Source organism: Nicotiana tabacum, chromosome 17, assembly GCF_000715075.1.
Source record: "Nicotiana tabacum cultivar K326 chromosome 17, ASM71507v2, whole genome shotgun sequence".
NCBI lineage: Eukaryota > Viridiplantae > Streptophyta > Magnoliopsida > Solanales > Solanaceae > Nicotiana > Nicotiana tabacum.
The window spans coordinates 56,932,070-57,004,158 of record NC_134096.1 but is presented as its reverse complement, the minus strand read 5'-3'; the positions used below and the strand labels follow the sequence as shown (position 1 = coordinate 57,004,158).

Genomic DNA, 72,089 nt, shown 5'->3' with positions numbered 1-72,089 from the left:
CCAAATGGCATCCGCGAGAATGCGAAAGTACCATAGGGACATGTGAAAGTAGTCTTCTCTTGGTCCTTCGGAGCAATAAGAATTTGATTGTAGCCGGAATATCCATCAAGGAAATAATAGAAAGCACGACCGGCCAACCTATCAAGCATTTGATCAAGGAAGGGAAGTGGGAAATGATCTTTCCTTGTGACTTTGTTGAGCTTGCGATATTCCATACACACTCTCCACCCGGTCACCGTTCTTGTAGGAATCAACTCATTTTTGTCATTGGTGACCACAGTCATACCCCCTTTCTTTGGGAAACATTGCACTGGAGAGGTCCACGAGCTATCAAAAATGGGGTAAACAACCCCGGCATCTAACCACTTTACGATTTCCTTCTTCACCACCTCTTGAATTGCTTCATTTAGTTTTCTTTGATGTTCAACGGAGGGTTTGGCATCCTCCTCCAAAATAATCTTGTGCATGCAAAAGGCGGGGCTTATACCCCGAATATCCGCCAATGTCCATCTGATAGCTTTCTTCCTCTTTTGTAGCACCGCCAAAGTAGAGTCTACATGCACGTTAGTCAAACAAGAGGAAAGAATAAACGGTAAAGTAGAACACGGGAAAAGAAATTCATACTTGAGATGTGGAGGCAATGGCTTTAACTTCAAAGTGGTAGTCTCCTCGATTGAGGGCTTTGTTGGAAGAGTCTTCCGATTTTCAAGATCTAAGGACAGTTTGCGGGGTTCATAAGTGTACGACCCCATTCCTTGCAATGCATTCATAAATTCCACATAGACATCCTTCTTATCATCATCATGATTAAGCAATACGGACTCCAAAGTATCATCAACATTCACCATGGCACTAGCATCATCAACAATCACCTCGGTCACTAAGTCCACAAACGAACAAACTTCATTGCTATTCGGTTGCCTCATAAATTTGCACACATGAAAAATCACCTTTTAATCACCCACCTGGAAGTGAGCTCGCCGGCTTCCACATCAACAAGTGCCTTCTCTGTAGCAAGAAAAGGTCTACCCAAAATAATAGGCACCTCACAGTCTACTTCACAATCAAGAATCACAAAGTCCGTCGGGAGGATGAACTTATCAACTCGAACCAACACATCATCAATAATACCCAATGGTCTCTTCATAGTATGATCAGCTATTTGTAACCTCATAGATGTGGGTCTTGGTTGCTCAATTCCCAAAGTTTTGAAAATCGAGTCGGGTATCAACTTGATACTTGCCCCAAGATCACAAAGAGTTTTTGCAAAGTCGGCGCTTCCAATAGTACAAGGAATTGTGAAAGCGTCGGGATCTTCTAATTTAGGAGCCATTGAGTGCACAATTGCACTCACTTGATGTGTCATCTTTATAGTCTCACAATTCATCGACCTCTTCTTTTTCACCAAATCCTTCATGAACTTTGCATAACCAGACATTTTCTCTAAAGCAACCAATGCCACATTAATAGATAGGCTTTTCATCATTTCAATAAACTTTTTGAATTGGTTCTCGCCATTTTGCTTGGCAAGCGTTTGAGGGTATGGAGGAGGAGGCATTGGCATTGGTGACTTAGCCTTTGGCATTACCGGTTCCGGTATGTCTACAATGTGCTCCCTAGATGGGTTAACTTCCTCTTTAGCCTCCTCCACTTTGTCATCAATATCAATTCTGACTTCATCATTAGTTTGCACCAAATTGTTTGGAATCTCGTCTTCTTGAATCACTAGTTCATCATCCACAATTTTTCTCTGACTTGAGGTGGTTGCATCCCCACCTTTTCCACTCCTTGTAGTCACATCCATGGCATATCCTGTGTTGTTCCCACCCTTTGTATTTACCACCGTGTCACTTGGTAGTTCCCCCTTAAGACGAGTGTTCAAAGCTTGAGAGATTTACCCCAATTGGACTTCTAAATTGCGAATTGAAGTGTTGTGAGAGGCTAGTTGAGCATCGGAGTCGGCATTCTTCTCCATCATTTGTTTAAAAATGTTCTCAATTTGCCCCATCTCATTGTTGGAAGATCTAGGACCATGGGAAGGATAAGGAGGGGGGTTGTTTGGTTGTTGAAACATCGGGGGCCTTTAAAAGCCCGACCCCCGATTCCCTAGATTATTGTTCCATCCCCTTGGTTGTTGCCTCTCCAATATCCTTGACTATTTCCACCCCAATTGCTTTGGTTGTTTTGACCATTCCAATTTTCTTGATTGTTTTGATTGTTCCAATTACCTTGGTTGTTTCGATTGCTCTGATTCCCTTGATTACCTTGAGATCACCATTGTTGTTGATTCGTACCTTGAGAGTTGTTTCTTTTCCCTTGGAAGTTATTCACATATTGCACTTCTTCCTTTTGTTCATTGTAAGATTCATCTTGGTCAAATCCACTATGTTCTTGCACATATTATATCGCACGGTTTTGTACTTGTTGGCCCTTTTGCATTCTCGTGTTTACCATCATATTGACACCCTCTATTGCACTTACTTGCTTAGGACCTTGAACTTGTTGAAGTTGAGCTTTTGCCAATTGATTCATTGTAGTGGTCAACTCGGCAATTGCTTGCCCATGATCATGCAATTCTTTATGAAAGTGAATAACATTTGGATCACCTTGAAGAACATTTGCTCTACTTTGCCATACCGATGAAGTATCTGCCCTTTCATCTAAGATTTCACAAGCTTCGGCATATGGTGTTCTCATGAAATTTCCACTAGCAAGTTGGTTGACCACGCATTGATTGGTAATATAGACCCCCCCATAAAATGTTTGTTGAATCACAGTCTCCGTCATGTCATTGTTTGGGCACTCTTTCACCATAGTTTGGTACCTCTCCCATATCTCATGCAAAGGCTCATTGGGTTCTTGTTTGAATGCAAGAATCTCGTCTCTAAGAGTAGCCATATGCCTGGGAGAAAATAACTTGGCAATGAATTTCTTCGCAAATTCATCCCATGTATGGATAGAATGGTTTGGCAATATTTCTAACCAATCCAAGGCTATCCCCTTAGTGAGAAAGGAAACAGCCTCAACCTTAAAGTATCCTCGGAGACATTTGTCTATTTACTCCCCCAGCAAGTGTCCACAAATCCTTTCAAGTGTTTGTACGCATTTTGATTTGGAACCCCGTAGAAGAATCCTCGTTGCTCTAGCAATGTGAGCATAACATTTGTGATTTGAAACTTGCCCGCCCTAATGCGGGGTGGGACTATGGAACTTGCATACCCTTCATTCGGCAACACCCGGTATGGAGCCGCTCTTGGTGGATTTGGGGGTGGAACGGGAACGTTGTCCTAAGGCGGTCGGCCTCATCAATTTGCTTGAGGTTCAAGATGAACCTCTTCAACTTGGTCATCTTCCACGTCCACATCCCCTAAAGGCAAGTGTCACGCCCCAAAACCGTGGAGCGCGACCGGCGCTCAACCGAGTGAACCCGACTGAGCAAGCCTGTTAGATTTCTTCTACCCCAAACTCATTCACGAATAAAGAGAGTATATGTTTTCCTTAATTAAACAATAAAGTGGTCGTGTCTGCAATTACCAATTTCTTACCTTAAGTTTCGCCATTTTTAAAGTCTCAAATGGACAAGTAATACAATCACAACATAGCATAGTTTGTCTTTACTAGTACCAATACACAACCCACACTATGTCTACGGAGCCTCTATAGATAAACAAGAGTACAAAGATAATGTCGGCAATAAGGCCCCGGCTATACCTCAACCATAATACATAAAGAACAAAAGATACATGACCCCGGGATGAAGTGGGGCTCACCAAGTCAGCTGGGAAGAAGGTATACTGCTATCTATAATCAATGTCTCCTGCTGTAGAACCACCTGCATCTATTTAAAGATGCAGCGCCCCGGCAGAAGGGACGTTAGTACCGTCGAATAGTACAAGTATGAAAACTAAACACCAATTTAAGAATTTAGAAATACAAGATAATTATGATGAACCAATGCGACAATAGAATAATATAGATAACTGTCTCAACCACATCAAGCTTATTATAAGCTATCAATAATATTTATAGGATTTAAGATGAGATCCTATATAACCATCTTCACACAAAGCGACCCCGTCGCCTCACCCGATGTATGCAGGTAGAGGTGTACGTACAATACCACAACTCTAATCAAGTAGCCCTGACGCCTCACCCCAATGTATGCGGGTGGAAATGCATCAACAATAACAATACCAACACAAAGCTGCTATGCCGCCTCACCCCAATGTATGCGGGTGGTAGTGCCACAACAATACCAAAACCATACACAAAGCGGTCGTACCGCCTCACCCCAATGTAAGCGGGTGGAGATGCAGTCCCATAATATCATAATCCCTACACAAAGCGGCCATGCCGCCTCACCCCAATGTATGCGGGTGGAGGTGTATCACAATTACAATCTCTACACAACTTGGCATAATACCTTTCACATAAATCACGACTAGAAATTATAACATGTGGATACGTAATCCATAGTTTAGGACACATCCTCAATTTATAATGCAATATGATAAAAGCATTTGAAACACGGATTGAACATATATCTTCAGCACAAAACATCGGAATACTCGATTTATAATCAACATGTCGGAACTTACAAGGATAATGAGAATTCCAACTCTTAAAGAAGAGTTTAGCCAACATACCTCAATTGAACTTCCTTAAACTCTAAAACATTCCGGAATTCTTAGCAACTTCGATCTATTTTAGAAATATAATAAATTGAACCACAATTAGGAAGGTGATTATGGTTCTAGCTCATTTGAGCATTTTATCAAACACTAGGTGTGCATTAAGGTTTCAAGGCCCTTTTTTATGGAGGATTCCATCATCCCACAACCCAATCTTTACCATTTTTAGCTCAACAATATTCCTACATCCTTTGATAACACATGCATAACCAATCCTCTTGCCCAGAAATTATCTTGCTTATTATGCATTTCTACACAAAATTTGAAATTGAGGGTTAGGGTGTAAAATCTTACCTCTAGGATGAAAACCTAGTGAGTTTCCCTTCTTAATCTTTCAAAACTTGGGCAAGAATTGAAGAACAAATATTGGAGAACACCTTCTCACTCTAGGTCACCCTCTCTCACTCTAAAATGTCAGATAATATCTAAAAAATAACCCAAAGAGTGTATTTAACGAAATAGGGTCGGGACCCAAAAATTGAGCTCCGGAACAAGGTATGCGATCGCATAACCGATATGCGAACCGCATATCGGTCGCATAGCTGGTTACAAAATAGACAAAAGAACTGTCTGTGTATGCGATCACTATGTGGTCCGCATAACTGTTATGCAGTCACATAATGAACCGCATAGCAGTTATGCGGTCGCATAATCGACCGCATAGTTGCTTCCAACTGACCCAATTAACTGCCTCACTCTGCGGCCATTATGCGGTCCGCAGAGTGGTTCTACGATCGCATAATGGACCGCAGAAATAAAATTTTCCGCCAAAAAGTTTTTCTTTTCATTCCCGTGCATTGTTCAACCTAAAAAGTCTGAGTCTCAAACACGTAAGCCTAGTCCGGCACCATGAAACATTATTTTCTTTGCAAATTTTACCAGGCCTTACTCTTAAGTACTTTGAAATTGTCTGGGGTGTTACATTCTCCCCCGCTTAGGATCATTCGTCCTCAAATGAGGGTCAAATTTTGTTATTAGCATCTTATGTAACTCAGTCTTTGATACCATACACCAGCAATCCCAAATTTGACTAACTCCCTAAATTTCCAAAATTTTTGCCAGAGTTTCCTTTGTAATTATGCCTATCCACCTGTCAGAGTACCCCAGAAATACATCCTAACAGCATATACATAATCCAACACTGTAACATAATACAAAACAATACCAACTGTGGCCTCAGAAGAAATTATATTATCAGAACGAAACACCCTTAACACCAAATGTACAAGTCATACATATTTCATAGGAATATCCCTTAGCATTTTCACAAGGCACAACTCATAATTACATGGATATTCAAATAAATAAGGATACTTTTTCTTCATTTCTTCTTCGGCCTCCCAAGTAGCTTTTTCAACCTGTTAGTTTCGCCATAGCACTTTCACATATGCAATTTCTTTGTCTCTCAAATTTCGGACTTGCCGATCAATAATAGAAACTGGAATCTCTTCATAAGTCAATTATTCATTTACCTCAATAGTCTCAACCGGAACAATGACTGTCTGGTCTCCAACTAATTTCTTTAACATAGACACATGAAACATCAGGTGTACTAATGACATCTTAGGTGGTAGCTCAAGCTTGTATGCTACCTCACCGATCCTCTGAATGATTTTGTACGGTCCGACATACCTCGGACTCAATTTACCTTTCTTACCAAATCGCATTACACCCTTCATGGGGAAAACTCTCAAAAATACCCAATCATCTTCTTTGAATTCCAAATCTCTACGACGAACATCCAAATAGGATTTTTGACGACTCTGAGCAGTCTTCAACCACTCCTTAATGATTTTAACTTTTTCCATAGCCTGATGCACGAGGTTTGGCCATATCAACTCTACTTCCCCAATTTCAAACCACCCAATGGGAGATCTACATCTCCTACCATATAAAGCCTTGAACGGTGCCATTTGGATGCTAGCATGATAACTATTGTTATATGCAAATTCTATGAGTGGTAAATGATCATCCCAGCTAACTTTGAAGTCTATAACACAAGCGCGCAACATATCCTCAAGCGTCTGAATAGTCTGCTCTGCCTTCCCGTCAGTCTGCGGGTGAAAGGTTGTACTAAGATTTACTTGAGTACCCAAACCTTGCTGAAATTTCTTCCAAAACTTAGCAGTGAATAGTGCCCCCCAGTCATAAATGATGGAAATTGGGGTGCCATGCAAACTGACTATTTCTTTGATATACAACTGAGCATACTGCTCCACTGTGTCGGTAGACTTAACCGGCAAAAAGTGTGTTGATTACGTGAGTCGATCCACAATCACCCAAATTTAGTCAAACTTGCGCGGAGTGCGCGGTAATCCTACCACAAAGTCCATATTAATCATTTCTCATTTCCACATTGGAATTTCTATGTTCTATGCCCTCCCACTGGGCCTTTGGTGTTCGGCCTTCACTTGCTGACAGTTCGGACATCTTGCTACAAAGTCTGCCACATTCCTCTTCATATCATTCCACCAATAGATTTCCTTAAGACCATGATACATTTTTGTAGAACCTGGGTGCACAGAATACCTAGAAAAGTGAGCTTTATTCAAAATTCTTTCACGGAGACTATCCACATTTGGAACACATAGTCGCCCTTGGTACCTTAGTGTACCATCATCTATGCTAAGAGAAAATGCCATGGTCTTATGTTTATGAATCCCCTCTTTCAATTGTACCAACAATGGGTCGTTGTATTATTTTTCTTTGACTTCCACTACATGTGATGATTCAGCCCTATTTTGCACAATTACCCCTCCTTCACTAGAGTCCGCAAGACGAACTCCCAAACTAGCCAATCGGTGAACTTCTTTGGCCAATGGCCTTTGATATTCCTCCAAGTGTGCTAATCTACCCATAGATTTTCGGCTGAGAGCATCTGCCACAACATTAGCCTTCCCTAAATGGTATAAAATATCAATGTCATAATCCTTGAGTAATTCAAGCCATTTTCTCTGCCTCAGATTCAATTCCTTCTGTTTGAAAATATATTGAAGGCTCTTATGGTCCGTGAATATATCCACATGGACCCCATATAAAGAATGACGCCAAATTTTCAATGCAAATACCACCGCCGCAAGTTCTAAATCATGTGTTGGATAGTTTTTTTCATGATTCTTTAGTTGCCTAGAAACATAAGCTATCACCTTTCCATGTTGCATTAATACACACCCAAGCCCGATTCTTGAAGCATCACAATATACCACAAATCCATCTATACTCTCTAGTAGAGTCAACACCGGTGTCGTAGTCAATCTTGCTTTCAATTCTTGGAAACTCTTTTCACAAGCATCTGACCATTGGAACTTAATTGTCTTCTGCGTAAATTTAGTCAATGGAGAGGCAAGAGTAGAAAACCTTTACAAACTTTCTGTAATACCCAGTTAAGGCTAAGAAACTGCGAATCTCTGTTGGAGTTGTAGGCCTCGGCCAATTTTTCACAGCTGAAATTTTCTGAGGATCAACCTTAATTCCCTCACTAGAGACTACATGACCCAAGAATATGACCGATTCAAGCCAAACTTCACACTTTCAAAACTTTGCATATAACTGGTGTTGCTGCAGGGTTTGCAGAACTACCCTGAGATGATCGGCATGGTCTTCTCGACTTTGTGAATATACAAGAATATCGTCAATAAACACTATCACAAAAGAGTCTAGGAATGGCTTAAAACTCGATTCATAAGATCCATGAAGGCTGCTGGGGCATTTGTTAGCCCAAAAGACATCACCAGAAATTCAAAATGCCCATACCGATCCTAAAAGCTATTTTCGGAATATCCCGCTCCATGATCTTCAATTGGTGATACCCGGATCGTAAATCAATTTTGGAGAAGTACCTAGCACCTTGCAATTGGTCAAACAAGTCATATATCCTTGGTAGTGGGTACTTATTTTTGATTGTTACCTTATTAAGCTGCCGATAGTCAATACACATACATAGTGACCCATCTTTCTTTCTTACAAAGAGAACAGGTGCACCCCAAGGCGACACACTAGGTCGGATGAAACCCTTTTCTAACAAATCTTTCAATTGTTCCTTTAGCTCCTTCAATTCTACCGGTGCCATTCTGTAGGGTGGAATAGATATAGGATGTGTGTCTGGCATCACATCAATCCCAAAATCAATCTCTCTATCTGGTGGGATCCCAGAGAGTTCATCCGGAAAGACTCCCAGAAATTCATTCACAACAGGCACAGACTTAAGTATAGGTGCCTTGGCATCGGTGTTCGTAACCCGGACCAAATGGTAAACACATCCCTTATTGATCATCTTTATGGCCTTAAGGTAAGAAATAAACCTACCCTTCGGCACTACATCATCACCCTTCCACTCAATAACTGGCTGATTTGGAAATTCGAACCTAACAGTTCTGGTTCGGCAATCAAGCTTGGAAAAACATGAATAAAGCCAATCTATCCCCAATATCACATCAAAATCGACCATTCTCAATTCAATAAGATCGGCCACGGTGTCCCGACCACGCAATGTGACAACACAATCCCTATAAACCTGCGCGGCCAAAATAGACTCACCAACCGGAGTAGATACAGAGAACGGCTCATAAAGCTGTTCTGGTTCTATCCCAAATTCCATAGCAACATAAGGTGTGACATATGACAAAGTGGAACCGGGATCAATAAGAGCATATACATCATGAGATTGGACAAACAATATACGTGTAACAACATCTGGAGAAGCCTCTGAATTCTGGCGACCCCTCATAGCATAGAAACGGTTGGATCCTCCCGAATTCTGTGCTCTACCCCTAGTTGTACCACGCCCTGCGGGTGCTGGGGTGCCTCGAGCTGGAGGTGCTGTGGATGTAGTAGCTGCAGAATTAGCTGGCTGTGCCGCGCCTCTGCCCATATTTCGGCGAGACGAGCGGCAATCTCTCTAAATGTGACCCCGCAAACCACACCCATAGCATACTAGTAGGTCTATGAAACAGGACCCAAAGTGCATCCTCCCACACTTAGGGTATGGAAGCCTCCACTGCTGAAACCTTCTGTCGGGCCGACCCTGCTGGTGGGGTCCCCTGTTGCCCTGACTGGGTCCAGATGACTGTGCACTCATCGAAGACTGGGCGAATGATTGGGATGGTCTTGATGACGCTCCCCCAAATGCTGACCTACCACCACCACCACCGGAAGAACCACCAAAGTTGCCCGCGGACTGGGCCTTGCTGCTACTCTAACGCTCCATTCTATTCTTCAATTTGCGGATATCTGTGGCTTGAGAAAATTCCACCATCTTACCATAGTTCATGTCGGAATTTAAGGCAGCTGTAGAGGCCTCATTGATAACCAAGGGGATAAGGCCCTGTACAAACCGGCATACTCTAGCCTCCATAGTGGGAAACATGTGAATAGCATACTTGGACAGGAGCGCAAACTCCATATGGTACTCCCACACATTTATAATACCCTGCTTCAGGCTTTCAAACTCAGTGGCACGAGCTACCTTAGTTTCGGCAGGCAAGAAATGATCCATAAAGGCATCTGTGAACTCACCCCACCTTGCCGGAGGGCTTCTCTCCTCACAGGATTTCTCCCACAACTCAAACCAAGAATAGGTCACCCCTTTCAGGCGGTAAGAGGCCAACTCTACTCCCTCCATCTCTGTAGCATGCATAACCCGGAGAGTTTTGTGCATCTCATCAATGAAGTCCTGGGGGTCCTCTTCGGGATCAGTACCCATAAACACTGGAGGATTTAATTGAAGAAACTTGTTCACCCTGAAACTAGCAGATTCCCCTGGATGACCGGAAGAAGTAGGCCCAACACTCGATCTCTGGGCCTGAGAAGCCACTAACTGTGTCAACATTTGTATGGCTCCCCTAATATCAATATCAGACATACCAGAATCGGAAGCTGGAGCTGGAGGTGGAACTAGAATATCAGTTGGAGGAACTGTTGCACCTTCTGTAGGTGTAGGGACAGGTGCGGTTTGATCAGTTGTAGTAGAGTCAGGCAGTGTAGTAGCTGGAGGAATATTCTCACTCCTCGGGTGCTCACCCGCGTCATCAATTATAGGGTGAATTGTCACTCCTGGGGTGACATTATCTCTTTGGCCAGTTCTTTCCTTCTTCTTAGGTGCTACGTACTGAAAATTAGAGCAACGCAGGAGTTAAAGGAGGAACAATCTTACAACCAACTTTATCGCACGATCAAGAACATGAAAGAGGGGTATTATTCCTAAATTCCCAAGTAGCATCCTAATTATAGATGTGGTCCGACAACACACCGATAATAAGGACTCTACTAGACACGGCTCCGAGACATCCTAGGACACTTTAAAACCTTAAGCTCTGATACCAAGTGTGTCACGCCCCAAAACCGTGGAGCGCGACCGGCGCTCAACCAAGTGAACTCGACCAAGCAAGCCTGTTAGATTTCTTCTACCCCAAACTCATTCATGAATAAAGAGAGTATATGTTTTCCTTAATTAAAGAATAAAGTGGTCGTGTTTGCAATTACCAATTTCTTACCTTAAGTTTCGCCATTTTTAAAGTCTCAAATGGACAAGTAATACAATCACAACATAGCATAGTTTGTCTTTCCCAGTACCAATACACAACCCACACTATGTCTACGGAGCCTCTATAGATAAATAAGAGTACAAAGATAATGCCGGCAACAAGGGCCCAGCTATACCTCAACCATAATACATAAAGAACAAAAGATACATGACCCCGAGACGAAGTGGGGCTCACCAAGTCAGTTGGGAAGAAGGTGTATTGTTATCACTGATCAATGTCTCCTACTGTGGAACCACCTACATCCATTTAAAGACGCAGTGGCCCCGGCAAAAGGGACGTTAGTACCGTCGAATAGTACTAGTATGAAAACTAAACACCAATTTAAGAATTTAGAAATACAAGATAATTATGATAAACCAGTGCGGCAATAGAATAATATAGATAACCGTCTCAACCATAGAAAGCTTATTAAAATCTATCAACAACATTTATAGGATTTAAGATGAGATCCTATATAACCATCTTCACACAAAGCGACTCCGCCGCCTCACCCGATGTATGCAGGTGGAGGTGTACGTACAATACCACAACTCTAATCAAGCGGCCCTGCCGCCTCACCCCAATGTATGCGGGTGGAAATGCATCAACGATACCAATACCAACACAAAGAGGCTATGCCGCCTCACCCCAATGTATGCGGGTGGTAGTGCCACAACAATACCAAAACCATACACAAAGCAGTCATACCGCCTCACCCCAATGTATGCGGGTGGAGGTGCAGTCCCACAATACCATAATCCCTACACAAAGCGGTCATTCCGCCTCACCCCAATGTATGCGGGTGGAGGTGTATCACAATCACAATCTCTACACAACTTGGCATAATACCTTTCACATAAATAACGACTAGAAATTATAACATGTGGATACGTAATCCATAGTTTAGGACACATCCTCAATTTATAATGCAATATGATAAGAGCATTTGAAACATAGATTGAACATATATATTCAGTACAAAACTTATCGGAATACTCGATTTATAATTAACATGTCGGAACTTACAAGGATAATGAGAATTTCAACTCTTAAAGAAGAGTTTAGCGGTGGCTTGATACGCGTGGCTAGTAAGGGAACTACTAGAAGTCATGCGGTGTGATAAGGGTGGCTAAAATGCGGGATGCTATTTCGGGAAAAATATTTTTCTTTAAAATTAAATGTGAAGGCTCCCGCGGTGATATAAGAAAATGAGATATTGTGAATTTATTTATGATTTGGGACTACAAGGCGGTACCTAGAGAGTGCCCTTGTTGATATTGATTCATGGATGCAGTTTCCTTTGATTATTGTTGTGATTTTCTTAAAGTTGAAAATGATTCTGTTTTGTTTCCACGAGTTATTATTTGTCATTATTTTGCGTAGTTAATTGGTGACATACTACTTACTTGATTCATTTCCATTGTCATTTTATTTTTATTATATTATTAAACATTTCACCTTATCTTTTATTATTCCAGTAGGGCCTGACCTGACCTCGTCACTACTCTACCGAGGTTAGGCTTGTCACTTACTGGGTACCATTGTGATTTTTCATTAATAGCCCATTATGTTGCTCTGCTATAAGAAGATGTGAGATAAGTTCAGAATACTTTTTAAATCCCATCTCTCGATATTGCTGCTGCAGGAGCATATTCGAGGCATGAAAAGTGGTGAAAGTTTTCTCCAACATATCATGATCAGTAATATTATCACCACATAATTTTAATTGGGAAATAATTCTGAACATAGCAGAATTATACTCACTGATAGATTTAAAATCTTGTAGCCTTAGATGAGTCCAATCATAACGTGCATGTGGAAGAACGACCATCTTCAGGTGGTCATATCTATCTTTCAAATTATTCCACAGTATGACTGGATCTTTAATAGTGAGATATTCTATTTTCAAGCCTTCATCAAGGTGATGGCGTAGGAATATCATTGTTTTGGCACGGTCTTGGTTGGATGCTTGATTTTTGTCCTTGATGGTGCCTGCCAAACCCATCGCATCAAGATGAATTTCAGCATCAAGCACACATCTAGCTTTTGCCCGATATATCCAGGGCTACAAATTCAAGTTTAGAAAGATTTGACATTATTTAGAAAAAGAAAGTTTGTACCTCTGATACTTTCAAAGTATTTGCTTGAGATGGCAGAGTCTCGTGTTAATAACGTGTTATAAAATAAATATTGTTAAATTAAGACAAGGATAGAGAGAAACTAATATATTATTCAAATTTCAAACTTATATTTATAATGAACTGAAATCTCCTCTATTTATAGAAGAAAGAAAGTTGTTGTGTAAGCTACTTCTGCAAGCTGTTGTGTAAGCTACTACTGTACCAGATATAGATAATCTTCTACCGGGGGTAATGTTATCCGTAACGGAGTACCGACAGGATAAGCCCATTGTACCAGATATAGATAATGTTCTACCGGGAGTGATATTGATCCACAACGGGGTATCGAAAGATAAGCTCATTGTACCAAATATAGATAATCTTCTACCATGTGTGATGTTTATTCATAACGGGGTACCGAAAGGATAAGCTCATTATACCAGATATAGATAATATTCTATCGGGAGTGATATTTATCCATAACGGGGTAGTGAAAGGATAAACTCATTATACCAGATATGGATAATCTTCTACCGGGGGTGATGTTTATCCATAACGGAGTACTGAAAGGATAAACTCATTGTACCAGATATGGATAATCTTCTACCGGGTGTGATGCTTATCCATAACGGGGTACTGAAATGATAAGCTCATTGTACCATATATGAATAATCTTCTACCGGGATGTGATGCTTATCCATAACGGGGTACCGAAAGGATAAGCTTTTTCAGGAGATTTATTTTCAATAGAGTACTAAATAGATAAATATATTTACTGCGGAGTCTCATATAGATAAGCTTCTTCAGGAAGGTTATTAACAACGAAATACTAAATGCACATCCATAATATAATATATTTATAACACTAAATTCAAAATTACATCTCCCCTCCCCATTTTCTTCTTCTTTCTTCTTCTTCCTCCAAATCCCAAACCCATGCCCGTTCCCTTGCTTCTTTCCCCTCCCTCCTCCATCCGTATTTCTTCCTCATCCCAACATCTCTCTCTTCTATTGTAATCTTAATTTTCTATTTAAAAAAAAGTTTTTTGAAATTAGCTATGGGTTTTCGAATTCTCTATCTTGGTTGTAAAACAAAACTAATTGGATAGAGTGAGATATTTTTTTTGGGAAGCTAAGAGAGAATGAGAATAGAAGTGGGTTATATTAAGGGGAAATAAAGCAATTACAAGAAAAAGAATGGTGTATTTAGTGTTGTTCTTTTTGGAGTGGTAGCATGAGGGTGGTGATGAGGTTGTTGCTTAGTGGCTATGGTGGCAGAAGGATGGCGGTGGCTATGATTTGATTGGTGAGGAAGAAAGTGGGGTCCACATGAAAAAAATAAAACAAAAGTATAATTTTAAGGGCAGCCAATGTTGTGTGAAAATGATCAAATAATTAGTCATGTTAGACACAGTTGAAGCTAATTTAAGTGCCTGTTTATTTATTTTGCTTTGTTTTTAGTATATTGAACAAGGAAAGAACAAAGAAAACACACAAAGATCATTTGGATTACGTACAAAATTATGCAGATGACTAGTACAAAATATACTTGTTTTTTATTTTATACAGCACCACGCAACAATGTCTCCTTGAGAAATGTTAAAAGCACGAAAACGTAATTCAACTGAGCATACACAGATCCTAAAATCTAAACAGTATCACTGGAAATATCATGAGAAATATGCCGAAGCAGCACAGGAACAGTGATTTCTGGTGCACTCAACTGTGGAAGATGACCTTCAGTTGATATGACTTCCACAATTGACTTTCCGCCCAAATTTTGGTGAATATATTCTGAGACAGCCTCGGGCACGGCCAAATCCTTTGAGCTCTGAATTATGTGACAAGGCACTGTGACACGAGATAGAAAATGCCTTAAATCAAATGTGAAAATTGTACGAAAGACAGACAGTGCTATGTCTGGTCTCATGTTGAATAAGGTTCTGCTAAATTCTTGTATTGCCACTGAGTCCATGTCACCGCCTATTACTAGCGGCGCAAAACCGTCGATCCATGACTTGTAGTTTGACTCCATTGCTTGGCTTAGTTGGTCAATATCTTCCTTTTCAAATCCTCCGTAGTAATCATCTGCATTTATGAACCTAATAAAGGAAATAACATCGTAGTAATTAGTTGCCGAGTTAGTTTCTTAACTGATGCTGCGCGCTCCAAATTACCTTTACGAACGATATTTAATAATTCTAATTATAAGAATATTTGTCTAGAGTTTTATTTATCTGTCTTAATTACCAACTTAGCACTTCTTAATCGATGCTAGCTAGGATCCATATATATTACTACGGAGTAGCTTTTAAGAGACATTTTACTAATTGTAGTAGTAAGAGTGAATTTGAAAAGGAATAAAGTAACAAATACCTATTGTTCTTGATTCTCAAAAAAAACCTATTGTTCTTTGTCAAATGTCAAAAACGTTTTGGAAATTTAGCGTAGCAAAATAACAAATAATATGGATCAAGATAAGATAAGTTTATCAGTTGAGATTAAAGATAATGAACTAGCAGTGCACTAATTCTTTGTACCAGCGTACAGGTTAAATTAATATGTAACAATAAGCAACTCTTTGTTAATAAGGCACGATAGGACAACCTAAACATAAGATGATAATCTATTATAATTAATTAAATTATACTAACAGTATGAAAGTCTTTACACAAATATTGATAGGTAAATGTGGGAAGATATATATATGCCATGATCTGACCTTGGAGAAGCAGAAAGCAAGATGAGTTTGGAGAAGAGATCAGGACGAAATATGGAAGCAATAACACCAGTCATAGACGATAAGGAATGGCCTAAATAAATGCAAGAATTGATCTGAAGCTCCTCCAAAATGGCAAGTAAATCATAGGCATAACCTTCAAGAGAAGCATATCGTTCAAAATCGAAGTAATCAGGATTTGTCGGTCCAGCACCCATGTTGTCATATACAACAACTCTATAGTCATCAACTAGGTAAGGTATAAGGTGTTTCCATACAGATTGATCAGTGCCAAAGCCATGGCCTAGTACCACCGTCTTCTCCCCTGAGCCAACCACTTTAACGTTGTGAGCTTCTTCAACTACTCCCATCTTCTTCTTCTTTAATTTCTTTGCTTCACTATTACTTTGTGCTTGCTTTTTAGGTTTAGTTGTGTGGTGGAAACTAGAACCTCCAACTATGCATATGTAATAAATTCGTTTCAGATTCACAAGTCGCCCCTTGACTGGAGGCGAAATTATTAGCAGTGCATTATTAAGTTTATAGTAGACTAGTTCGATGCACTAAGCTCACGCTATACGCGGGGTACGAAAAGGACCGGATCACAAGGGTCTAGTATATATTAAATTATACAAAATCAACACATGGTCAATAAAGTGGACATGAGAGGAGCTACCATATTATATATGGATTAAGACGAACACTACTAGAAATTCGAAAAAAACCGACCAAAGTAGGTCGGTAATGGCCACTAATCATCCAAAATGTGACCATTAACGTGTGGTCGGTATTTTGAAGGTCGGAAGGGTATACCGACCAACTTTGGTCGGTCAATTAAATTCAAAAAACAAATTGCCGAAAAACCGACCAAAGTTGGTCGGTTTTTTCCGACCAAAGTCGGTCGGTATTTTAATTATGTAATTAAATAATGCACCATCTGGGAATCGAACTGGGGTTGTACTGTGGAAGGATACTAGAAATTCTATCACTAGACCATTGATGTATTTTGTTTTAAAACTGTCTTTTATTTCATTTATACTCTTTAATTGTATTTTCGCACGAAAATAACCGACCAATGTCGGTCGTTTTTATTAAAAAATAAAATTACCGACCGAATTCGGTCGGTTTTTTAAAATGGCCGGCCGAATTAACCGGCCGATTTCGATCGGTTTTTTTAATATTAATTTTAATTTATTTTAAATGACAAACCGATCAAAGTTGGTTGGTTTCTTGAAAAATAAATATCGCGGTACTTAAAAATAGTTTTCCGCATTTTTGCGCCAAAGAAAACTGACCAAAGTTGGTCGATTTCGTAAAATAAAATATTTTAAAAAACCGACCGACTTTAATCGGTTTTTTGACCGATCAATTTTTTGCCGAATTTCTAGTAATGGAAAACAGTAACGTTTGATTAGAATTTTGTATTTGCATTAAGCAATATATAAATATATTTAAATATTTAATTATAAATCAATAACTAAGATAAGCCATGAATACTAATATTGGTGGTTAAAAACCCATATAAACTTGGCTCCGCCGTGGATCAGGATTTGTTTTTTTTTTTTTTGAGGATATCATTATTGTATATCGGTTGGAGTGTAGCACATAATAAGAGTGGACCCTCGTGCATAGATATGGTTGATATTTATATATTATTTGGTTGGTTGAAGGGGTTTGCTTTATTTACGTAATGAAGAAGGTGTCGTCGTGTTGCGCTGTCAAGCTAGTATTGTCGATTCGGTTAAAGGCACACGTGAAATTGCCATGACACACAACAACATTCCTGGCTTGTGCTTAGCAACGTAAATATAATTTGAACATCTTTTTTAGTGACTATCGTGTTGTTTAGTCTCTCTATTAATTAATGTGTAAATTTTATGCCCTAATTAAGCATTGATCTCTGTTCGAGTTGAAACTTTCGTCTCCTGTAAATGTAATTCTTTCTTGGGGATGACGCCAGTAATAAAAATATGTATAATTTATTATCTTTAGTTTTAGTTTTCAAATTCCAATTTCTTACCTAGTTTCCAATAAACAACTATCTCAATTAGGAATTTTATCACATAAATGACATTTTAATGCGGCTGGCGGCTACTACTCTCTCTAGAATAATCTGTCTGTTAATATAGTGGCAGATTCAAAAAGTGGAGAGAACACGTTTTAGAATATACTAGTCTTAGAGTACGCATTTTGCGCGTGTATATTTTTTAAAATGATGAATATCAATCTCATTTGGCAAACTTAATGAAAGAAATCTTGCTCCATCAAAAATTTTAGATGTTTTATTCTGATTTTAAAATTTTTGGCATTTCTATTGCCTAATACTGAAATAAATAAATCAGAAAATACTTTTATGGTTCTTCAAAAATTTGTCAAGTAAAATAAATTGAAAAGTTGAATAATTGAATCTTTTGGTATCTTAGAGATTTGAGAATTAAAAGATTGGCCCTATAGCTCACAAACAAATTGATAAATGATGATGCAAAGTCTAACAATAATTGTTGAGTTAATATCTTTTCAAAAATAACTTAATTTAAAAAAATATATAAGGAGCTATCATTTGCTGAAATGAATGTGAAAAGAAACAAAAAGATAATTATAAAAATTAACTCACATTTAAAATAAATTTTATCTACTAATATTTCATCCTTATTGCTTTATGTTTGTATTTTTATCAATTTAACTTGTAATACTATTACTAACTTTGCTCTATTTTCTGATATCTCACTACCAATGCCTTTTTTTATATAGAAATAAATTTATGTAGTCTAAGAGTTTTGTCAACTTAAAAAATAATTTTTACTTAAATAAATTTGAAAAAAAGAACTGAATTGCATACTTTTAATTATTAATTAGTTAATTAATTTAAGAACTAACCATTGGTTCTCAACCTTAAAGCAAAAATTTATTTCTCTGTTTATTCAAATCCATATTAACTCAAACTATAAATATTTAAATATAACTATAATTTCGTCCAAGCATTTAAAACGTGGAAATCTCCTTCCCACCCTTTCAAATCTTAATTAATATTAGTTTATCTAAATTTATATTTAATTAGATATTTTTGCAATATACTCTAAGTACCTAGATATTGGAGTTCGTACATTGTTCTAATAAGAAAAGATTTAATTCAAATAGTAGATAATCATGTCTACTATTTTATTCTTATTAATTTTAGTTTGTGTTTTAATCAATTTTACTCTTAATTCTATATTATAATTGATATTCGTCCTTTACTATTTTTTTTCACCGTCAATTTGCTTGATCTTGTGGAAACAAATTTGTATATCAAAGATTTTTGTCAACTAAAAAATTAATTCTAGTCAGATGATGCATTTGAAAAATAGTTGGAATATATGTTTTTGCTAATAATTAATTCAAAGACTTAATTATTTAATTTTATTGTGATAGTAACTCATTAGATTTTTGTTCATGCCAAATTTTAAATATTGAATTATAACATGAAAAAAAATGACAATTATGTCACGTTACTAAAATAAAGAATAATTCATATAAGGTAATTTAAATTAGTATTAGTTTTAAAGTAAAAAAAAAACAATTAGCCCAAATGGTTTCCATGATGTTCCCCTATATTTTCTTACCACCATGGAACGTGCATGTGTTGGGTGAGTTTATTAAAGCGTTTAACTAATAGAATTTTAGTTGATGTTTAAATCCTACATATTAAGAACTTAATATGGAATGATTACAGTTATATAAATAATTTAAATAAGAAAATAATTTAAATAAGGTAAAATCTTAATTGATTTGAATTCCTAAATATTAGGACTTGATACATAATTTAATTAAGGAACTAAGTCCTAAATATTAGGAAATAATTTGAATTACTATTTTGTCCTATGTGAAATTTATTTTAAAAGGGTAAAAAAGGCGAACGGCATTTCGCTAAGGACCTTTGTGCTTTTAATATAGTACTAGTTTTTATGTACGTGCGTTGCACGTATATTTTTAGTCAATTATTTATATGAAAGTAGTATACTTTAAATATTTTGATAAATTATATATTAATAATCAACATCTTATTTAGTTGATCGACATATTTATTTCTTCAAGTTAAGATAATCTTTTCTTATTCATATATTTTGCACATCTTGTATTTTAATTTAATAAGAAATATATCTCTTATTAAGCAATGTTCAGTACTACTATTACAATTGCGATTTAAACTCAATTAGATTGGAGAATGACCAAGTCATGCTAATTGTATACTTATCTTCACTTGAAACAAGGTGAAACTCACTAGATGTTGAATGTTTTCTTCTTCGCATATTTTTTTTATTAGCCTTTCATTTTATATATTATATGTATGAATTGTTGAGGTTTTGTTTTTAAGATGAAATATTCTTAAAATGAGGGTGAATGGGAAATGGAGGGAAAATGAAATTTTGAGTAAAATTTTAAATTTCCCCCTCTTGACAACGAGACATTATCCCATATTGGAAGAGGAAGACATTTTTGGTGGGTATATATATAATTGTTCTTCTTGTAGCTCTTAAAGAGTTAAGAATAAAGCAAGCCTCGCGCCGTCGTCGTCGCTCGCTCGGCTTCGGCTTCGGCGGCCAAATTTATTTGTTAATAGTAAATATTAACATAAGATTATCCGCATTTGTAACGGATATTTTCCAATCCGTGTATTGACCATTTGGCAGCCGCCTAATGCTCTTCCCACCATGAAGTGCTTGCTCCACAAACATGTAATGCTTGCTCCACCATGGAGGGTGGACGTTTGGTCTTCTTCAACATTTTGCTGCTATATATATGTGCAGCAGATGTTGAAGAAAGACACTCAACACACAACATACAATTCGCTCAACAAATTGGCTATACAGTGCACTCCTTCCTCTCAACATTTCCATACGATTTTCTGAGTTTCTACTCCTTCGTTCTGCATTGTTTTTAACTTCAAACAAAGCAACTGTAAGTGTGATTTGCTACCGAACTTTGTGTTCGCTGAAACACTGGGGTTTGAAGTACCGCTACACCAGTGTGTTATTCGTTCTATCCTGGGAGGAAATAATCCATTACCTTGGGTACTAGGAGGGGATTAAATTCCTTAAGGAAACACTGTGAATTCAGTGGGCTCGAATTAATTATTGTTTCATTACGCTAACTTATATTTTGCAGAATTATTATTTACAAATACAGCAATATTGGCGGGAATAACAATCTTAAGGAATTTAATATTAATTTCTGTCTTTGTGTTATTCTTATTATTCTGCAAACTAAAACCTTTGTGGTTTGTGTACTCCCGTTTTGGAGAGTTAAGCCTTCGTGGTATTTTGTTGGATATTAAAATCTACGTGATTTTTACTCCAGTTTGAAAACGTGTATTAAACGTTTGTTTGTGTCATTCTTTTACAGAAAAAATGATGACTGAAAGCGAAAACCAAGATGTTCCGATGGTAACTGCCAACGCATCGACAAGCCGAACACCGGCGTTGGCACCGGCAGAAAAACCCAAAAAAATTTCCAGGATTGATTTCAAGCGCTGGCAGCAGAAGATGTTCTTCTACTTAACTACGTTATGTCTACAGAAGTTCATCAAGGAAGATGTTCCTGATCTGCCAGATAAAACTCCAGATAATGAACGCTTTCTCGTGATTGAAGCGTGGAAGCATTCTGATTTTTTATGCAAGAATTATATTCTTAGAGGGCTGGATGATAATCTGTATAATGTATACAGTAGCATGGAGACCTCAAAAGAATTGTGGAATGCGCTTGAAAAGAAATATAAAACTGAAGATGCCGGGATGAAGAAATTCGTTGCCGCAAAATTTTTGGACTACAAAATGGTAGATAGCAAATCTATTATTACCCAAGTCCAGGAATTGCAAGTGATTATTCATGATCTACTTGCTGAAGGTCTTGTCATCAACGAAGCATTCCAAGTAGCAGCAATGATTGAGAAGTTGCCTCCATTGTGGAAGGACTTCAAAAATTATTTGAAACACAAACAAAATGAAATGTCCCTTGAAGATCTCATTGTTCGGTTGAGAATCGAAGAGGACAATAAAGCTGCTAAAAGGAGAGGCCGTGGAAATTCAACAATAATGGGAGCAAATATTGTTGAAGCTAACAAAAAGAGGAAGAAGGCTTCTGGTCCGAAATACAACCCAAGCAAGAAGCGGTTCAGTGGAAACTGCTACAACTGTAGAAAAACTGGACACAAGTCTACGGAGTGTCGTGCTCCGAAGAAAGACAAGAAAAGAGGTCAAGCAAATATGGTAGTAAACCATGATGATGCTGATAACTTGTGTGCCATGCTTTCTGAATGTAACTTGGTGGGAAATCCTAAACTGTGGTGGTTTGATTCAGGAGCCACTCGCCATGTTTGTGCAGTTAGAGAGGCTTTTGCTACCTATGCTCTTGCTGAACCCGGAGAGACAGTTTATATGGGAAATGCTTCAATAGCAAAAGTTGAAGGATATGGAAAGATATTTCTGAAAATGACTTCTGGCAAGGTCATGACTTTGAACAATGTCCTTCATGTTCCCGAAATGAGAAAGAATTTAGTCTCTACTGTACTTCTTGTTAAGCACGGTTTTAAGTGCATTTTTGTGTCAAACAAGGTTGTAATTAGTAAGAATGAAATATTTGTAGGAAAAGGTTACCTCACCGAGGGCCTTTTCAACCTAAATGTAATGGTTGTGGAAAATAATAATAATATTTCAGCTTCTTCTTACTTACTTGAGTCAAATGATTTATGGCATGTACGTTTGGGTCATGTCAATTATAAAATCTTGCGGAAAATGATTAATTTGGAAGTACTGCCCAAGTTTGAATGCGAAAAATCAAAATGTCAAACATGTGTGGAATTTAAGTATGTTAAACATCCTTATAAGTCAGTTGAAAGGAATTCAAATCCTTTAGACTTAATTCACACAGATCTTTGTGACATGAAGTCAATACCATCTCGCGATGGAAAGAAGTATTTCATAACTTTTATTGACGATGGTACTCGATATTGCTATGTTTACTTACTGAATAGTAAAGATGAAGCAATAGACGCATTCAGGCAATACAAAAATGAAGTTGAAACGCAACTTAACAAGAAAGTAAAAATGATAAGAAGTGATAGGGGTGGTGAATATGAATCTCCTTTTGAAGAAATATGTTTAGAATATGGAATTATTCATCAAACAACAGCCCTTACACGCCCCAATCTAATGGGATTGCGGAAAGAAAGAATCGCACATTAAAGGAGATGATGAATGCGTTGTTGATAAGTTCTGGTTTGCCACAAAACTTGTGGGGGGAAGCCATTCTTAAGGCTAATCGAATATTAAATCGAGTGCCCCATAGCAAAACACAATCCATTCCATATGAAAAATGGAAAGGAAGGAAGCCCAACTTGAATTACTTTAAAGTGTGGGGGTGTTTGGCAAAAGTGCAAGTTCCTAAACCCAAAAGGGTAAAGATAGGACCGAAAACCGTTGATTGTGTTTTCATAGGATATGCGACAAATAGTAAAGCATATCGATTTCTGGTTCATAAATCAGAAAATCCCGACATTCATAATAATACGGTTATAGAATCAGATAATGCTGAGTTCTTTGAAAATATATATCCGTATAAAAAGGAATGTGAGTCGTTTCATGAAGGATCTAAACGACCTCGGGAAGAAACAAAAGAAAGTACATGTAATTAGGAGAATCCAAGACGTAGTAAACGTCAAAGAATGTCTACTTCATTTGGACCAGATTTTGTGACTTTCTTATTGGAGAATGAGCCTCAAACATTTAAAGAAGCTATGACTTCTTCGGAATCATTGTTTTGGAAAGAGGCAGTCAATAGTGAAATAGAATCCATATTGAACAACCATACATGGGAATTGGTTGATCTTCCTCCTGAAAATAAACCTTTGGGTTCTAAATGGATTTTTAAGAGAAAAATCAAAGATGATGGCACTATTGATAAATTCAAGGCAAGGCTCGTAGTCAAAGGGTATAGACAACGAGAAGGTCTAGACTACTTTGATACATACTCTCCAGTTACAAGAATTACGTCCATACGAATGTTGGTAGCATTAGCTGCAGTGTATGGTCTTGAAATTCATCAAATGAATGTTAAGACTGCCTTCTTGAATGGAGAGTTGGAGGAAGAAATTTACATGGAACAACCTGAAGGGTTTGTGGTTCCAGATAAAGAAAAGAAGGTATGTAAACTTGTTAAGTCTCTTTACGGACTAAAACAAGCACCCAAACAATGGCATGCGAAATTTGACCAAACAATGTTGTCAAATGGTTTTAAGATAAATGAATGTGATAAATTTGTGTACATTAAAAATGTTCCAAATTACATAGTCATTGTTTGCCTATATGTGAATGATATGCTGATAATGAGTAATGACATTGCCAACATAAATGCTACTAAGCGTATGCTCAATAGCAAGTTTGATATGAAAGACTTGGGAGTTGCTGATTTAATTCTTGGAATTAAGATCCATAAGACTCCTCAAGGTCTGGCATTGTCACAATCTCATTATATTAAGACAGTACTTGAAATATTCAAGCACTTAGGCTTTAAAGTTGCAAAGACTCCAATTGACGTGAATCTTGCATTAGCAAAGAACAAAGGCCAAAGCATATCACAATTGGATTATGCTCGTGTGTTGGGATGCTTAATGTATATCATGAATTGTACATGACCAGATATATCTTGTGCTATAAGTAAACTGAGTCGATATACGAGCAATCCAGGCCAATCTCATTGGATGGCAATGAAACGAGTTTTGGGATATTTAGAACATACCCAGAACTTTGAATTGCAATACAGTAATTTCCCTGCGGTGATTGAGGGATACTGTGATACAAATTGGATCACCGGGTCAACTGATTCTAAGTCCATGAGTGGATATGTATTCACTATTGGTGGAGGAGCGGTATCTTGGATGTCGTCCAAACAAACATGTATTGCCCGCTCTACAATGGAGGCTGAATTCATAGCCTTAGATAAAGCCGGTGAAGAAGCTGAATGGCTTCGGAATTTCTTGGAAGACATTCCATTTTGGCCCAAACCGTTGGCACCAATATGCATACATTGTGATAGTCAAGCGGCAATTGGAAGGGCTGGGAGCGTTATGTATAACGGTAAATCTCGTCATATACGACGAAGACATAAAACCGTTAGGCAATTACTCTCTAGAGGAATTATCACGATTGACTATGTAAAGTCAAGTGATAATGTGTCGGATCTACTTACAAAAGGCCTAACTAGAGAGGTAGTTGAGAAATCATCAAGGGGAATGGGGCTATGGCCGAGAACAAGTCATTGTGGCGGTAACTCTACCTAGAAGACTGGAGATCCCAAGATCTAGGTTCAAGGAGATCAAACAAAGTCATTAATGACGGTTCAACATTGTCAAATAAAATTTTAGTCCGTTCTCGTGATGAGATAATGTTCAGTACCAAGGATAAAGCATTAAGGCTTTTTAATGATTTCTAAATTTGATACGGGGTATATCAAATAGTGTATCTACAGGATGACACGTTTAGGAATCACCTATGTAAGTGTGAAGTGTTAGCCGCTTCAAAGAGAACTTTGTAAGGCCAGTTCTCTACGCACTTATGAAACCAGGCGGTGTTCATGGCTGAAACGAACACAACAATGAGAACCAAAGACGGTTAAGGGTTGATTGTGTGACTTATGGTTGTCTAGGTATACACCAAATATCGACGGTTCAAAGATATCAAATCTACCGATTGACCGAGTATATCCGACATAAGTTTACTACGGAAAGTTCAAAGGGAAACCTACTTATCCAGATGCGATTAATCCTTACTTGTAAATCACACAGTTTTTCTATGCATACTTCCGTGATATAGCCATTCCCCATTCATGTGGGGGATTGTTGAGGTTTTGTTTTTAAGATGAAATATTCTTAAAATGAGGGTGAATGGGAAATGGAGGGAAAATGAAATTTTGAGTAAAATTTTAAGTTTTCCCCTCTTGACAATGAGACATTGTCCCATATTGGAAGAGGAAGACATTTTTGGTGGGTATATATATAATTGCTCTTCTTGTAGCTCTTAAAGAGTTAAGAAGAAAGCAAGCCTCGCGCCGTCGTCGTCGTCGTCGTCGCTCGCTCGGCTCGGCTTCGGCTACGGCTTTGGATTTGGATTTGGATTTGGATTTGGATTTGGATTTGGATTTGGCTTTGGATTTGGTCAAATGATCGATTGATTGATTAATTTTTTGGACCAAATTTATTTGTTAATAGTAAATATTAACGTAAGATTATCCGCATTTGTAACGGATATTTTCCAATCCGTGTATTGACCATTTGGCAGCCGCCTAATGCTCTTCCCACCATGAAGTGCTTGCTCCACAAACATGAAGTGCTTGCTCCACAAACATGTAATGCTTGCTCCACCATGGAGGGTGGACGTTTGGTCTTCTTCAACATTTTGCTGCTATATATATGTGCAGCAGATGTTGAAGAAAGACACTCAACACACAACATACAATTCGCTCAACAAATTGGCTATACATTGCACTCCTTCCTCTCAGCATTTCCATACAATTTTCTGAGTATATACTCCTTCGTTCTGCATTGTTTTTAACTTCAAACAAAGCAACTGTAAGTGTGATTTGCTACCGAACTTTGTGTTCGCTGAAACACTGGGATTTGAAGTACCGCTACACCAGTGTGTTATTCGTTCTATCCTGGGAGGAAAATAATCCATTACCTTGGGTACTAGGAGGGGATTAAATTCCTTAAGGAAACAGTGTGAATTCAGTGTGCTCGAATTAATTATTGTTTCATTACGCTAACTTATATTTTGCAGAATTATTATTTACAAATACAGCAATATTGGCGGGAATAACATGAATATACCAAGCTAACATTGATTGTTTATATTCTCATCGATTTTAGAATTATAGGTAGTACTTGACGGAGATTATCTTCACAAATCACGTTTCTTGGTCAAATAGTTTATTGACATCCATTAGATCTCTAAAACTCATGACAATTGTTTCAATTGTCAGACGCTCCACTATAGGTGATTCATCCCAGATTATCAATTGTACTTTTCTTGTCGATTCAGTATCATTACTTTGATTTCACTTATTTATGATGATTGTCTCATTTATTTAAAGAGGAATGTCAAATTTTGAGCGAGTCATGCGACCCTAGATTAAATCATATTGCTACACCACTTATTTATATTGCTAAGGCTATCATACCTCATAATTTTGCTAGTAAATCACGATATAGGAATATTTTTCAGTTCCTTTAAGTCCATTCACAAAAAATAATTTTACTTTGTTAGAATCATCTTTTTGCAATATAGTCTTAAAAACTTGCCCCTGATCAAGGTTTAGCTTTGATTGTGCATTGAATTTTTTCATATGTACTTTTATGAATTTTTCTCAATTATTTCTCTGTTAATCATCTAGCCCCTAATCAAGTTTTGGTATGTCATATTTTCTACACTATTGCTCGTACTCTCTAATAAATAACTAATAATTTTTAATGCACACAAATGTTGATTATTAGATGAATTTTCATGTATCCTTCTAAAGTCATCTAACATTTCTTCATAATATGTTCCTACAACCTTCTAACATCGGTTGGATTACAATACACTAATATAGTTGTTAATAAATTTCGGATAGCTTATAGTATTTAGAAGATCGAGGATTTCCTCACCAAAATATTCTGAAATGCTGTTATCTAAGTTTACTAATATTTATTTCGCAACTTCTTTGAATGTTTTGAATCCTTCTTCTATTAATAATAAGTCTCTAATGAAGAGGGGCCTTATGGTTCATCACTAATAGGCTAAATTAAAAAAACAAATAATTTTGTTGGAGTATAAATATTTACTATGCCTTATCGTCGGTAGTTCAACCAAATAGAGATATTTTTTCTGTTTTATTCATGTCTTCAGCTCGGAGCATATTTAATAAACTAATTGAGCATGATTTGGTTTATATTGTCTGATGTCACAATAGTTTGTTAATCTTTCCTTTTCCAGTAGTATCGTAAGTACAAATATTACGTCAAAATTATATATTTTTTATTTAATAAACAATATAATAAAGTTAATTGTTGAATTTAAATGCTTTACCTGATTGTTGATTCAATTCAAAATTTTAAGGTTTTATGACTACATTAAAATAATCTTTCAAGATTTTATAACGAAAAACTAATATTGGATATTTCAATCTTTCTGAACGGTCTTGATTAATCTAAGAAATGGATTTATCATTTTGTAATTTCAATCTTTTCCTTTTCTTTCTTTAAAATCAATTAAACTTTTGGTGGTTTTAAACAACTAAGGAAAGTTCTAAGTAGTTGGGACATGTCTTTTATTCGTTTATTTTTTTCTCTTTTTTCTCTGTAACACTACTAGAAATCGGGTGATTTCCGTCCAAGGCTTTCCGACCGAAATCGGTCGGAAAAAAACCCGACCGAAATCGGTCGGAAATAAGAGTATTTGGTCGCAAAAGTCAACGAAAATTTTCTGACAACAAAAAAATAAAAATTCCGACCGATTTCGGTCGGAAATTGGTCAAATATTTAGTCATATTTGTATATACTGTACACAAATAATTATTTATTAAAACTTTTCCAAATTTCCAACCGAAATCGGTCGGAAATTGGTCAAATATTTGGTCATACTTGTATATAATGTACAAAAATAATTATATATTAAAATATTTCAGAATTTTTTACCAATTTCGGTCGAAAAGTTTGAACTTTTTGTTTCCCGCCCAAGACAAAAATTATATATATTTAATTAACCAACCGAAATAATTATAATTCAATATTTCCGACCGAATTCGATCGAAAAAATGCTTTTATATAAATTAAAATATAAATTTAATAATATTTGTGTGTAAATAATAAAGAGCTTTTAAATAAATAATATTTAATACTTATTTGATATATATATATATATATACATCTTAATATAGTATTATATTCGATATAATATAGCTTATATATATAAGCTATATTCGATATATATATATATCTATATTAAGATATATATATATATATATATATATATATAGAGAGAGAGAGAGAGAGAGAGAGAGAGAGAGATCCTCTGCTAATGTTATATCGAATATAACTTATATACTATACACTTAGTATATATATTATACTATACTATATATACAACAACAACAACAACAACAACCCAGTGAAATCCCACTAGTGAGGTCTGGGAGGGTAGTGTGTACGCAGACTTTTCCCTACCCCGAAGAGGTAAAGAGGCTGTTTCCGAAAGACCCTCGGCTCAAGAGAACAAAAAGACAAAATAAGACAATATCAATATCACCACATAAATCATAAGAAAAATAGGAACAACATGAAATCTAGAAGAAAGATGCAAAGCAAAAACGAAAAAAGCAAAAACAAAAACGATAGCTAGTAAATAGGTCTGACACTGAAACGCAGAATAGTAAGACACGACATTGCCTCGAGCTAGCTTAGACAAAAACCCTACCAGACTAGTCTCACAACGGTACGAAATAAGACAAGACTCAACTACTTCCTAAACTACAACTCTAATACTATACTATATATACATCTTATACTATACTATATATATATAGAGAGAGAGAGACATCTTAATATAGCTAATATTTTATCATATATATATATATATATATATATACATCTTAATATAGCTAATGTTATATCGAATATAGCTTATATACTATACACATCTTAATATAGCTAATGTTATATCGAATATAACTTATATACTATACACTTAGTATATATATTATACTATACTATATATTTGTGTGTGTAAATAATAAAGAGCTTATATATATACACATCTTAATATAGCTAATGTTATATCGAATATAGCTTATATACTATACACATCTTAATATAGCTAATGTTATATCGAATATAGCTTATATACTATACACTTAGTATATATATTATACTATACTATATATTTGTGTGTGTAAATAATAAAGAGCTTATATATATATATATATATATATATATATATATATATATATATATATATATATATACACACACTATACACATCTTAATATAGCTAATGTTATATCGAATATAACTTATATACTATACACATCTTAATATAGCTAATGTTATATCGAATATAGCTTATATACTATACACTTAGTATATATATTATACTATACTATATATTTGTGTGTGTAAATAATATTGAGCTTTTATATATATATATATATATATATATATATATATATATATATACTACATTATACTATATATATATATATATATATATATATACACACATCTTAATATAGCTAATGTTATATCGAATATAGCTTATATACTATACACTTAGTATATATATTATACTATACTATATATTTGTGTGTGTAAATAATAAAGAGCTTTTATATATATATATACTACATTATACTATATATATATACACATCTTAATATAGCTAATGTTATATCGAATATAACTTATATACTATACACATCTTAATATAGCTAATGTTATATCGAATATAGTTTATATACTATACACTTAGTATATATATATATATATTATACTATACTATATATTTGTGTGTGTAAATAATATTGAGCTTTTAAATAAACAATATTATATATATACTTATAATAAATAATAAGTAGTTAACTAATTATTAAATATTAATTAAATATTTCCGACCGATTTTGGTTGGAAATGGCATGGTCAAACGGTCAAATGTCACTTAATATTTCCGACAGAATTTTCCGACCGATTTCGGTCGGAAATTTCCAATTTAGATCTGCCAGGGACGGGCTTCTTCCCCATTTTCCCATTTTCTCTATCTCTCTTCCATTTCTCATCATCTCTTTTCTAGTTGCATTTCCACCCAAAATCAACTCTTGTCTCCCTCCTCACCCAAAATCAAAGCCCCCCATCGTCTGCCTCCCCTCCCCCGCCATTGTTCGGCCGCCGGCTGCCACCACTGCTTCCTCCGCCACCACCACCCACTGCTTTTAGCACCCAAAATCAAACCCCCTCTCTTCTCTTTCAAGGTTAGTTATCTATATTTTTTAATTTAAGTAATTTTAATTCTTCTATTGTATAAACTAGAGTTTAGTTAATGATTAATTAGATTTAGGGTTTACCCCTATTGATTATGTTTATGATAGCATTATCTATGTTAGAAGATTATTATTATTTTAGGGATATATATGAACTTTTAAATTAATAAGCACTCAAATTATTTAAATTAATTATATTGTAACTAAAGTTTATTATGTAACTTAATTCTATAAATTAATTTGAACTATGATTAATATAATTTATTCGTTCTTTATGTAGATGGAATATCGTAGTTGGATGTATAATAGGAATTATCCTAATCATCGGTTTTTGAGGAAGTAATTTATAGAAGGGGTTAAGGAATTTATTACGCATGCAATGTCACTTGAACCGTTTCGGATTGGAGGGTTGATTAGGTGTCCTTGTGTGAAGTGCAAGTGTTTGTAATTTTTTGGATCGGAGGATGTTAAGGCTCATCTTTATAAAAAAGGATTTATGGATAATTATTTTGTGTGGACTAGTCATGGAGAGATTGATGGTAGTGATGGTGTATTTCATAATGTAGTTGTTGGTGAAAGTAGTAGGTCGGTGGAGAATAACGTTCAACATCCTAGATACCATGAAATGGTTGCGGATGCTTTTGGGATGCACTTCGATTTTGAAACCCATGAAAGTGTTGAACAACCTCCTAACGAAGAGGTAAAATATTTTTATGAACAGTTAGAGGCCCTTAGTCATCCACTAAGGGAAGGGAATAGCTACTCTTGTTTATTTAATATAATTGCTATGTTGCAGGTTCTAGGAATGAAGATGGAGATGATGCTAGATAAAAAACTCATTGAATGGTATGTATTGCTAAACAAAGTATAGAACTTGTCAATATTTAGTTGAGACTAGTTTTGAATGATGATTATATTTTTATTTTGTTATTGAACATTTTAGTAGTTCTTGTTGTGGTTGTTATTAGTTGTTGTGGTTGTTATTAGTTATTGTTATTGTTGTTAGATAATGGTTGTTAGTGTAGTTAATAGTTTTTGTTAGTTAATTGTTGTTGTTGTTGTTAGTATATTAATTATTGTTGATTAATTATGATTGAATGGCAGCAATATAATGCTGCCATTATAGGATGGATATTGGTTGTAATTGGCACGTGGTGTAGCTCAAAAATAGGCATTTTGCCCAGTTTTTACCCAGATTTTCGACCGAATTCGGTCGGAAATTGCAAATAAATTCTCCAGTTTATTGAAATTTCCGACCGAATTCGGTCGGAAATTATGAATTTATTTTTATTTTTATAAATAAATTAACAATTTATTACAATTTACAACTAATTATTTAATTAAATAAAATTACTATTATTTTAAATTTCCGACCGAATTCTATCGGAAAATAAAAATGAAAAATAATAATAATAATAATAATAATAATAATAGTTTCCGACCGATTTCGGTCGGAAATTTGAAAATTAAAAAAATATATATTTAATTATTTCCGACCGATTTCGGTCGGAAATTAAAGTTTGACAGTCAGTCAACGCTTTGATGTTTTCGACCGAATTCGGTCGGAAATTTCCGACCGATTTCGGTTGGTACATGTTTGCGACCATTGTTTTCCCGACCAATTAAAATCGATCGGAATTCGGTCGGAAATTATCAATTTCCGACTGATTTCGGTCGGAAATAGCGGACAGAATTACACTCTTTTTATGATGACCCAAAATGTCATCTTTAAATATAATGATTAATTATGTGATCTAAGCACTATTTACCATTACTCGACTTGAGCATGCAGTCCATAAAAATATTTCGGAAAGTTTTCAGGTGAAAAATGAATTAAAATGTGAATTAGAGCTTTAAAACTCAACTGAGTTGACTTTGGTCAATATTTTGAGCAAACAGACTCGTATCAGTATTTTGACAATTTTGGTAGGTCCGTATCGTGATTTGGAACTTAGGTGTATGCCCGGAATCAAATTCCGAGGTCCCTAGCCAGAGATATGGAATTTTGATGAAAAATTAAAAGTTTAAGTTCAAATAGTGACCGGATGTCAAATTATGTGCAAACGACCCCGGAATAGAATTTTGATGATTCCAACAGCTCCGTATGGTGATTTTGGACTTAGGAGCGTGATCGAAATTTTATTTGGAAGTCCGTAGTAGAATTAGGCTTGAAATGCCGAAAGTTGAATTTTTGGGAAGTTTGACCGAGGGGTTGACTTTTTGATATCGGGGTCGAAATCCGATTCTGAAAATTTTCATAACTCAGTTATGTCATTTATGACTTGTGTGAAAAATTTGAAGTCATTCCGAATTGATTTGAAGTGTTTCGATACAAGATATAGAATTTGAAAGTTCAAAGTTCATTGATTTTGATTTGAGGTGTGATTCGTCGTTTTGATGTTGTTTGATGTAGTTTGAAGGCTCGACTAAGTTCGTATGGTATTTTGGGACATGTTGGAATAATTGGTTAAGGTCCCGATGGTCTCGGGTGGATTTCGGAAGGTAAACGGAATGGATTTCGGACAAAGTGTTGGAAATTTCTGTTTGCAGAAATTTCTGTTGCAGAAATTCCGTGCGTGGAGCCAAGTTTGGAAGCTTATATCTCGAAATTCATAAGGAATCAGAAACTGTACAAAACATGAAAGTTGTATTCGTTGGATTATAGGTTCCAGAAACTTAAACTATGCATTATTTGGACATTTGTACAGAAAGTTATGATGGATTGAAAGAAGGCTGGTAGAGCAGTTTCGCCAGAAATTCTGATGCATGTAGCCAATTTTGGAAGCTTATATCTCGCAATGCATAATGAATCGGAATAATTGCAAAACATGAAAGTTGTAGTCGGTAGAGTCTAGTTTCCAGAAAGTTAAACCATTTATTATTTGGATATTTGTACATAAAGTTATGATCAATTGAAGTAAGACTGATAGAGCTATTTCTGGTAGACTTTTAGTGACGAAAAATGGACTTTTAGTGACGAAAAATGGACTTTTAGTGACGGATTGGCAGAAACTTAAGGACCAAAAATGCTCATTTCATTCATTTCGTTTTGGATTTTTAGAGCACGGTTTTTGGGCAATTTTTGGGCGATTTTTACGGGAAAATATTGGGGTAAGTGTTCCTTATCCTATATTGATTATATTTCATGATTCCATACTCATTTACATCATGAATCCGTGAATTTATGGAAGAAAAATCAAGATTTTTGCAAAATCTTCCAAAAACGAAAATTTAAGATTTGGAGGTCGAGTTGTTATCGGATTTTGGTAAAATTGGTATGGGTGGACTCGTAATTGAATGGGTTGTCGGATTTTATAACTTTTGCCGGATTCCGAGATGTGGGCCCCACGGGTAAATTTTGAGCTAATTTCGGATTTTAATGAAAATGCAATATTTTCTTATGAAAGTGATTACTATAATTTTTGTTGACTGTATCGAATTAATTATGACTAGATACGAGTCGATCGGAGTCAAAAAATCGAGGAAAAAGCATAATACTTGATTAAATTGGAGCAAGTCGAGGTAAGTGACTTGTCTAACCTTGTGTGGGGGAAATTTCCCCTAGAATTGGTATTGATGTGATTATTAAAATGTGTTGAAAGTCGTGTGCACGAGGTGACGAGTGTGTACACGTGTTAATTTGCGAAAGATTATATTTTTAAATTGTGTAGATCACTGTTGCGCATTTATTAAATTATTTTATCTTGTTATATTCTTCATTATTGATGTGAGATATATACTTCAAATTTGTTTGATCTTTTCTTACTAATTATTTTACCTGTTTAGTTGAAACTTGGTTTCTTTTATTCTGTGCATTATTTGAAGGTTGATTTTCTTTAAATTAAATATTATTAATATGAAGTATTTGACATTTTAAAACTTGATATTGAAGCAACGTAGTAAAGATTTTGAAATATTATTTTCCTAAATTATTTACTCCTGAATATTTTTATACTCATTGTGAGGGAGCCGTGAGCTCTTTATTGTGGAAGAATATTATTGATGAATTATTTTGACATGAGCTGTGAGCTCTTTATTGTGAAAAACTATTATTGATGATTTATTTTGGCATGAGCCGTGAGCTCTTTATTGTGGCAAACTATTATTGATGATTTATTTTGGCATGAGCCGTGAGCTCTTTATTGTGGAAAAATATTGTTGTTGAATTATTTTGGCAAGTTAAATTATTTGAGCACTTGAGGTGCAAATTGTGATATATTGTGATATTGATACGCATGCGGTGGTATAAGGTTTGGGTGTTAAAACGCATGCGGTGAGATAAGGGTGGCTTGATACGCGTGGCTAGTAGGGGAACTACTAGAAGTCATGCCGTGTGATAAGGGTGGCTAAAATGCGGGATGCTATTTCGGGAAAAATGTTTTTCTTTAAATAAATTGTGAAGGCTCCCGCGGTGATATAAGGAAATGAGATATTGTGAATTTATTTATGATTTGGGACTACGATGCGGTACCTTGGGAGTTCTCTTGTTGATATTGATTTATGGTCGTAGTTGCCTTTGATTATTATTGTGATTTTCATAAAGTGAAGGAAATTCTGTTTTGATTTCCACGAGATATTATTTGCAATTATTTGGTGTCATTAAATGTGACATACTATTTGATTCATTTTCAATGTCATTTTATTTTACTACATTGATAAACATTTTACCATGCCATTATTACATTCCAGTAGGGCCTCACCTGACCTCGTCACTACTCTACCGAGGTTAGGCTTGGCACTTACTGGGTACCGCTGTGGTGTACTCATACTACGCTTCTGCACATCTTTTTGTGCAGATCCAGGTACAGTTTACCAGCCTAGACGTCATTGAGTTACCTGCGCACGGAGACTTCGAGGTATATCTGCCAGCGTCCGCAGACTCCGGAGTCCCCTTCTATCATTTTATGTTGCTTCCTTATATTTTATCTAGACCTTGACATATAGAGACATTAAGAATAAATTCTTAGAAGCTTGTGACTTATTTCTACCGGGTTTTGGGAGTTGAAATTGTTTGAATTGTAGTTTAATTATTTCAGATATTTATTATTATTCCGCATTGATAGGCTTACCTAGTCTTAGAGACTAGGTGCCATCACGACATCCTACGGAGGGAATTTGGGGTCGTGACACTTGGTTTCTTTTATTCTGTGCATTATTTGAAGGTTGATATCTCTTGATAAATCTACCGACCGTTATCTAAACATCTTCGAACAGTACAACACTCAAAAAAAGCAAAATATATCTAGAGGAAAATTTACCTTTAATTTTCCCCCCAATTATATATTGAAAGAAAAAAGTGAAAAAAGAAAATTAGCATTTTAAATCTAACACAACAATGTGAACGTTTTGGAGTTGCAATGTTATTGTTGTTGTCCTGTTGATCTAGGGAAGGTAAGTATTTTATTCTGAATGTTACAATTGTAGGAAAATAACAATTTTTAGTGATATTTTTTTCAAAAGTTATTATGCGTTCTCAACTATTATTCGACATGTGAATCTTTAGTGAAATAAATCTTTGTTATAAAATTTCATTATAAATTTTAAGAACTCTATTATTACTTAATTTAAATCTTTATATATTATAATTTTATCCGACACAAAACTATTTATAAAAAAAATAGTTAGCTTTTGAAGAATATAAAATTAATTCGTTACAATTTTGACATGATAGGAATAATAAGTTATTTTACTATATATTTATTTTTAACTTATTATTTCAGTCAGCAGATTATTCTTTGCCTTGTCTAAAAGTAAGAAAAGAAAAAACAAACAAAAAAACTTAAAATAAACTGAAGAAAAACTCCCCAGAAGACCCAACTCACGGCCAACATCAATTTCCAATATAGAAAGTCTATTTCATTCGGAATTAGTATTTTAATAGGATTTTATTTAAATTGTTTTGACCAAAATAACCTACAAAGTTATGTGAAGAATAATGTAAAAAAGGATAATTTATCCATTATTAAGGCAATGAATCTTGCTTTAAAATTGAAGTAAGAGAATAACAAAATCTGACTAAGAACCCTTTTAATCCTAATCAAACTAAAACTATTGAAATAGTTAATCCTCGTTCTTGTGAAAAAAAAAGGAAAAAAATTGTTAGAACCCATTACAAATTAGGCACATTTCAGGCAAAATCTTAAATACTAAGTACAGTTTCGTTTACAATTACAACTCTTTATTTTAATGTGTATTATTTTCAATTATGGCCTCTTCTTATGACTTTTAGTGAAAATTATTTTAAGGTTATTTTGGTCTATCAAACATTGTATTCGTGCTTTTATAATATAATTACTATCGGATTGTCTAAACAATTCAGTATTAAATAATATTGTTATAAACAAGAAATATCCAGCTATGAAAAGCATCCGCAATAGATATAGTAGCTTTTTATGTTCTATGAAGACTAAAATATATATCTAAAGAAAAATTCAATATTAAATAATATTGCTATATGTAACAGTTCACCCAATATCTGAGATTTTGAATACAATAAAAATTAACCGAATCTATGCTTCAAAAAACAAATTAATTCTTCAAAGAGACAGATCCATATTGGACATATTATCATATATTTAGGACTTTGTCTAACATGTAGGAGTTTGAACACAATTAGAATTTTGAAGTCAACTAAGTTTTGTCCACCTTTAATTTATGAAAATAAGCCGGGACATATACATTGAAATAATGACACGTGATGATTTAAACATTTATTTATATGAATGAACAATAAAATTTAATTAAAGAAAGAAATTTTATGTATAATATTACAACAATAATCTAAATGCCGAAAAATATTATTACATTAGCATAATACATGAATTTAAAATAAAAGGACATCATTAAAACTTACACAAATGATCAATTTTGTCATGTTAGTTAGATAATTATATATTATAGTTTAAAAATATTTAAAGTGATGGTATCTTAACGAACACTTCTTTGTGGACAGTATTTTTGTGTATGTTTCCTCCTAATGCGTTGGTTGCTCTGTCTTAACCAGAACTCTTGTTGTCGATCTTTATATCCCTCTTGAAAGTGCAACATACAGTTGTTCGTGCAAGAAAACATATTCCGATAAATATAGTCCAATATTTAGAATGTTTGTCCTTATACTTTATTTATTATATTTGTAAAACATAAACATACTAAAAAATATTTTCACAGAAATTTAAAAGGACATTCCTTAGTTTCGGAAGACGCAAGTTGAATTGAGAGATAAGAATATACTTAGAAGCACATTAACCAGTATCATAATTTTTGCATGTATGACATTATTGTCAAAACTTCTATATACCATTTGTGTGCTATTACATAAGTTATTAGGCGTATCTAAGTTTTTCAGTAGCATGACAACCATATTTTTCTTCAAAATTAACCTATATACAATGGAAGATCAATTTTAACTTAATCTACTATATATACGGTACATAAGTAAGAAATAAGAAACATCACAACAAACATGTATGATATAAGGTCATTTGGTATTAAAGTATTTAAGTATTTTTCTTGGTAGTAATTATTAGTGTTATTTTCTGCTGAGTCAAAAACTGAAAAATATTTTATTTATAAAATTTTGCAATCAACCTTTTATTTAGTTGATCAACATATTCATTTTTTCTAGCTAAGATATCATTTTAATTTTATCATGCGATTTGCATAAATTATATTTTAATCTAATGATAAAAATATTTCTTTTATTAAATGCACTACTATTACCATTTGGATTGATAACCAAGTGTTCGGGAAGAACCAAATCATCTTTTATTGGATGCTCTTATTCGTTTCCGACACGAAGCAAGAAGACACTGAATATTGGATATGTTCTTACTTTATATTTCTTGTCAGTTGAATCTTTTTTGTTGAGGCCAGAAGTATAACTTTGGTAAGCTAGCTTTTACAATCTATGCTTTTGTCGATTTTGAAACCACTGGTAGTACTTGACAGAAGTCACCTCCCAAACCATTAATTTTTCACTAGACGGTTCATTAATATCTAATATATCTCTAGAACTCCGGACAATTATTTCGATCGTTTCACACTTAATCATAAGTGCTTCATCCCATATTATCAATTTTGATTTCCTTATAAATTTAGCACCATTGCTCTGCTTTGATATATTTGTGATGATTATTTAAGTTGTTTGAAGAGGTATATCAAATCTAAAGTGGGTGGTCTCACAATAAAATCGTTGTTTGTACACCACTTGCTATTATTGCTAATAATGTCATGCCTCTTGATATGATATTTGCAAGTAATGCATGACATAAAAATATTATTTCGATTTCGCCGGAGGCATCTACAAAGAATAATCATGTTATACCAGAGTCGACTCTTTATAATATAGTCATGAAAACTTGTTCTTGTTTAGGATTTAGCTTTGATTGTGCTTCCTCAGACACTTGTATAGCATTTTGATTCTTAATAATATACTAACCTTTTTACTTTATGTTCTAGTGCTCTTTTTATGAAAAATATTTATGTACCCTGAGATTTTTTTTAACTTGAAAAAGAAGTTTACTCATACGATGAATTTAAAAAATAATTGAATTGGATTATCTTTCTAAATAATTAATTAAAATATTTAATTATTTGGTTTTAACATAAAAAATAATTTATTCTATGTTGATTCAGATCTTATTATTAGTTCATCTCTTGTTTTGAATATTTAATCTTAATTATATTATTATCCACCATAAATTTTATTTTCAAAGAGTAAAAGATTGATATGACATTTCACTTTTAGATTTTTATGTTTGTAGAATCATTAGTGGTATTGACTCTTAAGACCATTTTTTCTTTTTCTCGCAAATTTATATTCTTAAATATTTTCTTAGTTGTTGTTTAATAATTGGGTATTTACACAAAAAATTGATTAAAAAAATATTATTTGAGTAGGAAAATAGTTCAAATATAATATAAAAATATATTATCGTGGTGGTATTTTTTTCTCTCAATTTTAACTCTTTATGCATTCTATTTAATATTACTTTTATTTTTTCTTCTTATTGGACATTATGTAGTGGTAATGTATTGCCAATACGGAGGATTCTTATGAAAATAATTTTATTAAACCTTCATACATATTTTAAATAAGAATTTAATAGACAAAATTTTATTAATTTTAATTATTAAAAATTAGAAATTAGCATAGAAGATATTGTAGTCCAAAAAAATAGGTTATTGCAGTTATGTCCTTTCCCTATGAGTTCTTCCGTTTAATATTTTAGGGCAATTTTGATATATTAATATTGTATTTATGCGTTTATAATAATATAGGCTCTCATTTTTCTAAATGGATTTGGACAATATAATACATTCTCAAATTAAATTAGTAATAGAACATTATAATACGTTTTCAAATTAAATTGGTAATATGAATTTTTAATAAGTATATCCTAAAAGTAATATGATTACAAGACTAAATATATTTACTTGTTCAATTTTATATGGATTAGACAACCTGAAAATAATTATACTAATAGGATTCTTAAAGGTAATCATATAGGATTCCTAACGTGTAGTATTATGTCCAAAAACTAATAGGATTATAAAGTTAATATCTAGAATTCTGGTTATGTCCTTTTATTATGAGTTATTATGCTTAAAATTATAAGGTTATTTTTGTAAACCGACATTGTATTCATACTTTTATAATAATATAGATATAGATAAATAGGTAGATATCTAACTTAAAATTCTTTATTTACGTTTAAAAAATAAGTACATTTAATTCTCTGACACATAAGCCTACTTCCTATCGTATATATCAAGCAAGCATTGTTCGTATACGAATAATAGCTTTATTAAACCATTTGTCACGACCCAAACTCATGACACGTATTGTTCGCTTTGCGGGGGCAAATTTATAGGAAAAAAATATGGGGCACGTGAACCCATGGTCTCTCCGCAAAATTAGATATTTTATATACATATTTTTTTTAAATTGGTATAATATTAATTGTTGGCGTTCATGCTCCAAGAAGGGTGAATGATTCACTTGGTTGAAAGTTGAGTTATAATTACTAAGAGGAGTAGGAATTAATTCTCACTTAATATATATTTTTTTGATAACTATAAACTTTATTTACCAAAAAGCATATGTACAGCTCAAGAGAAGAAAAACAAACTATCACTTGTCAACTGGGTTAGACATAGTCCCAACCTTCAACTAACTATTCTATGTAGTCTCATGGATAGAAATTTAGATTGTACAGCTTCTTCCTCAATCGCAGCTTCATGCTTCTTCTATAGAATATCTCTTGTATGATCATTCTAACTATCTTCCCCACTGATCTTTGTCTTTGTTGAAATACTTTGAGATTCCTTTCATGCCATATTTGATATACGCTGCTAGCAATAGCCATTCTGTAAATTTCAGCAAATGCACTCTTTCCATTATGATGTGATACAGCCCATTGCACTTATGCATCCCATTCCATAGGTTGCCTATATATATCTTGCCGTTGTAACAGCTTTTACCATACTTCCTTAGATATTATACATACATAGAACAAATGGGATATACTTTCCTCATCCGCTCCACACATAGGACATGTTGCATCGTGTATCACGCCATGAGCCATGAGCCATGAGCCATGAGCCATGAGCCATGAGCCATGAGCAGAAGTATGAAGTTCCATTTAGGGGCACTCTGATTGTTGCAAGTCAGCCTTCTCCAGGCCACCTTTGGCACATTACCCCTCAGCTTGCAATAGATGTTGTTGATTGAGAATTGATTCATGCTCATCAGTTCATCCATACTCATCCCAGCCTGTGCGATATATTTGTGTGCCTTCAGGATTTTCTGCATTATCCAAGAAGCTTGATTGCATTTGGCCTCCCATATGTAACTTGTTCCCCCATAATAGGCATGCACCCATCTCACCTACAATTTGTCATTCTTCTTACATACATTCCATAACTGTTTACAGGTTGCAGCTTTGTTCCATAGCTCAACATCAGTAAATTTATACCTCCTTCAGTTTTGGGATAACAAAGAGTTTCCCATGCAAGCAGTGCCTTATTCGACCCATTTGCCTCACCACTCCATAAGAATTTCCTGCATGTTGCCACAATTTCATTTATGATCTTCTTAGGCAGAACAAACACTTGTGACCAAAATGTTTGTATAGAAAATAGTACACTCTTGATCAGCATAACTCTTCCTGCATAGGATAGAAACTTGGTTGTCCACCCCGTGATTCTGCCAATCATTTTCTCCAATAGGGGTTGGAACTGAGTAATAGCCATTCCCTTAGAGCTTAAAGGCACCCCTAAGTACCTGAAAGGGAGCTCACCTTTGGGAAATCCAAGGATATCTAATAATTATTGCTGTAATACTGGATTGACTCCTCCACAATAAACTGAGCTTTTGGTTGGATTTGCAATAAGTCCTGATGCCTCAGAGAAAGTCTTGAAACAATTGTATATCAACTGTACAGACTCTTTGTCACCCTTGCAAAACAGCAGAAGATCATCCGCAAATCCTAGCTGAGTAATCTTATTCTTGGCACACTTAGGATGGAATTTGAAGGCAGGGTTCTTTGTCAATTGGTTTAGCACCATACTCAGGTATTCCATCACAATCACAAACAGGTAAGGTGACATAGGGTCCCCTTGCCTTAGACCCCTCTTAGCAGCGAATGGCCTACTAGGCTTGCTATTAATAATGATTGAATAAGAGACTACCATTAAACAGCTCATAATCCAATTGGTAAATTTAATAGGAAAGTGTAGCCCATGCAACATTTGCTCAATATAGATCCATTCCACCGAGTCATACGCCTTCTGCATGTCAATTTTAATCATACATCTAGGAAAAATACCTTTTCTTCCATACCCTTTTATGAGTTCATGGCTTAAGATGATATTATCACTTACGATTCTGCCTCGCATAAAGGCTGCTTGGCTTTGGTCAATCAAAAAAAGCATTACCAGTTGTAGTCTCTTGGTGAGGATCCTCGAGATGATTTTATATAGCACAATACAACAAGAGATGGGCCTAAACTCTTTTATTGTTAGAGGGTTCTTCACCTTAGGTACAAGTGTTACTGATGTGCAGTTGATAGGTTTAAACATATTGCTTGTGTGAAAGAAATCCATAACAGCATAGATGATTTCTTCTCCTACTACCTGCCAGTTTTTCTTGAAGAAATGTGAGTTGAAACCATCACATCCAGGAGCCTTCCGGTCATCAATGTCCTCAACTACATTGTATACCTCCTCCCTAGAGACTGGTTTTATCAATTTCAATTGTTGATCTCTGGTCAGCTTATGTCCTTCATCAAGTACATCCAGTTGAATTGTTGGTAATATATCAACTGCAACCCCAAGTAGCTTTTGATAGAATTTGACAACTTCTACCTCCACTTCTTTCTCAGTCTGTGCTATATTACCATCTATGGTGATGAGTCTTCTTATTTGGTTATGAGCAGTCATATTCTTCATGCAAGCATAGAAATAGGCATTATTAGCATCCCCTAATTGTAGCCATTTCACTCTTGATTTTTGCTTAAGAATGCTTTCTTCAATTAGCACCCATTTTTTCAATTGTTGTTTCAATTCCTTCTCCTCCTCAGCTAGTTCTACCTACTTCTGGGGATCTCTTGTCTCATGTTGTATTTCAGCCAGCTCTTTCCTGTAATATTCCACCTTTTCAGTTACTTTTGAAAACTCTCTGCAGTTTAGTGCCTTTAGTTCATGCTTGACCTATTTCAGTTTATACCAAATTACTTCCATCCCCCGCACTTGTTGTACACAATTCCACCGGTTATTCACCAATGAGAGAAAATCAGGATGTTGTGCCAAATGATTGAAGAATCTGAATGGTCTAGCCCATTTGAATCCTCTCCCTCCTATTTCTATAGCTAGAAGAGTGTGATCTGAAAAATAAGGATCTAGGGTTGTAGCTTCCACATGTGTCCAAGTAGTCATCCATTCACTATTGACAAGCACCCAATCAATCTTGCTAAGTACATGGTTATTAGTCCATGCATATCTTCTTCCTGTTGTTTTAAGCTCCACCATATTAGTGTCCACCATAAATCTCTTGAAATCGGCCACCTCATGTTCCTGCACAGGATTCCCCTTGATTTTGTCATCATAGTGCCTTATAGCATTATAGTCTCCCATGACAACCCAGGCCTCCTATTGTACGCAAGCAATAGATGTTAGCTCAGTCCATAGTGGCCTTCTAGCAGCCACAGTGTGCAAACCAAAGACTGCAGTTAGTTGAAACCCCACATTCAAAGCACATATCCTCACATCCCCATGAATAAGTTGTGTGTGAGTATATATTTCAGTGAATACAATTTCATTAAAATTCCATAATATCCATATTCTACATCTTCCATTTGAATCATAATTTGAACACCAACGCCAACCTGGGGCTATCCTTTTAATTATTTGTTCAACATGTTTTCCTTGTACCCTATGTTCTAGTATTACAATCAATCCTACCTTATTATGCTTCAGAAACTTTATTAACTCTACCTGCTTATATACTTTATTCAGGTCTCTGACATTCCATGTAATGAGCTTCAACATTCAGAGTCAAGGGGTTTATCCTCTAGTCCGAGATAACTATATTGTCCACGAGCTCCTCCAGTCACCTCATTCACCTGTGATTGATGTTGTGTACTTGGTAATCCTAGAGAGCTGAATGCATTTGTTACTGCCAGATTACCATTTTTGAAGGCAGTCTGACCACTTCGACTTGGTGATTTGCCTCTAACCTCTATCCACTGATCCTCTTGAGTCTAATGTTGTTTGTTTTTAGCTGTATCATTCTGGACCTGCACCTGCTTGTTCATTACTCCAAGCATTCCTACCTGTTGATCTCCCCCTCGAGCAGGTTGGTTGTTTTGAGGTTGATCCTGGATATCATCATTTTTCCTTACCCACATATTCTTCTGCTTCCCATGCTTCACTTGATCAGGTTGAGTGGCTATTTTTTACCCATCATCTTAGCATCTATGTCCAATCTATAAGTAAGATGGACAATAAGTAGGTTTCCAATCATACTTTATCTCTTGGTCAAATACCTTCCCCATAGGATCTCTTGCTTTAATGGAGTCTAGTAAAAACTTTGTAACATCTATTTCAATAAGCATCCTTGCATAGGAGACCCTATCAACATTCGTATTGCATTCATCTGCATAAACTGGACATCCCAACACACTGCATATCCTGCTTAATGAATCCATACTCCAGTAACTAAGTGGAAGATTGGGCATCTTAATCCACAGGGGAATCGTTCTGAGCACCTCCTTGTTGAAGTCAAAATCAGCCTCCCATATCTTAACAATAACTGGCTTATTATTCATTGTGTGAGGACCAGGGAAGAGAACCTCATCTCTATCAGCTATGCTCCCAAACTTTATGCGGAAGAAGCCTTCATTGTGATAGTAGACTTTGGATTTTGCAATATAGATCCAATTACTTGCAATAAACCTCACCACTGCTGTAATAGTAGGTAAATTCCCAACTACATACATAATTAGAGCATGTTTCCATTTTGCTGTTTCTCTGTCAATCTCCTCTTGCTATAATTGAGCCATCAATTCACCCTCTATAATAATTGGTGCAATTTATTTCAATTCCATACCTCTAGCATTGAATTTGTTCTCATTGAATAGTGTTGCCTAGGTTTTTGGTACCTCTTTTGGTTGATCTGCATCCATCTCCCTCTGTTTTCGCTTAGCGCCGGCCTCCTCTGCCTTATTCCCATATTTAGGCAGATTCCCCAAGTTTGCTTCCTTAAGCCCTTACTTCATAATTGTTTGATTGTTTGGGGTTACGTCCATCAGTGCCTTCCCATTTGAACTTATAGCAGTCGTCACTCCCGTCGGTGTCTGCTGATTTTGTACAAGTATAGGTGTGGTCACCGGAGTTTGACCATTTTGACTCTTCCCTACATTCAATGTTGGAGTAGGGGACTTCTTTAGCTGGATTGAAGTTCCTACACCTATGGCTTCTTTCAGTAACTCCGCCGCATTCTTAGCAGCGATTTTGTTTACCTTCGCCGGTGGTTCTCACTTAATATATTTTTTCCTCATTTTTAGTAGTGCACCCATGTACTAAAAATCCTAAATCTGCCTCTGTCGCTTTGGGCCTAGGCCCGAATGGATTTGTCTTTTTGGGCTACGCCACCTCGAGCCCCAAAAACGCGCGTACCATGTGAACTTGTGTCATGCCTTATAAGGCTCTTCATGTTCGTTTCCCATTCCAGCGTGGAATTCGCCTAAGGTGTCATGTGCACTCCTTCTTCAGAAGTTTGCCAGCCTAGAAGTCTGCCAATATCGCTTGACCCGCCCTCCCTCAAGGGCATTACATTAAGCCCGAAAAGACAAACTCGTGCGAGCTTAGGCGCAAAGCAGACAATACGTGTCATGGGCTTGAATCGTGACAAGTCCAACCGAACATGTAAATATAAGAATGACATCACTCCTTAAATCTTTAGAAGATTGTTGTCGTTTTTCTTTAATTATTTGGGTTGTTTGAGGACCGGGAAATATGAGGGTTTTTGCTTTATTTGATTTTGCGATGAACAATTGGTCTTCGTATTGCGCTACCTACCTATCTAGTTAATGTCAATGCGTGGTGTTTATCCATTCCCATGGATTCTTTCTAAAATGTAAATACGAATATTGCTCAACTTCAGTCTACTGAATCGTCTTTAATCGGTTTAAAGCAATTTATCATAATATGTAAATATTTATACAATTAGATCACTTAAAATGGTAGTTTCTGCATTCTATATATGTTAGTAACCTGAGCTGATCTGGTGGATATTTGTAGTGGGTCAAATTAGTCAAAAAATATTAACATAACTAGATAACACTTAAAGTGCTTTAATGTGATTATAGGATATCAATACCATGTAATTTAATTTAAGACTATCAATGGCCTAAACAGAACTCATTCTTTATGACTACCTTTCAGCTCATCAGTTACTTCGTACTCATTGGATCTTATTTTCCAGAAATATATTATATATCTGCTTCCTTTTTATTGCTTTCAGTTTTTCATTTCTTTCAAAGTGTGGTGCTGATTTTAGCGGCCTGCAATCAAGCAAGTTACACTATTTACTCCAAAAGACAAAGCCCCAAGTTTGTTTGGACAAAGCCCCGTGTTGTTCATTCTTTAAATCTATTTACTCCAAAACTTTGTTTTTTTTCAGTCTGTTAAGTTACAAAAAATAACTGATGAACAATACTACAATGTACCAGGCGTTTAATCATCCTGATCTTGATTCCTGATCCACTTGGTGGCCACCCATTTTTCTCCTCTGATTACTGGACAGCTACCATGAAGTGATGTCTGCATTAGAATTCAAGCAAATGTGAAAATTAGAAAGTTAATAAGGCCATGCTTGAAATCAAAATGTATTATTACATTGTGTTTGTCATGCCCTCCTTTGGTAATTTATGTACTGTGAATTAAAATCACTGGAAATGGAAGAAGTAAAAGAAAGACGAAGAGCCTATTCTAATTGTTGCATTGAACAAACTAATATAGCAGCAAATGAAAATGAAAACAGTCATGAAGCTACGATATACTATAATCTCTCCAATCAGCTTCCATGCGATGGGTCTGATTGTACAAATTTGTTCTGATATTTTCAATATAGGCTCCTGTTGCAGTGTATAACCACTTTATCCAAATAATTCAAGCAGTATCACACTAATCCTTTTAGACAAACATCCTCATAGCATCATGATTCTTATGATTAATTGAGCATGTTTAAGCCACATCATCATTTAGAGCTAAATCTTAAACATGTTTTTGGGCAACTCAAAGGTTTTTCTAGGATTAGCAATTCCTAACACTTTAAACCACTCTGCAAGAATCACAACTTTTAATCTGGGATTATAAATTGTGGCAGATCTCCAATCTAGCAGCTACAGATGGCACGGAGTTTGCCTTGTATTCCAGCTAACCTATCGCAGATCAGCTCCTTGAAACAATTTGTTAGCTGACTGATTACTCCTGTTTATATATTATTGATTCTTATACCAAAAAACATTGCGATGAACAAAACAGAAAATGCAGGGTAACCGAATTTACTAGAATAACTCACCAGATCAATTGTACCATTTGGAAACAGTGAGTAGAATAGAAGTCCATCCCCTCTGCGTGGCTTCACTTTCAAACCAATACACTTGCTAAAATCATAACTAGCATCCATGTTCTGCCCGTTCTGTAGATAAACACAAAGGACCATTTTACAAGCCAGGCAGACAAGAAAGGTAGTGATGGGTAGAAATAGAGAGCAAAAGAGAGAGGAGAGGTACTTGATCTTACCTCATACGGGAACACAGTTTCCCCACCTTCTTCAACATCAGATAAATATAATAAGAAGGAAGCGGCCTAGACGAGATCAATGAAATTTTAGTCCAGACAAGTGAAAGTAATCATTCCTCAAAATTAACTACCAGTAACAAATTCTCGACCAATGATATCTCAAGATTAAAAGTGTAGTACAGTTCCTGTAAACTTGCTTGGCACATTTCATTTCACCTCATGGTTCCAAGGATCGAAGAGAAGATCAGAATCTTTCCACAAAGAAAAGAAGAAAAATGCATATAGAGTATGTCACATCCATGGCAAGATAAGAAGCCACCAAAACAATCATCCTCACCTTGGTTCATGCTAAAACTATAATCAGATTGAAGAGAATTTAGCTACCATTAGAAGTGATTTAAATTGTACAAAGAATGGTGGTTTACATGACTTAAAATCATGCAAATCATTTCTTTTAATACCTTTTCTTGCAAAATATACTAAAAAGATACTCAATGAAAATGAAAATCTGACAAGAAGGACTGCCCCCTGTCTTGGGAAATACTTGCCCAATCTGAGATAAAGATGTATCTTGTTTGCAATTTTCTCATCTAACATTAACATGCTCAAGAGAGTTCAGTAAAGTACAGCAGAGGACCATCATCTGCAGTTTGGATTATGCAAATAGCATGTGCCATATAAATAAGAACCCAATACTTGAATCAAACACATCAAACTTCTTTCTTCTAATTTATTTGTGGTTCTGGGGAGGGGGGAGGTGTTTCGGAGTAACATGGAAGCACAGCATCCTTATGCCCGGATAACCAAACAATAAAGTATTCTATAATCCACAAGGTCCTCTTGTGTAAGATTTCAATTGAGATACAGGAAAAATAGCGAGCAACTTAGAAAAAATAGCACCACTGAAAATTTTGTTCATGCTTACTCTTTGGCTCTTCTGAGGGCCATATTGAGCAGGATCAAAAGCATCATAATGTGACTGATATCTCTGGCCAATTTCATACCGCAAAACATTAAATGCCTGAAATGACCAGAGGAACATCATATTTATCACTGAAGAAGAGAATCATTCAAAATCAGTAAGAGCGATAAACAGAAAGTTCAGACTTCAGATACACACCAATGTTCATTTAACCTACAATCATCAAGTTAGCAGCTTGACTAGCTGTCAATTGTCACATGCGTTATATGCATGGTTACATTGTAACTCAAAATCTAGTGGGGAAATAGTCCGAAGTATTCTGGAAAATCAGCACAAATACTTCCCAACAGGCAGTTTCAGATGTTAAACCAAAATGTAGATTTGCTTCACTAAAAATTAAGGCACACAACAAAAATTGTCTCTTAGAACTGGACATCTTGACCCATTGCCTCATGGTTTTGTCCTCTGAAAAAGAATCTGTTAGAAGAGGTGTGTATCCACACCATTATGAGAGAGCTATAACCTTGCTTGACTACTTCATTTACAACTGAAGACATGCCAAACAACACTAAGGGAGGAAAAAAAGTTCCATCAATTTGAGCACTATGACTTGCCATTTCCGTAAATTAAATGAGCTGGCCCACATATGTGACCTCTAACTAACAATCCAGTATACATTCAGATTCTGCACTTACATCCAGAATGAATTTTTTTTAGAAGTTTCTTCCAACATTTATATATCAGTATGAGGTGAATATTGACATAGAAAGAGGCATCATCTCCTCTTTATGATTTTTTTTTTTGATAAGTGATGTCGAGGCCAGCTTGCGTGCACCTCGACTAATTCCACGGGATACCTGCTACCTCTCACCTGCAACAAATACCAGGTTACTCTGTCTACCAAGGCTTGGACAGATAGGAGGTAATCACCTAGTGTGTTTGTCTCCGCTAGAATTTGAACCTGGGACCTCATGGTTGTCAACCCACTTCATTGACCACTAGGCCACATCTCATGATGATAAATGTGTACAACATATATTTTCGTCATTACCACATGGGCATTCGTTCATAAACAAGCGCCAATAAAAACAGTTTTTCCAGTACACAAGACTAAAAGAAGATAAAAACCCAAGAAAGCAGTAGGTCGATCCAGGATTTAAGATTCATGGTTTCAACCTTCATGTTTTAACTGCTGAACCCATTAGACTTTTGAAACTATTTGGTTCAGTTGACTCCGTTGGTTCATATACTGCATTTGCAACAGAGAAAAATCCAATTTCTTTTGGGAAATGAGGGAAGAAGAAACACAGAACCATAAAATGTGACCCAAGATCACATACTCTATACCATTATCTCTTGCATCTTAGCTATTTCCAAATAAAATGGTCTCAAAAAGCGCCTGGCAAATTCGATGAACTGGAATCTGAGTGTCTTTGCATTACCATTCAGAACTCTTGTATTACTTCACTACCATCTGTAACTTAATAGCCAATGGCATTATCTGGACTTTAATCTTCAAATATGACTTCTCAGATTAACATGACGAATCAGTGTTTCAGTGAGAATTATTTTGAGTATACAAATGCTATAGTACTCCATATCAACATGAAAAGAAAGGTAATTCTTCTTAGTGTAGCATAGATTATAGTCCACTAACATCAAATGGAAGATAGTTCTCTTCCGTATTACTCACTTCAAAACATTGGATTAAATTACCTCAAAAGCTACATTTGGGCCAACTTCTTCTTGTAAATTCTCAAAGCTATCAGAAATTAACATTTTGATCCGTTTCTTGGTATACTTCTCATTAAAATATTAGATTTTGAACTCCACACAATCTACTCCATGTCAATTAAACTAGATATAAATGGTAGTTGAAACTATAATTTTCAATAAGATGTCTAAGCAGTTTCAAAATAGTGATCATCTTCTTTTTCCAATACATAAACTAAGATATGAGGCTGACTAAACAAGGATAGGCGAAGTACCAACATGTAGAGGGTAGGACTTGGATTTGTTCAGGCACAATCAGCTTCATTTTGAAGGAAATAAAGCTGTAAAAGATAGGTTGGAATAGGGATTTTTTTTTTTTTTTTTTTTGGGGGGGGGTGGGTCTCACATCCACTACTATATTCCAACCAGATCTTTAATATCTAAGTCATGGAAGCAAAACCAAAGTTGACATTTGGTGAAAAGAGCATAATGCATTTTATTTAGGATATACATGTTAGAGAACTTTACCTCTCCATGTGTCTTGGGGATGATTGTCGCCTTTGCAATTTTCTCTTCAATTAGATCCAAGATTCCAGTTTTGTCTTCAGATGCACTAATAAAAGTGCCAGAACTGGAAAAATTGACAAGGTATTGTAAATCTCATGCCACGATCTGTAGTTTCTTGTCAAAGATACTGACATATGAAGTACAAAGTTCTATCATAAATTATTTTTTAGAAGCAAATCACAAGTAATTAGAGAAAGTCATTCAAAAAAAAAGCACATGTAGTTTGAAAATTATGAATTCGCTTTATCTTCCAAAATAAGTTAATATATGCACACACCATATTTTCAGCGACCTAGTTTAGCAGAAATGGGAGGGAAAAAACATGTTTGAATTGATTACCGGTTAAATCTGCGATATTTGATTTTGGGAAACAATAACCTAACTAATAAATAAAGGACCACACAAAATTAAGACAGTGTATTGACTTAAATACAATTCTTGGAGTTAGTGTTCAACAGTTGACAAATATGAGGGTTATTGAGTAGTATATACCTTGTTCTAATTCCTTTGGTGGTCTCTTCTGTTTCTCCTGTGCGAAGAGCCAAGGATGATGGTTCCATATTTTCCTTTGCCATCTTAATTATGCTTTGGCATTGTTCTATAGATGCAAAATTGGGAAAGTATAATGCACGTGGGAACCAGCTTAAAACCTACCCAAAAAATGCACATATATTTACAGGGAAACAAAGCAATATAAATGAAATTACTAATAGTTAAGACATAAAAACCTATTTTTGTTCATAAGTATACGATGACTTAAAGTTTATCAACATAGATTTAAGTTATAAAGAAGTTAACATGGTATCACTGGCTATCGCAGATATGAGAATAAGTTAAGTACATAAAAGATGCTACCACTTCATTATAGGACGATAGCGAATGGGAACATAACCTCACCCAAAAGAAGTATGGGGATTTGATCGTTGTCGCTCTTAATTTAATACCAATTTATTATACTTCAGCTATGATAGACAGCGCATCTTTGAGAAGCAACTATCTCAAAAGTTATTCAAACAGTAAGGGAATTGATGGTTAAAAGTAAAAACTGAATATACGGCAGAATAACCAGATAATTATGTTCGCCCTGGTCAGAAGCAAGAATTAAAATCCAAAACAAGGAGAGTTGACAGTTTCTCAACTAAAAAAGAGAGAAGCACACCTGAAAGGGAATGGAAGTTAGGGAATGCTCTCCAGTCTCACCAATGGGCAACGGATCAAAGTCCTCCTTATACACTGATTCTAGAAACCTCGGTCTTGGCCGCACACTAGATACATCCTACCATACCCAAAAACTTAAAAAACATGTCTACTTTTTTGTAACAGTAATTGCAGACTTAATGCTATAAATTTACATCTTGTTTAATTATTTGTTCAACTAGATATATAGTTCAACTGCACCTACTGTCCAAATAATGTATGTACTAGTTAGTATCTGTTTTAATTGAACCATAAGCTGTAAATATAAGTAAATAAAAGAGAAAAGACCTGATGAGAGAAGAGAGCAGAGCCGAAGAACCCGAGAAGGAAGAAGAAGAGACATAGGAGAAATACGGAAGGCAATCTGAGGCTCCACCATCCAAATCTACCTCTGCTCTTCATTTTCTCAATGGATCGATTCGCCGGGAGAAAGTTTCCTTTCACTATTAAAAAAACTCGGGCTTTTGTCCTTCTGAAACTGAAACTGAAACTGGGTCAATTCTGATTCAACACGAGAGCTGCCCTGCCAACTCTACTTGGACTACATGTCCCAAAGGGAACATGTAATATTTGAATTGCAATTCTTTTTAGTTTTATATTAAATTAAATATTAAATCTGTGATAACATAAAATACAAAAGATGTTTGCAAATGTCTTCCAAAATTTATCTGTTGATAATGAATAAAACTACAATTTAAACAAGTGTTTAAAGATCAGTACACTGACTTTCCTTTTTCTTTTTGGACAACAACCTTCCTTACTCAATTTGGAAAAAAGAAATACTAAGTATTACTTATTAATATATTAGTGCTCTCTATTTCATTTCATCCCTCTATATATATTTTTTGATAGTAAATAATTTTCTCCCCTTATCTGTGCAGAATGGAGTGCTGATTGTTAATATTTTTAGATCTGATGTACTGAAAAGTTTTTTTGGTCAACCAAACAAGAAATACACGAGGATTCCACTAACCACAAGCGAAACAAAAACAACTGGAGTCGTGCGACACGTCCAGCTAGTTGTGAATTATATCAGTTTAAGATTTAACTTCGTATATTCTTTTACCAAAGATAGGCTTTCATTATAATTTTTTGGTACAACAAACCAAACGAAGATTACGCAGAAAATTTAACCAATAAGAAACTACAACTCCATCAACCCCAAAACCAGGTTCCTTAGTATAAAATAAAATTTAAATTTTAAACAGTTCGTATATACTTTGTTCTCAATCCGTTAACATTCACGGTTGAAGAATCACCTCTGGAACTACTGTTTTGTGTTTTGAGGAAGTGACTATCTCGGTAATTCTGTGTCAATATTTTACCTGGATTGAGGAGAAAAAAACCTAATCCCACCCGATGAATGCACAGGATTTTGCAAAATTAATCTAGAAGGAAAAATAATCACAAACTAAAATAACTAAACATTTTTGGACAGAGAGCACACACCAAAAAAGGCATTCGCTGTATGCCATACCAAAACCCTCAATCCTGAAAGTAATCCGTATGCTGTAGGATTCATTAGCTACAGCCTACAAGAATTAGCATGAGAATAGTAAAAATAAATATAGAAAGAAAAAAGAAGTAAAAGTCCTCTGTAATTACTTCAGAAATAAACAAAATGGAAGAACATCTACTTAAATAAAAAGATAAGAAAACAACAGTTAATAGACTGCTTCCCTAAAAAGAAAGTCTCTAGCTGCTTACAAGATTTGTGCAATTGAACTCAAATATACTAACCAGCAATCGTTTTGTTATATTCATGGAGAAAATTTTGATGTATATATCAGAGAACCTGTATGCCAATAACAGAAGTATGAGGATAATAAGTAAATTAGTTACAGCAACTCAGAAAGTGCACAATAATCTTTTGATCAAATGCCTCCCTGTAATGCAAGCCATCACCCCAAACATTAATAGCTTCCATCTGCATTAACACCATGCTTCACTCCCTTGGCTTGAGGTGTTACTTGGTTCCTACTTGAGGTATCAAATCCCTTTTCCGGCCCATAATGTCGTGATCCACATATGGCTTCCAACATATAAGGAGCAGTATAGTTTAGCGTTATGTAGTGTCACCGAAGGCAGTAAGCATGCAACTCTTCCCGTTAACATGGTATCATTATTGATGTTGCTTCAGCAATTCCATCCATTCCATCCAGTAACCAAACTAGCTTATAATGAAACACTGAGGTCCAATTCCTTAGTGAGCTGACTGGTGTCACCTTACATAATATCACATTGGGTCGTGGCACCAAAAATGAGAGACCAGGAAATACAAAGCAGAGCAATCTCATTGGTGGTTAAAGAGCACTTTTAAGCTGCTTCACAGTGATTGGTGAATTCAATTGCAGCATATAAAATATCTATGTTGTGTTCAAGGCTCATGGTGTTTGGCTCATCAATCCACAAGCCATCCAAATCAACAACCTATGCAGGCTTATATGAGGATTCTTTAACAAGTGTGAATCATCTGTACCATCAGAGGACCACCAGAATACAGGTGCCTATTAAATTCTGGGGCTTAGCAAGGATATGATCATAAAGACTGAATGTCATTATGTTTCAGTGTACTAGTCTCTTGCACCAGCTGAGAATTCTAGATACGTTTGATTCCACAAGATCCTTCATTCTCTGTTTACTTCTCCTTGAATCTTCAATATCTAGAGTCCTGTAGGCAAGGGCAAGCAAGTACATTGCTGGATGCAGTCTCCTGCACATGGAAAAATATATCTGCACATCAAACCCCACAATACTGTTTTCGAGCCTACTGAATAATCCGACAACATTTCGTATGGCAACTCGTATATGCAACATCAAGAGAAGAGGATTATACATGGTGATTACAGTTGGAGACATTTCCCAAATTCATGGGACATAATGAGAAAGATAACCAGCTGTAGCCGAGTGGCTTCTGCTAGACTAGAAGCACGGAAAGTAAGATTTTCATATTAATCTTTTCAAGCAGGGTGTAAACACATCCTACATTGTCACAATAATATCAATTTACAAAGATGCAAAACATCAAAGCATAATTATCAGCAAAATTCATAAAATACTTAAATTTGTTTCTGCCAGACTGCCACAATGTATAAGCTTATCATTAAATGGGTGGAGAATTTAATTTCATATGTTTGAGGCTTCTATAACCTGACACTTACTTCTCAAAGTGATCATTTGCCCCTAAGCCATCCCAATACCTCTGAGATAGCACATTTCGACCTTTCTTATCTCTGCCAAACGTCTCCACATACCAACCTCCAATGTCATGCATGCCACATCGAGGTTCAAATAGCCAAAATCTGTTTGAGAGAAAACTCATTACTAATGACATCAGTAAACAAAAACCCAAGTGAAAATGAGAGACCTATATCTTGTATACTAACAAGAAAAACAGTGATTTACCAGAGAACACTCTGATATGAATATCACAAGCGCAATGTTCTATGGATTTCCTGGCTTTTAAGTTATGAATTAAAAAGAAAATTCACAATCCAATGGCATCATCTTCTGCTAAACTTTATACTTGGCCACTGGTGTCTCTAGGAGCCGGTAATTCATTAAACTACTAAAAAAACCGATTTAAAGCAAATCTAACAACTTGATCCGCTAACCATATGGATACTGTGGTCAAAAGCTCCTATGCTTCCAACAAACAAGCACCAATGTACCAACATAGGAAGAGCAGACAGAGCCTTGTGATATAAATGGAAAGGAGCCTAACTATGACTCTTAATGACATTGAAAAGTACAATAAACCATAATTACTGAGCACAAAAAAAACTACTAGTTCTCTTACCATTTGTCTCTTAATAGTTAACCATAAGCTTTCATAGTTCCACCTTCTGAGAAAGAGTAACAAAAAAGATGAAAAGAGAGGGAGGATGACAGAAAATGGAAGACTGCAGCAATCGTAAGTAAAAAGAGACAGCATTGACCAGGAGGCGCAATTTTCCAAGCTCAAAGCTAAATGTGGATGACTAGACATCAATAAATTAGTAAACCATAACTTCCTTTAATGATGTCATTCCATTTCAGCTTTTCGTTTCCATCCAACTCAATAAGATAGATTAACTCCAGTTTTGTAGTCTGATTCATCTCTAAGCCCACCTCTCCACATTTACTTTGTAACTAAAGAATAGGCACAAAAGTCCCATGATAGTTTGACAAAAATCTAGAGAGAAAAACTAGCACTTCTGATGAGTATTGACTCAAAAGGTTAAGTTATGGACTTTACTTGCTCGGAGGTAGCCTAGCTCTCCGGCATCTGCACTCACAGGTTGATACTTCTTCTCCTAATTGATACCAGTGCATGTGTCTTACCTGAAACAAATTTCTCACGCAAATTAAAGTGGAAAAATTATGAATATGATTCCTTAAGCCAAGAGAAAGACAGCCATTCCAAGAACAAATTCCAGAGCGGCATGTATGGCACATGGTAAGAAGAATTCTAATAAAACCCAGGATACATAAAGCTTAAGAAGCACAATATTCTCAAATGACAGGTGCACACGTAAGAGTGATGGTTCATGCACGGACTACAACAGGATGTTGCAGCGTGCATCTATGAATCTATGCAAAAAGGTTTTTCGACTAGTTAAAGCCATGAAGTGAATTTATCATCACAGAAGTCAAGCAAATTCGCCAATTAAAGCCATCAATCCATGGAATACCCACCAAAGAATCATACAGGGAAAACCACCAATGTGCTGTGAACACATGGTATATCCACAGTTCATCTTTGTGGAGCCACATTACAGAGTCCAATTAAAGATGGAACCCTGAGGTTTAGATGGCTAAGAGCAGAAGCTCATAAATACTTGGACTTCTCATGACTATTCCTTTGCTTCAAAGAAGTGAAAGTACATAATGCTAGATTTAAAAAAACATGGCTCCAAAATTTAAGGCTTTGTATCGGAGACTGAGACTGACAAAAAATTCTTATACACATGTAGAACATGTTCTTTTTCTTGCATTCTTTATGTTTTGGACACCAAACTTCTTCTGTTTCACTTGATCACATCTTTGGTGGTGCTTATTCTCCTACACTATTTGTTGATCTATAACAAACTGTTCAGTCAGAAATAGTAAGTTACTAAATTATAAAAGACATGAAGAGGGGAAAGTCCATTTTTTTGAAAGAAAAAATTGTAACTCGTCTGGAACTTCCTTTGGGGCGAGGTAAGCTCTTAACATTGTAGACGCAAGATGGAACAGCTAAAGTCCCATGGGGTATATGCCATGACAGGTGAGGCATTCGCCTTATGGACACCTTACGCCTTAGGTTGTCTATCCAGTACACTCCAAGAATGACTCGTGCATGCTTTACGCCTTGGATTGCCCGTTCAAAACGCCACAGTGTTTGATTTATAAATGTTTTCAAGTATTTGTCTATAATTTATATAATGAGTACGTTGTTCTACAATTAAGAGCTTGATGGCTTAGAATATTATATTATGCCTAGATAGTTAAATAAATATTTATACCTTTTATCTTTTGAATTTTAATTTTTTTTTAGAAATTTATCTTTTAATTTATTTCTTAATGTTATTTTACTACTCCCTCCGTTCACTTTTACGTGTCCACTATACTAAATATATAAAGACAATCTTTTTTTTTTCATGTTTTACCCTTATCATTAACTACTCATTCCCCAAATTATTTCCACAACTTTTGGAGATACTATCATTTATGGGTAAAATTATAAAATACATACTTCATTTATTTTTTCTTAAACGGAGTGCAAAGTCAAAAATGGACAACTAAACATGAACGGAAGGAGTACTAAATATTAAGAGTTCAAAGTTTCGGGGGTTACACTCCGCCCTAGTATAGCTACAATGTCTTGTTCTATGCCTTTGCCTTCTAAAACACTTGGAAATCATATACGGAGGTATGAGTGGATAACATAGGTTCATATACAAGAGAAAGGATACATTTATTGCAAATTTTCAGACATAACTATATCTGAGTTCTTTTGCGGTTATAGTCATCTAAGTATATATTTTCTCAACGTTCTTTTTTTGCCTATGCTACATAAGAAACTTGCATAACCTAACTACAACAAAAATTCAATTGGGTCACGTCGACATGTCCCCTCAAAATTAAAGTTTTCCGGTCTTCATGATTGAATTTGTGTCGTCATCCAACAAGACCCCATGTCCACATCCATGCTATTAAGCCCAATATAATCCTAGTATCCTCGGCGGAGCTATGTAGAGCCAAGGGGGTAATTGAATCCCCTTCACCAAAATATTATAATGTGAATCTTTTTTTTTTGGTTATATATAAACTAAGCTCATGACATCTAGTAAGATTCTAGTGTAGTGGCAAAGGGGTTTAAAAATTGTTTTAGGTTACAGGTTCAAATCCCAAGTGGTAAGATTCTAGTGTAGTGGCAAAGGGGTTTAAAAATTGTTTTAGGTTACAGGTTCAAATCCCAAGTGTAACGTTCTAGTATTTTTCTGAATCCGCTTGCATAAATTTCTTGTACTTATGTTAAAAAATCCATTTAATATATATAAATAATTTATCTAGAACCCATGAAGCTGCAATAACAACAACATACCCAGTGTATTTCAACAATTGAGGTCTGGGAAAGGTAGTGTGTACGCAGACCTTACCCCTATCTTGTGGAGGTAGAGAGGTTATTTCCGATAGACCTCAGCTCAAAAAAAATTCTAAGCAGGATTGGAAAAGAAGCCATGTTGAAAAACAGTAATGAAGAAGCCATGAAGCTACATTTTTTAAAACCCAGAACTCATAAACGCAAAATCCTAGCTCCGCCTCTGGATATGCCGGGTGAAGGATGTCAATTGAACTACCACCGTAAAAATCACATTAGACGCACACTCAATTCTTTCTAGGCTTCATTTTTCTCCATTGACAAAACCAATGAAGAACTCCATCCATATCTTCCACTCTATACTATGTTAATGAGTTTTCTATTTGCCATCTCGAATGGCCGTGATCGCTCTCTCACTCTTCCCCTTTGATTGCTCCAACTACTCCATGGACCACCATCCTAGGACTTGCCAGCACAGCAACTATGATATCAAAATCCAATGAGAAGTACTACGAGCTTGATGCTTGGCCAACCATAGAATATTAAAAGAAGAATGATTTCAGCTACAACAAGACATCGCTTGTAGATAAGCCATACCTCCTGTCAAAACCTTACACTTGTGTGCAGAGGAAGGATGTTAAATTTGTACACGGTGCATGTGGTTGTAAGATAAATAAGTGTAGAAGAAGTGTAGAATATGCTAAGCTACTCCAAGTATCTCTTAGATTGGACAGAAATGGTCCATAAGACAAAGAAAACAATTCATGACTACTTGCAAGTCAGGTATACCGCAACACCAACCAACATATTAAAGGCCAAACACCAAAAAGCATAGTGAAGGCAAGCCTAGACATTTTTCTATTGCATTCAGACAATGACCTTAGAACTACACTTGCAACTTTATGCAATGTTTACAGCAATCTACAACTACTCCTCATAAGCAGCTAGCAGATAGGGAAAGAACTGGTATTGCTCATTGTACCAACTCGCCCCTCCATCCCCTTCTTTTTCTAGCAAAAGATATTTGACAGGATAAAAGATAAAGAATATAATAGATGATATTAGACTCACCAGCAATGTTCGATGCTTCATAATCACATGGGTTTTTAGACCATTGTTGTCATAAACATCGCAAGAACCTTCTTCAGGACTGGTCCCCAACCCTGTTATCATTCCCAGTGGAACGGCAGATTTCAATCCGAAATCTATAAAGTTACTTTTAGAAAATCTTTGGACTTCATCTGAATTGAGGTAAACATGAATGCAGTCATCAAAACCCTCATTCTGTATCCCATTAGATCTACTCCTAGGTGGAACTCTTGTGGCCACAGCAACAAGCCTCCTTCCAACATGCAATTCCAAGCTTCTGTATGCATCTGATGTAGGGTAATTAGAACTTCTCAATTGCCTTTGATCAGAACCAGTATGAGCCGTCTCCGGATGCATTTTCATGGGGATATTCTCAATGGAATGACACAAGCCCGGCGTAAAGGAAGTTAGTTTTTCCATAGAAGCATGTGACAGTTCGGATACATTTTTGGCTAAACAGACCATCCCAAAAAGATCTCGCCCGAACACCAGGTGCAGAACCTCAGCTGTTTCATATACTGATCTCTCCTCAGCTTCAAAACACTCAGGAAGGAGATCTGACTCAATCTCAGGGCCGTAGAATGCTAAATGTAATGCTGAGTAGAAATCTCTTTCCAGTGCATCAAAATAGCCTGATCCAGATACTACCCTTTTTTCAGCCAATATGTCATTTACTGTTTGTCTATACCACTTTAACCATTCAACAACTTCCATCTCCTTGATTGATGTGCTATATGATTCATACATGCACATTTTCGAACCTTGTCTAGAATGCACATGAACAAGTGTTTTTCGAGCTGAGAGGTACTGGTCATAATGCGCTCTCTTCTCAGAATCGGATAGAATCTGCATTCCATTTGTTATCCAAGTAAATACCAGTATTCTCTCTAGTAAATAAAGATATTACCCTTCACTTTCTTTTTTTTTTTTTGTTGGAGAAGGTAAAGTAATCTCATATATAATTCACCACAAAGGATGTGCTGTTAAAATTGTACAACATCAGCAGAGGACCCAAAAAACCAGCAAAAAATCCCAACTATCCTGTACCAATTCTAGTAGTTGTAGAACTACTTCAGCCTCATTTACATGTTCCATTCTACACCGAAGCAAAACAAAGATATACAATTAGCCTTTATCTTAAGAATTAACTTAGCAATATCTTCAACGCATCTTTTTATTTTGTGATAACCGTGGTGGCCGGACCAGTTTGCGCGCATTTCAACTAATTCCACGGGTACTTGCTACCTCCCACTAACGCTTGGACAGATAAGAAATCACTAAGCCTCCACTAAATTTAAACCTGAAAACTCATGGTTCTAACCCACTTCTTTGACCACTAGAGCACACATTTGGGTGCATCTTCAAAGCATCTTTTGTTCCTCTCGAGCCATATAGTCCACCATATGCATGCAGTATAATATTCCACCATAGAGGACTAGGATGTTAAATGTGCACATGTTTAAATGTCACTTTTGTACATGTTTAAATGTCATTTTTGTAATAATTATGAAATTCTAGAGGACTTCTAAGATATTGATTTATTGAATCAACTAAGAATGAAAAGCATCTACTCTGTCATAATGGCGTCCATGTCCGTATAGTAACATGATTTCACCTCATTTCATTCTCCCCGAGAAGGCGTGCTTGCTTTAGGGTTGGTGATCGCGATCGCGAAGGGTACCTCTGGAGAAGTGTTTAAAGTACTCTATTTCGAAGGTCTTGGTCATTTTATCATATTTTGAGCTATGGAGTTCGGATTGTGGGATAATACTGGGTATGTTGTTGTTGGAGCTCGGATTTGGGCGATTTTGAAGGGGATTTTCACACTTCGGATTGGGGTAATCATGGCCCTTTTTCTTTCACAACTCGGGATCACTTTTACAAGCGTTAAATGGATATACCATGACAAATATGGAAGATCCCAAAAAAAAACAAAAAAAAACTGTAATAGCCAACAGAGCAGTTTACACATTTGATATTCAAATCATAGTCTAGCTTAGCTCATGTGGTCCTAAATTTAGCAAAATCTGCAACAAAGCCTATGCTTATATTTCTCTCGTGTTCAATTAAACTTTCAATCAACATAAAAATTGAGGCTCTTAAATATCCCAATTTTTTCGTACTCCTCAATTCCAACCTAGGTCAATCAGTTATACGAGTCATCTGCATCCACTCCACTCTGTTCACGAAGTTAATTTTCCATTGATTCGTATTTTTACTCGCCCACAATGCTCCTCCTTATCCAGATCTGGAACTAAATATACTTTGCAAGGATAGGCGAAGTGAAACATCCGGTTAATTTCACGGACGGTTACTCAACTTTCATTTTATTGTAGCAAGGTGACTAAACTATTTTGTGTGTCATTCACCTTTGCCTGAGTATCACAAAAGTTGCTAAATAATTTTTGTAATAAAAAAGACACTCAACTTTGCCTAAATATCCTAGAAAACGTCTCCTTTGTTTTTCTCCTAGTGACTTCCTGTGGTATTTAAGCAAAGTCGAGTAATTTTTTTGTTACAAAAAGTAGTTTAGTGACTTTGATGATACTTGGATAAAGCTGAGTGACATTTTAGTCACAAAAAATAGTTTGGTAATTTTGGTTCAATAAGTGAAAGTTGAGTGATCATCCATGAAATTAACCCTTAAACATCTTAATTCTTGCTAATAACAAATATTCCACATCGATTGAATTGAGCTAAGAACAATTCAACAATTATATTTATCCCGATAACAAAGTAAATTGAGGCAGAAAACATTAAAAAAATTAAAAAGAAAAAAAAAAGCGAAAAGATTAATGTCACTGAAAAAATGGAAATTGTAGGGAAGAAATGCATGACCTCATAAGCAGCAAGTATGTCAACGAATTGCTTGGAAGTAGAGGAGGAATTGGGCGTGGAATGAGGGAGGAGGTCAGGGTGAGTCTCCTTAGCCAATTTACGAAAAGAGTCTTTGATTTCAGCAAAAGAGCTTGTTTCTGACACACCTAATAGCTCGTAAGCGTTGAGTCCGGAAAACTCGGACTGAGTCGACTCGGTCCCTGTACTGAGCCACCGCTTTGTAACAAAATTGGGATAATATTTGTTTAGCGGAGAGATAGAGTGTGGAGTCATATAATTTGATTGAGGTGAAATTGTACAAAGCAGAAATTGATGATGAAGATGATAGTGAAGAGTAGAGGTTTTTCTGATGAAGAATTTCATTTCTGAGATTAAGGAGTTGTGGAAGACGGTGGCACTGACAGTTATTTCCCCTCGCAAATGAGTTTTCCCTTTTAACATTCTTTTTCTCGACCTTTGTTACATTTTCTTTTAGCTTGCATAAACAGGTGCTACGCAACAAACAAACAAACAAACAAAAGTAAATATAGCAAGAAATAAAGCAGTGGCATTCTTCTTTGGGAAAGATAAAAGGTTCCGATAATACTCCCTCCGCTCCATATTAATTGTCCTCCTTACTAAATATATCTGATCCAAATTATTACTATCAATTTCAAAATCAAGATATAATTTATTATTTTTCCCCAATTTGCTCTTAGTATTAAATATTCTTGAAAGTAAAAAACTAGCATAGATAATCTATATGGAAGAGTAAAAATCCATAAATAAAGAGAATACTTATTGAAGAGGATTAATATGTTGAATGATTAAAGAAATAAGTTAGGGTATCGTATTAAAAAATTCCTTTTATTAATAATTCTCTAAGAGACATGTAAAAAAAGAGAAATAGAATAACTAATATGGACCGAAGGGGACAGTAAAATCAAATTGGAGTGGTAATTACTTCTATTTTATTTTTTATTTTTCTGTAAATGAATAGGACAAATATTTTAGAGAACAGAGGAATAAAAGATGATTAAACATTGACAACTTTTTTACATTGGCCTACTATTATTGTCTTTTAACGAAAAGGCTACGTCATAATATTATCTTTTTTTTTCTAGTCGATAGAAATATAATAAGACGTTCTGCATAGAAATAATAAGACGTTTACCACTATAGTTTGAGTAGAGCAGTGTATCTCATTCTAAACAAAAAGTTTGAATCTAGAAATTAAAATAGAAAAAGTACAAATCAATACTGCTAAATTTTAACTATAATGGAAGAAATGTGTTAAAGAATGATTTGCTTGACCGTCTAAATAGTAATTAAGTGACATAAATGAGAAAAGAGTTCTTTTTAATGTTTAACAGGAAATATCCTTGGCCAATTTCTTTTTCTTTCCTCAGGTTTTTCACGTGATCTCAATATTTTTCTTGAGAAGAAATTACCCCTATTCTTCTTAAGTCGAAAATAATTGAAGGGCTTAAATTTCATTCTTGGAAAAGTACAGTGGACTCCAAAATTTTATATAAAAGGGTGAGGGATCAATGTCCCGAGAAACAACTCATTTATATGAAGTTCCTTCCAATTTCTCTTCTCAAACCAAAGTAATAAAAAGCATATTCCAAGGATGATATTTCAACAATACTGCATGTATCCGAGGAAGAACGGACAAAATTATCACAAATAAATTGTTTAAAAAAAAATTCTCTTTCATCTAAAATGGTTTGATACTCATAATTATTTGTTGATCATCGACAAGACTTCCACTAGTCATCAGAAAGCCGGAGAGGCGGAGAGCTGTTCCGGGGATGAAATGCAAACCCAAATTCTACCACCAAGGCTATCTTGCTTCTCCGATAGTAAATACGAGGTGTGAGTTAGTTCGTGCCAAATAGTGAAAAGCAAAATGCTCGTGTAGCGTCTCATACCATTTGAATGGAAAGTGTGTTGACGACCAAATTGAACTCCACATAGAATCTCCTCAAAATACCTCGTTAAAGGCTGCATCTTTCCTTGATTTCCAATTAAAAGAGGATGTCATTCGCATTCTTCATGAAAGTATGAAGCTTAAAAGTTTCACCATCTTTGAATCAACAGGCGACATTCAGGAGCCACTCAATTCCGATAGAAGAAGAGCTTCAGATATGGAAGGGGGTCACAACTTATGCCAGTTATGGTGTGGTTGCTTTCCTAGCCGCTTTCAACATATACATGCATCCAGCAGCGGAAAAGAGACCTATTGGGTCTATCCCATGGCCCATGTGAAAGAAGATAAGTTTCCTTTTTGGTTTTGTCGAGCCAACCAATTTAGAAGTTCAATTTGGGCAACTAGCTTTTGAAGTGAATATTGATGTCATTGCATACATCAATATGGACATTCTTCAACTATAAATAGGTGTCTCTACCTTCATTTGTAATCACACCAAAACAAAGAGAAAGAAAGTGATTTACAGAATAAGAAGCAAAATACTCTGTGAGGAAAAATATAGAGGGTTTGAACGGTATTGTAGTGAGGTGAAAAAATCAAAAAAAGGTTATTTCTTTTGAGTGTTTAGTGATCTTGGAGTATTTTACTCGGTACCACAAATTGTAAAATACTCACTATAGTGAAATCAGTTGCTCCTCTCGGGCCGTGGTTTTTCCCTTATTTAGAAGGGTTTTCACGTAAAAATCTCGGTGTCCTTGTTTCTCTTATTATTACTGTTGGTTACGGTATTTTAATAATTCGCATTTATTATAGTCGTATACCGTGAATATTATTTCTGTGAGGGTTAATTTTCCCAACAACTAGTATCAGAGCACAGGTTTTGCTCATTCACAGAAATATTATTTATTGTGACAAAAAAAATATCGGGAGTAAAGTATGAAATAACAAGATTCAACGGTAATGATGGTTTCTCCATATGGAAAAGAAATATGAAGGACTTGCTCATCCACCAAGGGTTAGACATTGCATTAGATGAAAAAGAGGCAAAGCCGGAAACCATGAAAGACGAGGAATGTTCAGACATGGATAAGAAGGCGGCTAGTGCAATTAGACTGCACTTGTCCGATGAAGTACTCAATAATGTCGGGGATGAAAATAGTACATGTGGTATTTGGAAAAGACTAGAAAGTCTATACATGTCCAAATCATTAACAAACAAGTAGTTTTTGAGAAAGCAACTTTATGCCATCCATATGAGTGAATGTACAAATTTCTTGTCCCATTTAAATATGTTCAATGGATTAATCACACAGCTGACAAACCTTGAAGAAACAATCACTGAAGTAGATAAGGCTATCATGCTTTTAAACTCGTTACCATCTTCCTATGATAATTTAGCAACAACCATCCCGCATGATAGAGATATCATCGATTTAAAGGAGGTCACATCAGCCATCCTACTCAATGATAAGATGAGGAAGAAGCCCGAAAATCAGGGGTAGGCTCTTATCATGGAAAATAGAGGAAGAAGTTTTTATAGAGCATCGAGTAGCCGTGATAAATCCAAAGCTCGTGGAAAGTCCAGTAACCGGTCAAAGGGTAGAAATTGCTACAGTTGCGGTCAACCCGGTCACTTCAAAAGAGATTGCCCAAAGAAAGGCCGAGGCGAGAGCAGTGGCCAGGAGAATGATGACAACACAACCGCTGCAGTGCACAACAATGATTCGGTGGTTCTCTTCATTCACGAGGAGGAGGAATGAATGCACTTAGCAAGCTAAGAGTCAGAATGGGTGGTTGACACAGCAACATCCTACCATGCCACACCGGTAAGAGAATTTTTCTGTAGGTACAAAGCAGGAGACTTTGGAATGGTCAAGAATTCAAGATGGGAAATACCAGTCACTCAAAGATTGTGGGGATTGGCGACATTTGTATCAAGACAAATGTCAGATGCACATTAGTTTAAAAGATGTGCGATACGTACCAGATCTGCGAATGAATTTGATTTCAGGGATCGCTCTAGATCGAGACGGGTACGAGAATCACTTCGCCAATAGGAAGTGGAGACTCACCAAGGGATCATTGATGATTGCTAAAGGAGTTAATCCTTACACATTTTACAAGACAATCGTTGAGATATGTGAAGATGGATTACATGTGACTGTAGATGATACGCCTGCAGATTTATGGCACCGGAGATTAGGCCATATGAGTGAGAAGGGACTGTAGATCCTATCCAAAAAATCATTCATCTCATTTGCAAAAGGTACAACTGTGAATTCTTGTAATTATTGTTTATTTGAAAAACAACACAGGGTATCGTTTCAAGCAACTCATGGAAGAAAATCGAATATACTTGATTTAGTATATTTTGATGTTTGTGGTCCAATGAATGTAGAATCAATGGGAGGTAACAAATATTTTCTCACATTTATTGATGATGTTTCACGGAAATTGTGGGTTTATTTCTTGAGAACCAAAGACCAGGTTTTCAAGTATTTCAGAAATTTCATGCTCTGGTGGAAAGAGAGACAGGTCAAAAATTAAAGCGTCTCATGACAGACAATGGAGGAGAGTATACTTCAAAGGAGTTTGAAGACTACTGCTCAAGCCATGGAATCAGACATGATAGGATAGTTCCTGGAACCCCACAACACAATGGTGTAGCTGAAAGGATAAATCACACCATTGTCGAAAAAGTGAAAAGTATGCTCAAAATGGCAAAATTACGTAAGTCATTTTGGGGTGAAGCAGCTCGCACAACCTGTTACTTGATTAACAGAAGTCCATCAGTTCCATTGGAGTTTAACATTCCAGAGAAAGTCTGGACCAACAAAGAGGTGTCCTACTCCCATCTGAAAGTGTTTGAATGTAAAGCTTTTGCACATGTGCCGAAGGAGCAGAGAACGAAGTTGGATGACAAAGTTATTCCGTGCATCTTCATCGGTTATGGAGATGAAGAGTTCGGCTACAGATTGTGGGATCCAGAAAGAAAAAAGATCATCAGAAGCAGTGATGTAATTTTCAGAGAAGATGTGGTCGGGATTGATAGTGATCAATCAACAAAGACCAAAATGATAATGGTATAGTTACTAACTTTGTTACTACTCATTTTGTACTTGTACGTAATCCTTCCACAGATGAAGAATGGCACACAGAAGGCGTAGATGAAGAGGTTGCTGAGCAGGAGGAGCACCCTAGTCCACAAGAGGAATAAGGAGAGCAACAACAGCAAGAAGAAGGACAACAACCTTTGAGAAGATCTGAAAGAGAGAAGGTAGAGTCCACAAGGTATACTTCTTCGGAGTATATCCCCGTCACTGATGAGGGGGAGCCAGAGAATTTCAAGGAGATGCTATCTCATCTGGAACAAATCCAGTGGATGGAAGCCATGCAAGAAGAGATGAAGTCTTTACAGAAGAATGATACGTACGAACTGGTTGAACTTCCAAAAGGTAAAAGACCGCTCAAGTGCAAGTGGGTCTTTAAGCTCGAGAAAGATGGAAATGGCAAGCTGGTCAGACACAAATCTTGATTGGTGGTAAAAGGTTTCGAACAGAAGAAAGGTATTGATTTTGATGAAATTTTCTCACATGTTGTCAAAATGGCTTCTATTCGAACAATCTTGAGTTTGGCAGCTAGCCTAGATCTTGAAGTGGAGCAGTTGGACGTGAAAACTGCATTTCTGCATGGAGATTTGGAAGAAGAGATCTATATGGAGCAACTAGAAGGTTTTGAAGTAAAGGCGAAAAAACACATGGTGTGCAAGTTGAAAATGAGACTTTATGGGCTGAAACAAGCACCTAGGTAGTGGTACAAGAAGTTTGACTCATTCACGAGAAGTCAAACGTACACAAAGACTTTTTCAGATCCATGTGTATACTATAAGAAATTCCCTAACAATAACTTTATCATCTTGTTGTTATATGTGGATGACATGCTGATTGTAGGACAAGACAAGAAGTTGATTGTCAAGTTGAAGGAAGATTTGTCCAAGTCATTTGACATGAAAGACTTGGGTCCAGCACGACAAATTCTAGGAATGGAGATTGTCCGAGATAGGACAAATAGTAAGTTGTTGCTGTCACAACCTAAGTATATTGAACGTATACTTAAACGCTTCAACATGATGAGTGCTAAACCAGTTAGCACGCCTCTTGCTGGTCATATGAAACTGAGCAAGACAATGTGTCCTACAACAAATGAAGATAAAGAAAGTATGGCTAAAGTTCCATATTCCTCTATCGTCGGGAGCCTGATGTATGAAATGGTATGTACCATACCTGATATTGCTCATGATGTCGGTATTGTTAGCAAGTTTCTTGATAATCCCGAAAAAGAACTTTGGGAAGTTGTGAAGTGGATACTTAGGTATTTAAAAGGAACCTTAGATGCATGCTTGTGTTTTGGGGAGATCAAATCCAGTCTTGAAGGGCTACACAGATGCTGATATGACAGGTGATCTTGATGATCGTAAATCTACTACAGGATACCTGTTCACTTTTTCAGGGGCGGCTATATCATGGCAGTCGAAGTTGCAGAAGTGTGTTGCACTCTCTACAACTGAAGCAGAGTATATTGCCGCTACTGAAGCTGGAAAGGAGATGGTTTGGCTGAAACGGTTCCTTCGAGAGCTTAGATTACATCAAAAGGAGTATGTCATCTATTGTGACAGTCAAAATGCAATAGACCTGAGCAAAAACACCATGTATCATGCAAGGATGAAGCATATCGACGTGAGATATCACTGGATTCGAGAAAGGATAGAGGATGGATCTATGCAGGTCAAGAAGATCCATACAAGTGAGAATCCTTCGAATATGATGACCAAGGTGGTACCAAGAGACAAGTTCGATCTATGCAAAGAACTTGTCGGCATGCACTCAAACTAAAAAACCCGGTGTTACCTCCTTCAGGTGCATGAGACTGGAGGGGGAGATTTATTGGGTCCATTCCATGGCCCATGTGAAAGAAAATGAAGCCTCATTTTTGGTTTTGTCAAGCCAACCAATTTAGAAGTTCAATTTGGGCAACTAACTTTTGAAATTAATATTGATGTCATTGCATTATACCTGTTAATAGGGCCGGGCTGACCCGTTTACAACCCGTTTACAACCCGGGTCAGGCCGATACTGTAGCGTGGGGGCGGGCTGGGACGGGTTGGGCGGGGAGCGGGTTTCAAACGAACAGTTTTTTGATACCGCTGGGTCAAACTTGTAGTTTGTGTGTTCAGTGAATACAATAGCTACTGCCTAGACTCTTTATACGTATTTAAATTATTAAATATTTATAGATATTTGAGCGTGAACTCAGTTATTATTGTATATTAACTTGAGGTCGTTGTAGGAACACATAAACTTCAGATACTCGATCCTTATCTATTTATATGGTAATCCTACAAATTGTAGAATAAAGCATGAGAATAATTTTTTGGGGATATTTTTGATATTAAAGGTGGATAGCAATGTATAAAGCATCAACAAACCAGTAGCAGGAATATTGATGAACTTTAATTCTACTTGCAAAAGTCAGCAGAGCCCCGCACAAAGGAATTTCTACCACTGGGTTGGTGGAGGTGCAACCCAAATCAATTTCCTGTTCTTTCGGCCATGGCTCGAGACGTACTAAATGTGTCGATTTCAACAGTCGCATCAGAGAGCGCATTTAGCCAAGCAAGGCAGCAACTAGGAGATACCCGTCATTCATTAGGCAACAACGCTTTGGAAATTCTAGTGTGCTTCAAAGATTGGATAAGATCAGAACGGCGAAATCAAGGGCGTGACGAGGTAGATGAAGCGGAGGACCAAAAAATTGGAGATATAATGGTTTATGGTTCTGATTCAACAAATGTCGGAAACCAAGAACCTCATGTTGATATGGATGAACTTACAAAAATGGTGCAAACCATGTGATGTACTATTTTTTTTTATAATTGTTGTAAACTTTTAATTTGCAAGTTCAAAAATAACAAAATCAAAAAAGAACCAACTTAATTTGAAGTATTATATATTATTCAATAAAAATATCAAATGAAAGTTTTCGGAGCTTGATCCTTACATATTGCCTATTGGTCTTATTAAATAATTTTTTGTAGCCATTTACTTTCAAATTTCAATTTTAAATTGTAAAATTCAAATTTCAAATTTAAAACTTTAAACTTCAAAGTTTAATTCTAAACCTTAAAAGTTTGCAATCACTCAAGTATCAATAACATTGAATAAGAAAAATAAAATTTACTTAAAAAAAAAAAATTGCACAACCCGTCTAACCCGCTAAGCCTGAACCCGGACGGACAAAAAAACCCGAAAAAGTACAGCCCGCTAATTCAGCCTGCTAACAGCCCGGAACGTTAAACGGACGGGCTGGTTTTGTTTTGTGTATAGCCCGTCCCAGCCCCCCTACCCGGTTAAACACTCATACATTGCATACATCAATACGGGCATTCCTCAACTATAAATAGGCGACTCTACCTTCATTTATAATCACACCAAAACAAAGAGAAAGAGAGTAATTTATAGAGTAAGAAGCAAAATACTCTATGAGAAAAAATATAGAGAGTTTGAGCGGTATTGTACTGAGGTGGAAAAATCAAAAGAGTTATTTCTTTTGAGTGTTTAGTGGTCTTGGAGTATTTTATTCGGTACTACAAATTATAAAATACTCATTATAGTGAAATCAGTTGCCCCTCTCGGGTCGTGGTTTTTCCCTTATTCAGAAGGATTTTCCACGTAAAAATTTCGGTGTCCTTATTTCTCTTATTATTACCGTTGGTTACAGTATTTTAGTAATCCACATTTATTATAGTCGTATAACGTGATTATTATTTCTGTGGGGGTTAATTTTCCCAACAAGACCAAGTGTAGCTGGTGCTATCATGGTTGAATTTTCAATA

General features: G+C 35.8%; 4 protein-coding genes across 6 annotated transcripts; all 4 read right to left on the bottom strand.

Moving 5' to 3' along the window:
* Positions 1 to 14,819: 14,819 nt before the first annotated feature.
* On the bottom strand, positions 14,820 to 16,558 carry LOC107797626 (karrikin insensitive 2 receptor IA-like). Its single transcript, XM_016620526.2, has 2 exons — positions 16,055 to 16,558; positions 14,820 to 15,434 (listed from the first exon to the last, which is right to left on the bottom strand). Exons 1-2 carry the CDS (start codon positions 16,420 to 16,422, stop codon positions 14,981 to 14,983), a joined length of 822 nt encoding a protein of 273 aa, XP_016476012.2. The 5' UTR covers positions 16,423 to 16,558; the 3' UTR covers positions 14,820 to 14,980.
* A 25,857-nt stretch (positions 16,559 to 42,415) lies between these two features.
* LOC142171863 (uncharacterized) lies at positions 42,416 to 45,818 on the bottom strand. The gene is made up of 4 exons (XM_075235568.1): positions 45,696 to 45,818; positions 45,133 to 45,633; positions 43,823 to 44,236; positions 42,416 to 43,678 (listed from the first exon to the last, which is right to left on the bottom strand). Exons 1-4 carry the CDS (start codon positions 45,816 to 45,818, stop codon positions 42,416 to 42,418), a joined length of 2,301 nt encoding a protein of 766 aa, XP_075091669.1.
* A 1,382-nt stretch (positions 45,819 to 47,200) lies between these two features.
* LOC107797624 (probable prolyl 4-hydroxylase 9) lies at positions 47,201 to 54,666 on the bottom strand. 3 transcript variants are annotated; one of them, XM_075233715.1, is made up of 10 exons: positions 54,534 to 54,666; positions 54,243 to 54,325; positions 53,082 to 53,277; positions 52,756 to 52,872; positions 52,089 to 52,246; positions 51,558 to 51,660; positions 49,320 to 49,415; positions 48,395 to 48,460; positions 48,171 to 48,290; positions 47,201 to 47,410 (listed from the first exon to the last, which is right to left on the bottom strand). In XM_075233715.1, the coding sequence occupies exons 1-10, from the start codon at positions 54,555 to 54,557 to the stop codon at positions 47,324 to 47,326; spliced, it is 1,050 nt and encodes a 349-aa protein (XP_075089816.1). In that variant the 5' UTR covers positions 54,558 to 54,666; the 3' UTR covers positions 47,201 to 47,323.
* Positions 54,505 to 63,885, bottom strand: LOC107797623 (uncharacterized). The gene is made up of 5 exons (XM_075234333.1): positions 63,286 to 63,885; positions 60,430 to 61,293; positions 57,031 to 57,116; positions 55,955 to 56,095; positions 54,505 to 55,506 (listed from the first exon to the last, which is right to left on the bottom strand). Exons 1-5 carry the CDS (start codon positions 63,724 to 63,726, stop codon positions 55,359 to 55,361), a joined length of 1,680 nt encoding a protein of 559 aa, XP_075090434.1. The 5' UTR covers positions 63,727 to 63,885; the 3' UTR covers positions 54,505 to 55,358.
* Positions 63,886 to 72,089: the final 8,204 nt, after the last annotated feature.

Bases quoted from the DNA above. Each gene is read 5' to 3' on its own strand.
- LOC107797626 (XM_016620526.2), bottom strand. From the start codon at position 16,422: ATGGGAGTAGTTGAAGAAGCTCACAACGTTAAAGTGGTTGGCTCAGGG. The intron at 15,435-16,054 runs GTCAGATCATGG...TTCCTTTATTAG, and splicing joins TTGCTTTCTGCTTCTCCAAG to GTTCATAAATGCAGATGATT.
- LOC142171863 (XM_075235568.1), bottom strand. From the start codon at position 45,818: ATGGGAATAAGGCAGAGGAGGCCGGCGCTAAGCGAAAACAGAGGGAGA. The intron at 44,237-45,132 runs GTATTTGACCAA...TGCGTACAATAG, and splicing joins CAAGAGATCCTATGGGGAAG to GAGGCCTGGGTTGTCATGGG. The intron at 43,679-43,822 runs GTAATTTGGTAT...CCCCAGAAGTAG, and splicing joins AACAAGTGCGGGGGATGGAA to GTAGAACTAGCTGAGGAGGA.
- LOC107797624 (XM_075233715.1), bottom strand. From the start codon at position 54,557: ATGAATATAACAAAACGATTGCTG. The intron at 49,416-51,557 runs GTAAAGTTCTCT...TGGTCATTTCAG, and splicing joins TCCCCAAGACACATGGAGAG to GCATTTAATGTTTTGCGGTA. The intron at 47,411-48,170 runs GTGAGTTATTCT...ATTCTAATGCAG, and splicing joins CAAATGGTACAATTGATCTG to ACATCACTTCATGGTAGCTG.
- LOC107797623 (XM_075234333.1), bottom strand. From the start codon at position 63,726: ATGTTAAAAGGGAAAACTCATTTGCGAGGGGAAATAACTGTCAGTGCC. The intron at 56,096-57,030 runs GTAAAGTCCATA...TCTCTCAAACAG, and splicing joins GCTAGGCTACCTCCGAGCAA to ATTTTGGCTATTTGAACCTC. The intron at 55,507-55,954 runs GTAAGTGTCAGG...TTCCATGTGCAG, and splicing joins GCAAATGATCACTTTGAGAA to GAGACTGCATCCAGCAATGT.